At 30.1% G+C, this 72,089-nt stretch overlaps 3 protein-coding genes across 9 annotated transcripts in view; 2 read left to right on the top strand and 1 right to left on the bottom strand.

Moving 5' to 3' along the window:
* The window catches only part of LOC121115641 (uncharacterized), a 3,333-nt gene extending 2,412 nt beyond the window's left edge, over positions 1–921 (top strand). Inside the window, exons 2-3 of one of the 4 annotated variants that reach the window (XR_005863633.2) lie at positions 1–170; positions 229–921. The exon at positions 1–170 is cut by the window's left edge and continues 1,916 nt beyond it. Coding sequence is in view for 1 of the 4 variants with exons in the window: in XM_040709734.2 (XP_040565668.1) it covers positions 1–79 (79 nt within the window). In the remaining 3 variants the exon portion in view is untranslated. The other 3 variants (XR_005863635.2, XR_005863634.2, XM_040709734.2) reach the window with 3 other exon arrangements.
* A 13,286-nt stretch (positions 922–14,207) lies between these two features.
* LOC121115640 (uncharacterized) lies at positions 14,208–16,996 on the top strand. The gene is made up of 3 exons (XM_040709732.2): positions 14,208–14,367; positions 14,507–15,962; positions 16,037–16,996. The coding sequence occupies exons 1-3, from the start codon at positions 14,263–14,265 to the stop codon at positions 16,939–16,941; spliced, it is 2,466 nt and encodes an 821-aa protein (XP_040565666.1). The 5' UTR covers positions 14,208–14,262; the 3' UTR covers positions 16,942–16,996.
* A 16,606-nt stretch (positions 16,997–33,602) lies between these two features.
* Positions 33,603–67,822, bottom strand: nolo (no long nerve cord). Of its 4 annotated transcripts, XM_071887758.1 has the most exons (19): positions 67,002–67,822; positions 66,742–66,943; positions 59,279–59,357; positions 58,708–58,983; positions 58,307–58,474; positions 57,963–58,243; positions 57,214–57,316; positions 39,619–39,714; positions 39,141–39,562; positions 38,971–39,021; positions 36,816–37,853; positions 36,603–36,760; positions 36,187–36,548; positions 35,900–36,019; positions 35,596–35,766; positions 35,311–35,509; positions 35,062–35,231; positions 34,788–35,004; positions 33,603–34,401 (listed from the first exon to the last, which is right to left on the bottom strand). In XM_071887758.1, the coding sequence occupies exons 4-19, from the start codon at positions 58,861–58,863 to the stop codon at positions 34,268–34,270; spliced, it is 3,846 nt and encodes a 1,281-aa protein (XP_071743859.1). In that variant the 5' UTR covers positions 58,864–58,983; positions 59,279–59,357; positions 66,742–66,943; positions 67,002–67,822; the 3' UTR covers positions 33,603–34,267. The 4 variants fall into 4 exon arrangements, with proteins under 4 accessions (XP_071743859.1, XP_071743860.1, XP_071743862.1 ...); XM_071887759.1 differs by lacking the exon at positions 38,971–39,021; XM_071887761.1 differs by lacking the exons at positions 35,900–36,019; positions 38,971–39,021.
* Between the last annotated feature and the right edge of the window lie 4,267 nt (positions 67,823–72,089).

The following is a 72,089-nucleotide window of genomic DNA, read 5'->3' as shown; positions in this document are numbered from 1 at the left end:
AAAACATTTGGTTGCAGTACATGATATCACAGACTATATGCCACCCAAAAAAAATGTGAGTATTCCTTTGAAATCATGATCTATGATTTTGGTGTGAATGTAAACGCATGCATGTCTGTCGATACTCAGTTTAGCTATTACCAAAAAGGAAAGTTGGTCTATCAGCAAAGGTACAGGTATTCATTCTCTCTTTTCTTTGGAAAGCAATTTCAGTTGTCGATATATTAGGTATTATGGTTGATTCGTAATGATGAACTTTACAAGAAATATATCCCGCTTGTTTGAAGAAGTGTATATTGATAGATCATGTTTTATGTCCTGTGAATCTTCTTCTTCTGAAAATGGTTTTTTACTGCCCCCTTACGGAGACGAGCATACTTTGGAAGCTTTTAAATCTCTTGGAAACTTTTTTATGTGCATAGACTCTTGCCAGTGGATTTTTTTTCAGAGAAGAATCCTTCTACTAGGCCCTTTAATATTGAGTTGTAATATTACTTCTACATAAATATTTATTCCTATAAATTATTGTTAAATGAAATACGTTTCTTTTTTTTCAAAAGCTCTTTCAGGAATCATACTTATCTGCTCTTGCTGCTTTTGTAAATGCTGCTGGCTAAACAAATGCTGTAAGCAGTTAGAAAAAAATCGATCCATCAGTCCTGCTCATAATGTTCCTGGTGTATTCATGATTGACTATAATTATGCAAAAAATGATTCCTTGACTAATGTGTCAGTTAATTCTTGGATTATGAATTCAGGAAAAAATCAACGCCAAAGAAATCGGATGATGAGTGGAAGAATGATCTATAATGGTTAAATAATAGCAACTTCAATTCATTATTTTATACTTATATTATGTAAATTTGTTTTGTATCTATTAATATATTATATATTCATATAAATATATATTTTTTAAATATAGATACTATCGAATTAATTAAAAGAATGATCAATTTAATTCTTAGTTTCATATATACTTCATCTTTGTGATACTAACTGGATGTGTAAAAAAAGAACTTTAAATGTTACCAATTTGACATAAATTGAAACTAGGAACTTGTTATGTCACTGAACTTAAGCCAACTTAAATTTAAGTCGATTTGATAAAGTGGGGTCTCTGTGTTAAAAAAATCACGCTTGAGTTAAATTAATAAAAAATATGAAAAATTGTTTGAAAAGGTCAAGAATTAAGAACCTAAACATCATGGTCATAGAAAGGGGATATGTTGGACATCTTTTTGTGTGTGTGTGTCCTTTATGGTGCCCACACCATTGAGCATACAAGGCTGAAATTTTGCATGGGTTTCTCTTATGAACCTGGCCAATCTAAGACGAGTTTGCCGATCTTTAAGGGGGTCATATAAGGAGGGTTTATTCTTTCCCCAAAAACACAAAAAATGTTTTTGGGAGTTCAAGGAAACTAGATTGGGGGTTGAGTTATAAATCAAAGTGGCTGTCGTCTCAAAAAACAACTATACGAATTAAGGAGGTAATCTAAATTTATTATAAAAAAAAAAACGAAAATTGCATTTTCGTTTTTTTTCAGGTGCAAAAAAATTGATTTTCAATGGAATATTGAATTCATAGATACAATAAAGTATATAGAAATTTGTCCGGAGATTCGTTTGCATTTAAATTTGACAAATAAAAATTGATGTTTAACTGAAATATATGTCATTTTCTGAATAGCTTTTCAATTTTTCCTTTTTTTTAAAATACAAACAAATTTACTCCATACTTTTAATGATAATGAACATTACATATTATACCACAATTATTATTATATTGTGAATGATTTAAACTAATCTTAAATAATAATGAAAAACATCTTTCAATACTTAAATAATTAATTACAATAAAATGAGATTAACATATTTAAGTTGCACAACTTATATATATATATTTTTCGGATCTAGGAAAGCTCGCATAGGGAAAGTTTGTACTGGGATTACTCGCATTGGAAAAATACATTTTTTGAACGTAGGATGATGAACAATGGATAAGGTTATATTACATGCAATAAGCCTCTTTGTGAGATCAAAGTTAAAGTCTGACTTGATGTATTCATCGTTAACTTGATTTTATAGATGAATATTCATACTCTTGTTATGAGAGGAGGATAAGGAGTGGCGTGTAATTCTAGACAGGGGACTAAAGGCACATTTATATTGATAAATCCGACAAACCATCTGTTTCTCATCCGGTAAGTATTTTCCAAATTCCTGGGCCTCCATTTTCATAAATCCAGACAGAAGGAGACGTTATTTTAGGCATTTTATTCAGTTCTCTATCGACTATCAGCATCTAATATTATATTAATATTGAATAATAAAGGTGGGAATGATAACGTTCTTGATTGATAGAAGAAGATGTTTATTATTTAATCAATGATGCCATGCGTATTTATTTATTTCTCCTCGCACGCTTTTCTATTCTTAGCAAAATTATCACCCTTATCTATAGGTTGTGCATCCAGTTATTATATAGGTCGGTGAGTGAGTCTCAATCCTTAGTGGTACCATACTATTTCCTCCACCGCTCTTAACATGGTTAAAACCAGAGCCCTATAAGGAGAGTTACGTCACGAGATTGCAACACCCTCTTGTGACAGTTATCAAATGACCCAAAAAGAACTTAATACACTAAATGAATACTAAAAAAAAGTGTACATTTAAGCCTATAAGTAGAGTTACGTTATAAGTTAAACCCACTTGGAAAAAGTAAAAAAAATATGAAATGATGTCTTCGTCTCTTTCTTACAGAATGAACACATTCTATCCTCCGGACTTACTCTCATTTATTAGTAAAAAGTGAAAATGTTGCCAGTCTCTAGGTAAGCCACTTTTGGTGAGAATCACTGAAGGGGTTTTTCAAAATTACTCATCGGTCTACTCTTTTCATGTCTCTTTCTAGGTCCAGTCTCTTCATTCTTCTCTAAACTAAAGTGGAAGTGTGTTTCACAGTAAGGCCGTTGCAAAAGGCTTATCTTATTTATTTACTAGAAACAGTTTCTAGTGCAATATATGCACTATGTATGAAATTCCTCAAAAAAGATGCTACTTGAGTGCAGCTGACCGACAGACGTTATCCCATGGTTTTGGAAATACTCATCACGAATTCTCAGACGATTTTTCCCTTTAATTTATCAAACGTCAATTTGATAAATAAATAAATTTTAAAAAATAAGATAAATAATTATATAAAATTAAAAAATAACTAAATTTACTTTTTAAATATTAAATACTTAAGCGAATTTTACACTCTAAACTTAAATAATATTATTAGGCAATAATACCTTTAAATAATTAATTATAATGAAATGTGGTATAACCAAGACATGGGTTGCACAATTCCATGCATACTTGCAAAATTACTAGTCCACACATTGTTCCTCATTCTTCTGTTCGTCTGTTTCGAGAAAGTTTTGCGTGCATCTTAACACGAACTTGGCAATATTTTTGAATAATTTTTTCTTAATATGATGACAATCAGGTTGTGATTTTAAATATAATAAAAGTATTATATCATAATCTCTACTGTTTCATTTACAGGTACCATCTTTCTCGATATCTTTCTATGTTTTTTTAGATGGCATTATTGAAGCCTTGTTCTTGGCAAGTTTCACCTGAAGATGCTGTATTTTGGCAAATTAAGATTTATTTGCTGCTACTAAATTGATATAATTATAGAATGGTATGTATGTTAAAAGTTTAGTCTCAGGGGGATTAATGGATAAAGATGTCTGATGAGTGATGAGAGTGGTGTTTGAACTTGATGATCAGGATAATCTTCCTTATTTGATGCCCCATGAGTTTTAGTATATGAATGTTCTAACATTACAATTCTTTGTTACGGTTAACGTTTTTTTTAAAATCTTAGAATGTTAAAATAAAGTACGAATTGCACTATGTACCAAATACCACCATATCCTTATAGAGACTTCCGCACAAACATTGATTCTTTAAAGTGAGCATACATCGAATAATTTAAGTATGAATAATTAGAATATGGAGCCCAGTGACATCCTAACAAAATTAATGTAATTTTCACATCCCTCACATAATAAAAAACAGTTGATTATATTTCTTGGTACACTCTTGAAATTTTGGTTGGAGTCCAATTTGCACGTTTGATGGCATTGATCCACAACTTCCTTGAATGGATGTCTTTTGGAAAATTAAATATTTTCGGGGGCGATAAGCCTGGAGATTTGTTACTCGAAGTTGATGTATTTTTTTTACAATACACTGTACTGCACGTTACCATTATGAAAAATACATTGCAATTAATAAGTATCAGCTAATTATTTTACATAAATAAATTAAGCCCACAAAGTATTTCATAAACAGCCTTCAAGACTTTTAAAATAGACCATACGACAGCTGACAATTTTAAGCCAATCAGCAAAGATTTGTAAAAAACGTACTCTTTTCTAATGAGTATCCATCATAGAATATATTATACAAAGAACTAGAAGAGAAATATGGGCAGTTCTGATGAATTGGTAGCCTTCTTTTGTCTTGCGTTAAACAGCTAAAATCCAGGTCAACAACTGATTATCCTACTCAGTATTAAAATATTTTATTTGTATGTGATATACCTGCTGCTTAGAAAAACAATGATAAAAACGTATTTATTTTAGGGAAAAACTGAGACAGATACATATATACTTTAGACATAAAATAAAAGTTGTATATTTTGAGTTACGTACGCTATGCTTAATTCTGATCAGATCAGATTGCTGGGCTCAGGAGGGAAAGTTCGATTTTTTGCTAATAAGTTTTCATAAGACAAGATCGATTCCCCGTGACTACGAATACGAATTAAAAAGGGAATTAAAAGAGGATGAGGGAGTTAATCTTATTGTATATCTTCAATCTTCATTATGGTTGATGAAGAAATATGACAAGTTTGGAATGACATAAATAAATCACAATTTGAAAAAATTGCTTTATATTTACCAAAATCAGTATTTTGAAATGGTCAATTATATGTTGCATTTTCAACAGTGTCAAAAGGGGTGCAAATTTGATTATATTTACAGCAAATGGAAGTTTACTATAATATAATGTTATAGTTGTACTAGGATTAGTGTTGTATCAGTCCTTATTTAGGACCGAGGACCGCGGTCCAGTCCAGTGCGGTCCGATCCAGTCTAACTTTTCGGTTCTTAAAGAAGGTATAATCGATCCCTCGTGACGTCAATGAGGGTGTTTTTGCTCCTTTTTATTATTCTGTTATAAACATACATGTAAATCCGGTATGTTTTTTAGCTGGCCTGTTAATTTGTAATTAGTAGTATAAAGAACGAATCTTATTTTCGTTAACAATTGCCATTATTATTTCATTCCTGTGTAGTTATCATCCTTTTTCTAAATATATTCAAAACCGGATTGAACGTTCGTGTGTGCTCATAAAAGACGGAGCGTAGCTCTGAGGATTTGTTGTGGAGTTATAATTGTAATTGCTTGTTGGACTTAGAGTATAATTGGAGATTAAAATTGGAGTAATTCTAGCAAATATCCTATTTTATATTCTTTTTTCCTTCCTCTCTTGTCACAGCGGATTGTAGCTGATCTAATGAAACGTCATGAGCATTATTCTTTATCTCCTCCAAAACATTCTCCAAATTTTTAGGTTAGATTTACCATGTTGATTTTCGTTTTTTTTAGCATGCCCATTCCACACTGGATTTTCACCTTTGGTTATATAATAGAATAAGTTCTATAGCCAAGTAACAATATAATATGTTCGTATTATATTGTATTATAATGAAAAATATTTTTTACAAGATATGTGCAATAATCTTATTACATATATCAATTATATTATTTGGCTCAATAAACCATCGATATTTTTATGAAAAATTTCAAGGACCGACATTTAAGGACCGGTCCTAAAGACTGAAGGTCCTAAGGTCCGATAGAACCAGTCCTAAGACTTGACTGGACTAGACAAAATATATAAGGACCGTCACAACACTAACTAGGATGTACCCGTATTATATACTTTATTACGAATTATTTTATTATGTACATACTAAGAGAAACTCGCTAATCCTCTTCTTTCTTTTTATTACGAATTATTTTATTATACACATACTAAGAATACTTGGTAATCTACGGACATACATACAGTGTCAGGAAAAAATAGCATGATAAAAAATGGCAAGGAAAAAATGATTGAAAAAAGCAAAGAAATTAGTCTAAGTGGAAAAACAGGAAGATTCTTCTAAAATCTTATAACACCTATCACTATCACCAATATAATATATATTAAGAAAAAATAAACAAACGCGACAGCGGTTCGAACGGAAGAAGAGCTAATCACTTAATTCTCCTGTTACTTAAAGATCGACGAACAAGCATTAGCATAATATTAAGCAAGAGCAAAACACGGCACCTAAAAATTCCGAGGCTGGCATCTACGTCGCAAGGAAGGAATCCACTCTACTCCCTTATGAAGCTTTGTAGTTTTCTTCGGAGGAATTTTCATCCCGTCGTCCCTCGTAGTATTCAGAATCTGAATATCTCTTGAGATGGATGATCACTTTAGAAGTATCTTCCTTTGGTTCCCTCTACCTTCTTTTGGTCCTAACTCTTGGAGAGCATAGAAGTCCACTTCTTCCGGTCTTAATGATTGAAGAATGCTCTTAGGTCTTAGCAATTGTCAAATTAAAAGCATTTATAAATATCAAATGTGTCTGTCTAAGAATGATTCAATTATCTAAATGTTTTGTTTGTTATATATTTTAGTTTTATGGTCATAAATTCAAATGGATGCCTATTAGTATTTTGTAATAAACATATTTTGTTCAATATTTCCCATCCAATGCCTTATATCTGAATCTTAATGTGAATGGATCCCGTCAATGTTTCAATCCTTGAATATATTCATTGTTATAATAGATGAAAAGATTCTTGTGCTAGGAAGGAATCCACACTATTCTTGTAGGAAGTTTAGCTTGGTTGGTTTGAATCGCTTCTTAGTATATTTTCATCCCATCATCATCCCCGTATTTATCAGAAATCGAGCATCTCTTGTTGAGGATAAAGTATATCGAATTTCTTTTTTTTTGTCCTTCTTTTTAGAGAACATGGAATTATTTATGTCTTTAATGAATGAAGATCGATCTAAGCATCGAAAAAACACGTCTAAATTTAAAATTTTTGATATGTATCAACATTAAGATAATAACTTATGTATTATATTCATTATGTTGTGATAATCTTAAGTAAACATATTTTACTTTATTATGTTTACATATACAACATTAAGTCTCTTATTTTATTCGGTTAGAATCGGAGTGTATGGAAGAGGGCGTATGACTACACATTGACTAATGACCAATTCAACATATCTATTTATCACAAGTTGATAGATGTTACTTTTATGACTATGAAAATCCTCTTTATAAACTGTTTTGATATTTTCCACTGATATATATTCCATCTAAATTAGTTGAAAATTAATAATTTTTTAAACATACATAAGCAGGAAATAACGATCGAAATCACTAATTTGATGATATATATTTTCTTCATAAAACGACATTTTAATGGCATTTGATAAGTTATTAGTGTATTTAAGATCACCAGAAATGGACTAATATCATAGATAAATAAATAGACTAATACCATGATCAAAAGAAAAAAAAAGATTGGATTTTTTTTTAAAAGAAAGGCAAGCCTATAGGACACAAGAGTCCTATAGGTAAGCCGAAATTAACTAAATTAGATAATTACATTAGTCTCGTCATTAAATATGCATCTAGATTTATTCAATAAATAAACTAATTGATGGAATTTAACTTTGACAAAGGAATTTACATGAATATTTGTATTATAAGTTAATGAAATTGGAGCTAGATTTTCATTATCATCCACTTAGATTCTTTTCCTTTTAATTTCTCCTGCAATTTTTTCCTTGACATTTCCCCCTAAAATCTACAGATAATATAATATTATATTATATTGGATGCCTGCTGATTAAAATCATAGGGTATTTATTTCAGAAACAGATACATTATTTAGTTTTAAAATAAAAGTTCTTCAGAATTCTGAGTTACGTACCTAGGGGGATGTTTAATTCTGATCAGACCAAATTCCTGGTCTCTGGAAGGCAAGTTTCTTTTTTTAAGTAAGTATGATTCTTTTCATAAAATATGATAAAATAGCCTTTGTCTCAAAGTTTTTTTAAGGGATGGGCTATTCATTCGAAAATACACCAAAAAAATTAAAAAGCCAAAAAAAGAATTATTGTCTTGTCTTAGCAGAAAAAGGGAGAACGTATATTGAATAAGAATTAAAAAATGGAATTAAGAAGAGGATTAGCGAGTTAGTTTTAATATGTGTCTTCATTAAGGTTGAAAGAAGAAGATTAATAATTATTATGTTGTTCATCGACAAGTTTTACTAAATTTTAGAGTTATTTAAAACATTAATAAAATAATTCGAAATAAAATATAGTTATTATATAACATTATAGATGTGATCGACATTGACACTCAGGTCAGGGTATTTATAGTAAAAATTACATAGTAGTACTTATACAATATATACATATTAAGAGCATAATAATAAAATAGAAGAAAAAGGGGGAAAATCCATCGGATTAAGGAACATATATTGTATACTACAACAATCAAGGTGTATATTGCTATTAAGTAAATTTAAAATATTATAATAATATAATTAATAAAACAGATAAACTTACATAACATTTCTAATTTATCATCAGCCAACCATTAATATTTTCTTGACATAATATATTGTTACTTTTTAGAAATACTTTGTTTGAAATTATGACATAACTCATAAGTTAAGTAAATATAACTATTTGAAAGTTGGTGTCCACTGTACACCAAAGTGTTTTTCCAACAACTATTGCATAAATAAAGGACTCTATATCTCGGGAACTAATAATTTGATTGCACTCCAAATAGTTTGGAGTTTGATGGAGTTTACATACATGGTTACTAAATTTTATCCTTTTTTATAGATATATTTTTGAAAGTTAGTGGATTTTTTTTGTATTATTTCCAAATATTAGTTTGTTAAATACTTACTGAAAATTTCTGCGCAAGTCCAGGAGTTTCTCCACAGTCGTATTATGTTGGGCGCCTTACGGTTTGAGAAGTATTGCGGTAGGGAATAAAAATATTAACCATTTGGAAAAATATTAAAATATGAGAAGTTGTGTTCAATATTATTGCCAGAAACTATATATTGCTATGTTTTGAAGTAGTAAAAATTACCAGTGTAACTTAATTAACTATTTGGCGTACCCTGGAAAAATATATGATCTCACGTAATTAGTCTAAAAATTATTTTTGAAGTGTAATGTCCTTTCCAATCTTGATTAAAAGCTTCTATGTGCAGAATCAGAGGTGTATTTGAGTCCACCTTTTTCCGAGTCCAAGTCAAGTCAGAGTTGGGTATTACTACAACTCTGAGTGGATATATTTTTAAGTAGAAAAGACTGAGAAAATTTGGAACATACTTTCCTTTTCGAACATAAAAAAAAGCTACAACAACAAAATTTATATTACAATTATTTCTAGTAGAGATCCGAAATTAAGTATAATTAAGTTGATTATATGACTAAATCAGTAATAAATTACATTATTATAAAGCATATTTAAATTGCCTCTAAAATATAAATTACTTATTATAATTATTCATTACACATATAATCAGCTTAATTATGTTTAATTTTGGAACTCTATTTAACGCAACTTTACACAGCTATGTTTAAAATTTGGTCAGAAAATTGAAAAAAATCAATCGAAATTGATATTATTTTTTAAGGCAAATCTTTTAATGTTAGAATATAAGGCTGATTAATTCTTTAGTTTTAACTTGGATATAAAGCAATTAATTCGACACCATTATGATTGCTATAACTTATATTGTCTATTGATATTGGTTTGATTATGAATGTATTTCTTTTCACCAAGATCAATGCTCAGAAATATCTTCTAAATCACCATTGACTCATGAAGCCTATGTATTTGGAGATTTTGGTGCCCTGGATAGGGACCATCAAAATTCATTGGAAAACTATGTGTCCCGAATTCAGTACCTATAATAAAACGGCAAAGCGGTGTTTGCTATATTTGTTTTGATAATTCTCAAGAATTGACCTCATTATTCAAAGAACCTATAGAAAAAAAATCCTTTGGCTGATTGGATTTAAATATTAACGACAGTATTAAGGAGCACATTCAACATGTCCAAAGCAAACGCAGAGATTACAATAGGAGGGTTGAATATGCAAAAAAATAATCAAGAATCTGTTACATTATTGACCTTTGACTTTTCTTAAGCTAAATAAATCCCTTCTCGTCAATTCAAATAAGAAAGACATATTTCATTTCTCTTTATAAAGTTAACCTTTTTGCTACAGAGAATTAAGAATGAGGAAGATCCTATGTGGATATTTTTGATAAAACTGAGCAGGTACATTTTTATATAATGTTTGAGTAATTGTGATCTTGTTCTAAAATAATTTGAGGAAACTATTAAGAAAGGCTCAAATTCTGTAGCATCTCTCTTATATCATGAATTGCAGCGTATAAGTATTGTTCTGCGTCTTAAAATTCAATGTGATAACTTTTTGGTAAGAAAATTAGAATAAGATGGGAAGTTCTTCTACTTTTAATAGTTAATTTCTTTTACAAAGGCCAGAATAAAAAATATATCATTACGGCTTTTGTAGCATACATGGTTCTTTGTTGTGCATTAGATGAAGTTTCTATACTCTTTCTTGCAGAAAATCAAAGTTTTCTCCTCACCGCAGCATCTGTTTCATTTCCAAATCTTATAATAATTAACAAAAAATTTAATGTGTAGAATATTTAGTAGAAGTTTTTGTCAAATCATCTACTAAATTCAATGTTATATCCTCTAAGAAGAGTGAAATTTTTAGACTAGTATTTCTGTTCTCTATAATGAATAAAGAACTATCACATTCGACTTAAAATCTACTTCTCCTCGAGTTAGTTGTACATGTAAAAGAATGGTCTGAACTTATTAAAACATGAAATTTTGTCCAGTGAATTGCCTCTCTCGATTTCTGAAGAGTATATTATTAAGAAAAAAAAACTTATCGGAGGAAAGAATAGAATATTGTAGGAAGAATCTCGTTCCTTTGCTTTCTTGTAATGAAAATGAAAAACTTTTTTTTAAATCTATAAAAAATGAAACGAACTTATCCAACAAAGAATTAATGAATATTCATTTTCCTAATCATAACGATTTCTTGCCTACCTTCACTTTTTCTAAATCTGCCAATTTATCCAAAGATTCTTCATCATTTTTATCTTCATCATCTATGTAATTTTTTGGGAGAAGATACTCCTCAACATTATTGGCTAATTTATTACAAGGTATCACTCAACATTAAGTTGTTTAATTATATTAATTTGTAATCCACCCCTTTTCTATTATCAGTCTCAGCATGCGATTTTGATTGTACAATTAACTTATCAACCCATTTTTATGCCGCACAAGGACTCTCACATGTGCAACTGATGCGTTTATATCACATAGAAAAAGAAGGAAAATGTGTTCTTCATATGAAGGATAGGATTTTCACAGTAAATATTTCAAGAAGGAGTTAAAAAAATTTGAACTTTTAAACATTGCAGGAAAAAAAATCTTAAAAAATCCTGCAAAAGATTTATATGTTCGAAATACAACTGATAACCTTTGAATGGAATTAATGTCCATATTATGTAAATATGTTTTTTTGTCTTATGGAACGAAATTTTTAATAAATTGCCATTTGAAAACTATTTCTAGGGAATTACTTCTACATTTCGAATTTTCAATAAATGGCACTTATACCTCCATATCAGTGGGTTCGTTATATTTTCGTCATCTACGTATTCGACGTCATTTCTAACTGAGTTAAAAAATAATAACACTTTTTTCTTGAGCACTGACATATTGTGATCGGCGATATTGCTTGATATGAGGTAGTTTAGAATATTGATCAGTTGAGTAATTTTTCTCAAATTTATTTTAATTTTATTATTTTTAATAACCAATATGCAAAGGAAAATAACATTAAATAATGAACATTTAAAAAAATAAATATATATTTGATATTATGAATTATTTATTTACTTAAATCCATTGTAAGGTTAATATTTAAGGAAATGGTAGCAATTTGGGATATGATAATTTAATTCAAGGAATTAAACTGTGTAAGACGAATTCTACCATTAATTTTTCCATCATTCGATAGTATTGTTGTAATGCAACAATACGAAATAGTAGACATTAACTAATTCTACTGTATTAATTTCATATTTTATTAAAAGTGTAGCTATACATTTGTAGTTCCGTTCTTCCCTAACTATTTTAGAAACAGACACCAAAATTTTACAGTAAGAATCTGGTCACCCTGAATCTCACAACCGATAAAAATAATTTAAATCCCCTATTTATCAATTATCTGTGATTATATTTTTGTATCTTATTGATTCCTTATACTTTCTTTTGACATACCAATGCTATTTCATTATTTTGATTGTAGTCATGCAAGTACAAGTATCAAAATTATTACTATTAGTATTCTGTATTACATGCTATTCAATCAATATATATGTAGAGATTCTATAGAAAAATTTATTTCCTGATTATCATTTAAATATATTTCCAAAATATGTATCTCTAAAGAAATAATAGTCGAACTCACTAGGCAAAAAAAAAAGGCTTAATCAAGACATTATATTCAGTTATGTTAGCAACATAATTACATTGAGCTCTTTTTTTATTATATTCAGTATATAGGATAGATTTATTATATGTGTACTTTATGGAATATAATTTGTATTGCAGACAAAATGTTAGAGAAAATAGATATATATTATCTTTAAGAGTCTAGAATCACTTTTCTCTTGTTTTCCAATGAAAAAATAGACTCACAAGTAATTAAGAAATTAGAGATGAAGCAGAAGTGTTCAAGCTATATAATTATCCATATAGACCGTACATCACAAACTCTACCTAATAAATAGAATCGCTATAAGTGATTTCATCATTACAAGACACTGAAGGACTCTTATCAATGAAAGTTTTCTTAGAATGGGAGAGGAATCATAGTTGTCTTTAGGAGGAATTGACTCAATAATTTCAGTTTGATTTATTCTTAAGAATAGAGGTGATCATTCACTAGTCGCTATCAAGCTATCAAAAGCCTTGATGAGAAGGAACATCGGAACAATGAATGATTCCTCCATTAAAGGAGATGAGAACCCCCGAGAGAGTCACAAAAGGTGCAAGATCCCTTGAACCGAACATGAAGTTGAAACAGGGATCAGAAGGCGGAAATTATGGGTAAATGGAGGTCCATATAACCAAATGGTTCGTGGGAAAGAAACCATCCAACTTATATTTGTTTACTTTTCTTTTGAAATTAGGAATAAAACATAAATTTTGATAAATTAAAACGGATTATATTGACATTTTTAAGCTAAAAATTGGAACAAAATATGAAATATTTTGACTAGATTTTGGTAATTCAGTAACGTGAAACAAATTTAACTATTGTTTGGGTCATCAATATTGTATTAATATATTCATTTATGTCTTAAAGTTAACTAAAAAGAAGCATGGTGAAAATAATTTTTTCATACTTAAAAGTTGACTTAAACCCATAAAAGTTTAAAAGTAATCAAAAATTTCAAATAAAAAATTATGGGAAGCAAGATTTGATACGGAAAAACTAAATTGATTATGGAACTTGAAATATCTTTTTTTGGTTGATTTGTCTTATTTTCCCATAAAAAGGGATTATATTTTCCTTATAAATATATCTTATACAATTAAGTAATAAGATTTTTAATGGCCCTATGTTATTTTTAAGATTATGAGACTTACATTATTGGAATTGTAGGTTAGAAAGGTCATGCATGATTCTTGTGTACAATTATTTTTAACTAAAGGAGTTTCCCTAAAAAATGTAGAATCAACAATCGTCTTATTAAAAATGTATGTACAGATGTAATATCTCTCTGCTGTTGTAAAAGCAAATGTATAAAATCAATGTAAATTTATGTCATTCTCATAGATAATAAGGAATGTGAGTAATTAATGAAAGTTGAATATTTATGACTGTATTAGAGGATTATATTTTAGACTAGATATAATTAATTAATAAAATATGGAGGACATGTAATATAAGATTCTGTATATTTTTCATTGATTTACGAATAACTGTTATTTCTTAGTTTTCATAACTTAGTCGTCGCTAATGGACTTCTTCAAATGGATAATTATCTTCCTTACTTTTATGTCAACGTCAACTGCTCAAATTTTGCCTTTTCTATATAACCCAAATTTGAGGAATAGAGGGAATGTAATCGTTTAATAATCTTATCGTAAAAATATAAATATCAATTACACTTTAGTACTCGATAACGATAAATTATTTTTCTTACATATCATTACACAAGTACAATATTTTTGATAAGGTTATTAAATACGATTTTCTACAGATGGTTGATAACTTTGATTTTATTGGGATACCATCGTATCTTTCAGAAACAACTTCTTCAACAAGTAATGTCTTACATAAACAGAGTTCAGAAGGAGTGCCGCCCACAAAAGCAGTTTCTTCAGTGACAACAATTCATCATGGAGGACCTCAAACGACAATGTTTCCTCTCAGGGAGTTAAATGTTCATAAATTTTTAAATGGATACAATAAGAAGGAAATTCGTCTCTTGAACACAAAAGCTGATGCTCAACACTATCATGATAACATTGGGGAAGTCCGTGTTCAGAAGGATCCATCTAATGCTTTAGATTTTCATGTTGACTTCCCCGAAAAGTTTGAACAAGATTGGGAAAATTTACTCATGTGGCAAGAGGATATAGAGCGAGAAGGAAAGATGCATAAAGTTCTTCATATACACCTACCAGCAACATCAAGAGACTTTACTTTATCAACTTCCTTTCATACCATGACCACTACCAATTATCCACCGAAGGAAATATTATTCAATGAGAGTTTGATCATGAAAAATAACCAGTCTCATATCCTACTTAATATACCCCTTTTCGAAGAAATCGCAAAGAATCGTGCTTATAAACAAGAGTCCCTTACAAACAAAACTACATTGATCAATATCGAAATTCCTTCCACTATAGAAAAAATGTTTAATGGTAGCCTTAAGTTACTAGTTAATGGACGACCAATGGCAGAATCCTATTCAGCCAAACAACCATTTTGGATCCCAAAAAATATCACAAAAGTAGGAGATGTAGAGTATAAAACTGTTTTTATTTTGAGAAATAATAATGAAACCTCAACTAGAACAACGCAATTGACGCAAACCCATCCCCTTACTACGACCTCTACAGATAAGATTGAATCATCTTCTATCGATATTAAATCATATATCAAAGACACCAAAAAAAAATCGAAAAAAAAAAGTCCAATATTCAAATCTGCTTCTCCTACTCTTTCACAAATTCAGGAAAGTAGCAAAATAATATCCAATCCTACTACAACCACAACTCATCAAATCATAACGACGACTCCATTAGAGATCACCACAACTGGCATCATTAAAGAGCAAAGGGATGAGAGCCTAAAAATGGTAATAACTAACTCAACCTCTTCTGTTACTACAGTCATTACTACAACAACCATTTTAAAAACTGATAGTACAGAAACAACATCTATTGACTCCACTACAAACCTCAACTCAAAATCACCTAGTACTTTTCATAATATTACTACACACTCTTATAGTACTGTAAAATCATCTTTAACAAATGGTAATAAAAGCTATGGAGCTCAGGTTGAATCCTCGAGTTTAAGGATTTTGAGCAATGTTTTCCCTCTCAACGATTCTAGGATTCTCAAAAAGATCAAGTACGATCCCAATAAACCAAAATTAAATCAATCTGCTTGGCCTAAGTCCAACTACATTGAAGGAAATTGGTGTAAGTAGGTTTTTGAAGGTATACATATGTGCATATGTACATTTATGTTTTAACCTATATTCTCTTTATATCAGTTTTGGTAACGGGAGGCAAGGGTAATGCTAAAAATGAGAGTGAAGGTATCAGAGGAATTGGCTTGTTAGGTTCATGCAATTTAAGGAATAAAGATTTTCCAATGGGTATTTATGGCCATATGATAACACTTTTCAGAAACCATTCCGTTATTTGTGGAGGATTCTCAAAAACTAATTTGATCGTACAAAAATGTTATATATACAAAGATGGAGTATGGAATAGTCATGTAATTCCTCCAATTCCCTCTGTATCACGAGGATCATTGGTAAGCGTTCGTACAAAATTGTACTTGATAGGAGGTAAGAATGAGGAAAGTTCCAAGCCTTCCTCTAAAACATTGGTCTTTGACTACGATAAATGGAATAAATGGAAAAAAGGAACGACTTTGCAAAAAAGTAGAGAAGGGGCATGTACTGTAGTTTGGAAAGGGATCTTAATTGTGATGGGTGGAGGAGATGGATCTAATTATTTTTCAGATTCAGAGATTTACGATACAAATGGAGGTTGGAAGTGGAAACCATTACCTTGGGACATGAATTTGAAAAGAAAATATCATGGATGTGCTGTACTCGAATCCGTTATTTATGTTGTTGGAGGAATAGGATCTAAGGATTCATCAAGAACAATTGAATGCGTGGATTTCAATAGTAACACTGGATGGAAGCTTGTTACTCGGTTACATAGTCCAAGAAACTTTTATCCTCAAGTTCAAATAATTCAGAGGGACATGTTTGTGTTTTATGGTAAAACTCATCCAACAAACACGTTTGAAATAATTGAACTTGATTCAAAATCTTGGTTGAAACGGAGGTCAAGAACAGCATTGATGGATGCTCGAGTATTTACACTATCCAATAAGGTGGAAAATTTAGATACATGTAGTGAATTTATTAGAGCTAATTAGAAAATGAATAGATGTATTTTGTCGGTTGCATCAGAAATATAGATCCAACACACGATGTTATATTTATTGAATCTCTCTAATTTTCCTTTATAAACAAAAGGAAAAAGCAGCAGAAAAATCGACCCCTGAAAGAATTTAATTGATTTTGTTAGTGGGATACATAGACATAAGTGAAAAAGAAATTGAAACTACGTCAGTTGTCAAAAAAAAAAAAAAAAAAAAGGAGTAGAGGCCCAAAATATTCCAATTTGTAGCTGTAATATTTGAATAATTTCGTTGTATCTGATAATTCATTTTTTTAAATTCAAAATAATCTGTATATATATAATAGAGTTTTTGTGTGTATGTCCTTTTACTTTTTCTATAGTAAAATTTAAATGAGAGGCTTTGTCAGGACATTTATTTTACATAATTATCTAAAAATATTACTCAGCACAATCTTTATTTGATATGTGAGCCCTCAGCTCTAATAATTGTCTCAATACAATGCCTAAATCCCTTGCAGATCTTGACTATGTAGTCAAGTTAGAGCTTGGTCAACTCCTTTTTGATGGAAGCCTCTAGAGTTTAGATGACACTGAGCTTCGTCTTGAGTGAAAAAAAAGTTGTTCCCCAAATTTTCTCTGGCCCAAAGTAGCATTTTCTTATCCAGAAGTTCGATGTGAGCATCTGCATTACGCTGCTCCTTTCTCTCCACAGCTTGTGCTGGCCACTGTATTTTTTGTTCACTGAAATTGAGAAATTGTCTGGATTTTCGGTTGGGATGTAGAAGCTATTCTGCTTATTCAAAGTGGCACGAAAGGGGATATTTGTTTAATTAGAAAAGAGCTAAACTTTGCCCGAATTTTTGTTGGACTTGATAAAATTTGGAATCTTCTTTGCTCTTTCCAACCGTCTCAGCTTGCTCTGTTCAGAGATAAGATGTCTTGTTGTCCTCCTCCTTCAATGTAATCCCGGATTGAAAATAATAAAATATGTACCACTAGATAAGATCAACCCTGTATATATATTAAGAATGATTACGGAATGGTAAGTAATAAAAATAAAAGGTCAGGTTAAAAGTAAAGTGGTATTAACCTCATAAGCAAGCCCATTTTATGTAACAGCGCCCCTTTTTTACTCGCGATATTACTCGCGCAGTAATATCTATATCTCAGCTTCTATAATTGATGGATACACATTCAAAAAAAAAAAAAAAAAAAAGAGCAAGAAATGGTGTATTTTTAAACGTAAAATGCTTTAAGACACATTTCAGAATGGTTAAATTCAACTTTTGTAAATAAATTTGGCAAAAAATACAATTTTAGAGCCAAATTTTGAAACAAATTCCAATCAAAAGGTATTTTGGTAAATAGAATAGGAATAAAACAATAATGTTTGAAATTGTAGTAATAATAAAATGATAAAAAACAGATTATATAGTTACGTGTATACATATAGACATTAATACAGAATGATTTGAAAAGTATCAACAATGCCACTATTATGAGAGAAAATATATACAGGCCTGTATAATCCCAATTTCCAACAATCTTAATAACTTGTAATATTTGTTCATCATAAATATTGTGTACATAATTATTATTAGGCCTAACCCCCTTCCCATCCTTAACACTAACCAAATGATTTATGAGTGTATCCCATCCAAGTAAAGTCATAAATACCACCGAAGTTGACCACAAATGTCCCATGATATAGCCACAATGTCATTTTGAAAAAGAATATTGAGTAACCTTTTTTCATTGGCTTCCGATTCTTCTGTAGCTTACTCATTATCTCATCTTCAGTCGGAAATGTGATGGGCTCTATTGCTTCACATACATATGTCCTCCAATATGGTGAGGAGATTTTCTCTCATGGTCCCTTCGTGAATTTGTTAACCTTATACAGTCCAGGTCTAACCATCACATATCTCGGATGAGTCACTCGTTGTTACTGGAGCTCTTACCTAAAGAATTGTCTCAATTCTGTAGCATTATTTGCAATCAAATTCTATAGCTCTTATCCTAAAGTTACTGGACCACCATACTCCTTACACTTAAACAAGAAATCGCTTTTCTTGATGTTCTTCTTCAACTTCTCCCTCTCTATACTTTACTATTCTTTCGTCCATTCAGTTTCTCCATGATCCAATGATATGGCACTCTTTTCAATTACTCTTGAGACACGGGAGGTAAACATGAGGTCATCTTATATCCTCTTTGTTTAAAAAAAAACACGATTATATATTTGATCATGCTGCTAAATACCGAAACTTAGCTAGGTATATCTCAAATTTCGGATTATTGGTTGGCCTATGTTCCTTTTGCTTATCTAACAATTTATGAATATGTGGAGCTCTCACCTCCCAATATTACTTGTTAGACTGTTACCTTACCCTTCTGCACATCTCAGAAGGAATTTGTCAAGTTATGTATATGGAATTTTGTTTGCTATGTCTACATTGCATTCTTTAAGTGTTTTCATCATGCCCTCCCTTAAGTCTTTAAGCATTTTCAGCAGATATGTGCACAGTATTGTCTTATTTTAAATTTCTGCACAGTTAACGAATGACATTGCAATGTTGTATGCAAAAATGGCGAGAGCGTTAAATGCGTCTATAATGAAAGTATGGTAATTTATCTGTTCTACATTGTATTTTCTATTATATTTTTTACTTTGAGTTGGAACTTTTGAGTTCTTGTAAAAGTATAGGATGATTCCATACATACAAGATATGAAGTGATTGATGTATTAATGAAAATAGAGGCTAGATTAGAAAGTAACCCACACATATCTTGATGGAAAGAGTATATTTACAATTAATTATCCTTTGATCAAAGGAGATAATATCTACCGAGTGAGGCCCCTCTACGAAATGAACAGTATGTGGGAATGTCAAATTTAAGCTGGAAGGGGGCGTGCTCCTAGGATATTTACCCACAAAAAAGATGGAATAATTAATATCATATAATTCATGTGTAGATACGTAGAAATGCATGCATTTTTAAGCATGCGAGAATACAATTTGGTTTATAAGTGTACGGTACAAGTTATGAGAATGAGTTAATTTTTGTAGGCTCGATGTACTCACTTCCCCTTGATATCACATGAATCATGTTATATCAACTAAAAAAATCTTAGCAACGATTAGTTTTTTAATCTGTAAAAACTACAAATGATGCCTGTAGGATTTATAAAGTCATCTTACTTTTGGAACACACCTCGTATGTTTATATTAAGCAATAAAATGAAAATAATCAAATATGTTTAATTCGAATGTGCCAACTCAAGACATTGTCTAATGTTCACCAAATGTGGAAGAGTTATTCTAAAGGTAAGTCTCAATACCAGAACAAAGTACAAATATATCCCGTAACTTTTGAAAAAAAATAGGGTAGAGTGATCACCCTATTGTCCAACATGTACAAAGGATTTCCTCATCAAGGTTTGTGCAAGGTTCATGGCCCTGTTGGAGGCTACGGTTGAAGCTGGAGGTGGTTCCTTTGAGTTATTTAATTCACTATGATCACTATATGTAAGAGCAGAAGATTTTTTATTGAATGATGATAAATAAATGTAGTTCCTTAATCTTTATGTTAAGAATTTCCTTTAACATTAAACACCTAAAGTTAACACCACTTGAAGTTAACGTTTCTCTCTTTAACTTTTCACTCAATATCATATTCTAGTCGAATCCTATCGAGAGCTCTTCAACATTCAGGGGGAGAAGGGGTAGACACAACATGTTCTTGACTCTTTCCCATCATTTTTAATATGCACAAATTTATTGTTCTTTTTTTTTTGCCGAACACAAGGTATGAAATGAAGTACAATTGTAGGTTTTTTAAAATAAATTGAGCTATTTGTATGGAAATTATGGATAGCTATTCCATCAAATCATTAGTCAAGGTAAATAAATTAATAATGGTAAATAACCTGTGAGGAATTTACGTATATGTACATAGGTAACAGTTTCAATGAATTAGGATTGACCTGAGAATAGTCAATTTATGGGAAAAGGGCGAGTTTCTTCCTAGAAGGCTTAACGCCCACCTGCTTTCGCTCAAATTATAAGATTCTTTCCAAATGGAGCTTTATCCTTGATATTTAGTGACTGTTTTATTTCAAATTGAAAACAATATAAATTTATTTTTAAATTAAAGTTAAACCAGATATTATTAACCTTTCTTAATTTATTTTTCTTGGAGCTATGAGGCCAAGAAAAAAATGCTTAAGTATTATTATTGAAGATTATTCGAGTTCCAAATATGATAAAAGTATTAAAAATGTTATTTTCGTCTTTCAACATTAGGTTTGGAAATATATTCCTGTTATTTTTCTCTATCTTTAACGCCAAGCCATTAAAAAGCTTCGAATCTTAAAAATAGAAAACAATAACTGAAACCTTATGGACTTTTTATAAAAAAAAGGAATGAAGAAATCGGATAAAGAAAACCTAAGAAAACAAGGATTAAGTTCAGTTAAGTTTATTGATGCTATTAAATATTGTTATTAGTATTTTAGAAACTGAAAGTAGATATCTAAAGATTGAAGAATCTTGATGGTATTATATTTTTATCCTCAGTAAAAACAAAAAAAAAAGTTTGATAAAATTGAAGTATTAGCCATTAGTCCACATGATTTCATCAATGCTTATTTTTTGTAAATTATAAAATCGATCATAGAAAAAAAATAATCAATAATTTGATACTTATGATAAAATTAAGATCCCTTAAACTAAGGCTTCACCGTATCACTTGTTGGTTTTTAGTCTTTAATAAAGAGATTCTAAGGATAGGTAAGAAGCATATCAAAAAAAAAAAAAAAAAAAATAAGAAAAAAATCATGTAATAGACACTTAAATAAACACTGGACGAGATTTGATTTCTTAAAGTATTTTCTTAAAGAGTTAATAATATTCACATTTTTATATTATTTTATTAATAAAAAGGTTTTAAAATCAAATTTAATTTTAGCCTTACTATTTGAATGCAAGATAATATTCTAAGCTCTCAAGAAAAAATAACTGGAAATAGCTAATAGTAATAAATAATTTTCTTTTTGGCTTATACATAGACTCAAATATATATATATATTGCGTTCCTGACGACCACCATGAGCCAACACTTTTGCGAACAAAAACATTTTAATTATTGTATTACCATTATTATGGTCCTGATTTGAACTATAAATCATGGAATCAATTCATATAAATACTTGATTGATATCCTTTAACAATATTTAACTATTTTTTTGCAAAATTTTTTTAATTTATTTTCTTACTTCATATACAGTTTCCCTTATTATGAGTTGTCCAACAATATGTACATTTGATTGAGAAACTTGTCTTAAAATTTAAGACTGTTATTTGATTCGATTTGAAGTTCAGTAAAGTGTTTCTGACTGTTTTAGTATCCAAAGTAATTCATAGGCCTACAATTTGTTTTTCTCCAAATTAAAAATATTGTTTATATTCCTTGAGAAAAGGAAATTTAATGAAACATTTGAAACTGAGCAACATCACTTAAACATTGAAACTTCTAAATCCCTATACAGATAGATAATGTTGTTGAATAAAGTCCTTTTCAAATGGCTAAAGAGGTAAAAAATGCCCTTTGAAGATTGAAACTTTACAAACATAACTTTTTTTATCAAAACACAAAAGAAGGTCGAACTAACAGGTCACTCAATAAGTGAGACACCCTAGTACACATGCTAAAATATAAATTTAGAAGAAGTTGACCTTTTTTGTCACTTTTGACCTCTTTATTTGATCTTAAATCTTTATTTTATTAACTTAAAATATTATATAACTACTGCTTTAAGTATAAAAGGTCTTTAATAATCCCAACATTCCCGAGTTTCTTCTTATTACTTTGAAAATAGATTAAAACGCGAATTTATGGTTGAAAAGTAGTTTTTGAGGGTTTTTTTTTCACAAAAATATTACTAAGATATACAGTCACTAGAAAAGCTGGGCTAAAATTTAATTTGCTCATTTTCATAAATTAAACACCGAAAACACCTTTTTATATTAACTTGTAAATATCCTCACACCAAGTCTGCATTGTTATGGCCAGTAAAGTAAATATATCTTAGCTCTCTATATTTAAGTTATGATTAAATATTTCAGCTATACTTATGGGTCCCAAAACATGGTGCCATATAAAAAAACAACTAGAATCCTGATTCCTAATTTCTAACATTGTAATTGAACCAAATGAATTAAAGCTTATTTATAAGTTCACTTGATAAGATTCTCAGAACTTGGATTTGTTTTTAGAGTTCCAAATTTGTTCCAAACGATGACTATTTCTAAAATGATTACTTCTTTTCAGCTGTATAATTTTATTTCTCTAAACTTTTATAGGATAGTATACCTCAATCTACAAGTTCAGCTTTACATATTGCTTGTAATCTCAATTAATTTTTCCTACTTTATGAATTGAACGCTGAATAAAACGTTGAACATTACAAAAAATAAATTGAACGGAACGCTCAACGGAGTGCCAAAAAGCCTATTCTGATAAAATAAACATATCAAAATTGAATAATACATTATAAATATTTTACACTATATTAAAAATAAGTGTAATATTATTTTGTAAAATATTTTATTTATGTTGTTTTCCCAGTTTTTTCAATCATTTTAATTTTTTTATTTCTTACAAATCAATATCGTCTTTATTACTGATATCATTCCTCAAAATATCCAAACTTTGATAATAAAATTATAAGATTTATTTAGTGTGCGTAGCTATGTTTGTTATGAAGACCAATGTTTTGTATATTTTTGCTCTTCCATCCCTTGTTAGCATATTCCATGAAAGTAATCCATGCTTTTACCAACTAAGAGTAAAAAAGGAAGAGTGGATAAAGTGTTTCGTGTATAGAGTATAGATTATGACACCAAAATTAGTTAATCTTTATTACATATTGTATTTTGTTAGTTCTTTTTATAATTAGAATATATCTACATATTTTAATGCTAATTAATATTTAGAAAGACTATTGTGCACCATTAATACGATAGTGGTCTGAAAATTTTCCAACCTAACAAACATTTAAGACATTTTTTCTGAATTTTTATTTTTCAACATATTCTCCTTGGAACTCTGCACACTTCTCCTAGCGATGCTCCCATCTATGAAACCCGTCCAAACAGTAATCTACGTTTTTCTCTGCAAAATAATTGCTCACCGGACACTTTTTGTTTTCGGGACAATTACTCCGAGTTAAGGTAACTTAAACGCGTAAAATTTTCACAAAACAAAAAAATATATATATATTACAAGAGAGCTTGATACTCGATTTTATCCATTTTCACAAAAATAATCACATCAAATCACTCAACCGACTTTTAGATAAAACAACCACGCGTTGAAAACGGCTGAAACTTTGGTGAGTAACTATCCAGAGATGCTAGATAGATGTTACCAAGGTTAATAGAAATGCAAGGTTAGAGCATCATGTAATCGGGCTTGCTAGAATTTTCAATTTGCAGTAACTTCTGGGCCAGACAGATAGATTTTGACATCATATAGGCATATTAGACTAGAAAATTTATTATCAACAGTATTTATTCTTTGACGTCACTATTAAAAGGTGTGGTGGAATTCAAACATCAGTAGGAAAAGCTTCATTGTATAAATTAATTATAATTGATAATATTGTAGAGAAAAACGCGTGCAAGGAGAAGGGGGGGGGGAAGACAAATGGTATCATTGTTTAAAATACTGATGTGATTATCAGTTGCCTGCTTTATTATGATTTTTGAGGGTATAACGAATGTATTTATTAGCAAAATGTTTAATAAAGATATACTACATATAATTGACTTAGACGTTTTTTATCCGTTACAGTAGATTTGAAAAGGTCACACTCCATGAAATTGTAATTAATTATGAACCTTATTCTCAGAATAATAGCTAATGAAAAGACAAAGTAGAGTATTTCGAAATATATTTGAAGTTCCAAGTTTAAAAAAGAAGGCTTTAATTAAATATAATCTACATACTAAAAAAAATATACTATCATACATTTATGTTAAATATACAAAATTAATCAATTGGAATCATATAACTAATAACAATAAATTATATATACAGAATATTGAAATAATAAATTGAATAATATTTTCTAGTTCTGACATCGGAATCCAGTTGAATATGTATTAACTTTAGGTTGCAAAACACAAGCGAGACGTGAAGTTTAATCAAAAAGATAATCACCCCTCTTCTTCATGTGGAAGTTGCTATATACAATTGGGCACAGGATCGATATATCTCTACCGATGAGATCTAAATAATTATTAATAATAAAGTAAATGTCCAAATCATAAAATTAGACAATAAATATACTAATAAAAAAAATGTTTCAATTAAATCCATCTTAAAGATTTAGAGCAAAAGCTAATTATGTAGTAATGTCCGGCGATATTACTCCTTATTAAGAGCATCAAAAAGATTTTTTCCCCGTTATTTATGCTTGTGTAACAACATACTATTATCATGAAGGATATACACAATTGATATGTTTAGCTAAAATAGAATCATATTTTATGGTTAGATTTACAAAAAATTGAATACTTACTGTTAGATAGTACAAAATTCAGAGTTCCATTTCGAAATTAGTAAATATTTTATACTTTTTACTGATAACTTGATCGTCATTTGGTGTGGATGACTCAAAACATTTTTATAAGTAATTCTATAAATGACATCAGTACCAACATCTTGCATTAATTTAATGATGGTTCCTTGGGAAGGGCTAGGTTTACCCGTGTATTTCTCCATAAATTTTTTGAACGTAGATGATTAGCAATGGATAAGGGTGTATACATGCAATAAGCATCTTTGTGAGATCAGAGTTAAAGTCTGACTTTATGTATTCATCATTAACTTGATTTTTTAGATGAATATCCATGGTCTTGATATGAGATGAGGATAATGAGTGGCGTGTAATTCTAGAAATGGGACTAAAGGCACATTTATATCGACAAATCTAACAGTAAGTATTCATTTTTTTTTTATAAATCTAATCATAAAATATGATTTTATTTTAGCGAAAATTATCAAGAATTATGATATACAACTCATTAAATGGCAAAAACAAGTGCTTAAGTGGTCACAAACAACGGGAGTAGTAGCTGTGGATGGGTTGCAACTAGTTTGTCTGACATTAGTTTCTTCACTTAAAGACTTGGGTATGATCATTAGGTTTTCCAATATTACATAGTCAATAAATATTACTTTTTTATCAATTAAGAATTAGCTATGGTTGATAAGCCCCAAGAAATGGTGTTCAAAAAACTAATAAAAGGCAAAAACAACTGCTTAAATGGCCACAACAACGGGGGTAGTTACATTGGGTGTAGCATTATAATTAGCAATTGTGCATATCCCTTATGACAATAGTATGTTGTTACACAAGCATAAATAACAGGGGAAATCTTTCTTTAATAAGGAGTAATATCGCTGGACATTACTAAATAATTAGATTTTGCACTAAATCTTTACGATGGATTTAATTCCAACATTTTTTTTATTAGTATATTTATTGTCTAACTTTATGATTTTGACATTTACTTTATTATTAATAATTATTTAGATCTCATCCGTTGAGATATATCTATCATGTGCACAATTGTATATAGCAACTTCCACATTAGGAAAAAAAGGGCAATAATCTTTTTTATTAAACTCCACGTCTGACTTTTGTTTAGCAACTTAAAGTTATGACATATTTAACTGAATTCATGTCAGAAGAAGAAAATATTATTAGGATCAATCTATTATTTCAATATTCTGTATTTATAATTTATTGTTATTATTAGTTATATGATTCCAATTGTTTAGTTTTGTATATATTCAAATAAATGTTTTATTATGTAGTATGTAGATTATATTTAATTTAAGCCTTCTTTTTAAACTTGGAACTTCAAATATATTTCGAAATACTCTACTTTGCCGTTTCATTAGTTATTATTCTGAGACTATGGTTCATAATTAATTACAATTTCGTGGAGTGTGACGTTTTCAAATCTACTTTAACGGATAAAAAACGTCTAAGTCAATTATACGTAGTATAACTTCATTTAACATTTTGCTAATAAATACTTTCGTTATACCCTCAAAAATCCTAACAAAGCAGGTATATGATAATCAGATTAGTATTTTAAACAATGATACCATAAGTTTTTCTCTCCCCCCCCCTTCTCCTCGCACGCGTTTTTCTCTACAATATTATCGACTATAGGTTTAACCAATGACAACTCTTTAGCAGTCCTTTGTATAACCTGGTATTATTTTAACTTAGATGTAACTAGCTTTTATTTACATGTACTACCATCTTCACGTTGAGATCAGAAACTTTTCAGACCACCCTCGTATTTTAATGCTAATTAATATTTCTAAAGACCATCAATAATACATAAATTAACTTATAGTGTAAATAATAACTTATATAATAATAATTATAATTTATATAACTGATTTCATCCATTATACCAGAATGAGGTTAGTAATATATACTAAAATGGCAAGTCTCCAAGATAGACTCATTTTCATTTAAAAAAAATATTATTAACAGACATTAACAACCAATATAAATTTATAGTAAAATATATTGGCCAATTTTTAAAAATCGATTCAGAGTTTTTTAATATATAAATAGGACTATGTAAGCCTACTTGAGGAATGAAAAGCAATTACATTGTTTTACATAAAAGTACAAGGAGATAAATGTTGGGGATTTTTTGATCAATTTTGTTATTTTGGTAATTTAAACAAATAGTTTTTGTACTTATAAAGGTGCGAGTAAACTTTGTATAGTTTTGTCTGTTTCCGTATTCAATTAGAAACATCTGCATTTAATTGTCTACAAATTATGACATTGATTTATTTATGCTCCTTTTTGTTCTTTTTCTTATTATTTATAGATATTTCCAAAGCTATAAACATGGATGTTGTTCCTTAAGATATAGGTTAAGGTACGCATCGTCGGACACATTGAAGAGGTGTTTACTTTCATGTTACTCATCGTACGTTATATTTGAGATTTTTTTAAATAAACACATTGACAAATATGTTTCTAATAAGTTTGTATCAGAATATTTTCATTCAAACATCGAATACAGATTTAAAAACTCAACAAAATAAACCCAAAATTAATTGATTCGGATAAGTTTCAAATTCATTTTTTCATTTCGGACGTTATCGGTATCATTTTCTTAATTTCGGACACTATGAAATAGAAAAAGTATAGTTGAAAATTATACATTCGAGTGTAAATGCTGCTTTGAATATTTTCTCTTCGTGAATAAAATTCAAAATACAACGTACCTTTTCTTTTAATTAGGAGAATCCCTGATTATTTGGCAATCCTTGAGAAACAGGATCTTATATTATTTTATGAGAAAAAAGAGAGGGAGGAATAGACACACTTTACATAAGATAGAAAAAGAAATTAGAAAGAGAAATCTTCCTCATCCCTTTGTTGCATTAATATAATTTATAAAAGATCATATTTGTGTTTACAGCTCCGTCTCGGGAAGGAATATAATCTACCCAGTTCTATGATATGATGTCATCTATTCCATATATACCTCCTATATCCGATTCACTCTTAAATATCTACTAAGATTCTTACTTTAGCCAAGTATCATATGGAGTCGTTCCGGGCCCGAGTCGCTTCAGTTTAACTCATGGAACCTCGGGAAATTATCAACTTTATAAAGATTTCGTATAAGTATCTGGTTTTGTTTGCTCCTATCCTCAACTCTAGAAAGTGAAATACTCATTTCCAATACGATCCTTTATTACATTGAGACTCTTCCATGTCAAAATTTTATTATCCTGGTAATATGTTGGATCAATTATGAAGAGGAATTGTCTCTAACTTTGAATCCTTCATTTACAAGAACAATCAAGAGTCATCGTTTAATGATGTTGATGTTTTAGCCTTTTACATTCTTTGGTCTCATTTACCAATAATAATGATTAATTAATACACCACTGCATTACCGTTTTACAAAATCCAAGTTATCCTTTTTGTTGAGAAAGGCTTCATTCCCTAACTTGGAATATTCATGTTCGATTTGGTACAACTTATTAATAAGCAAGGGGTCAATGGACTTCCTTTGAATAAGTGACTCGCGCCTTGATAGCTCATCACATTTTTAATAATAAAAAAATGCTTGGATCCGTTAACACTTAAGAACTAACAACTTACAATTTCCACTACGTTATTTCTAAATTCAATTTCTCATTCATTTGATAATTTAAGATTTAATTTCTAATTGTCTAATTTTTAGTTTTATTAAGCAATTTATTTAACATTATAATATACAAATCATATATGAATTATTTGAGTTCTTAATTTTTCAATTATTTCAAATATATCGCCATGATTGGTCATGAAAGAATTGGGAGAGGTGAACCATAATATTGGCTAAATAATCTTCTGCTGTATTTTCTTATCTTTCCCTTGATAAAATGTATTTATCTACATAAATGACTACTCAAGAGTTCAAGATTCAACTCCACACATTCACATTGCTTCAAGTAGACTCGTCGTGTTAATCCAGTTAGACTTAATGTTATTGATATGAAAATCTGTTTAGGGGATCCAAAACAATTATTTATACTCGAACACGAAATATTGAGAATTTACGAAGGTGATGAGTTGATGTGAAGTAACTTGAACTCTGAGAGACTCCAAACGATACATGGCCAGAGTTGTTAACCGTCAATCAAGTATTGCAGGTTTCCTCAGAATAAATGACATTATCTTGCAGAACTGGATCCATAATATTCCTTAACGAGACGGAGTTGAATGCACGGATATAAATATTTTACCATTGATTAATTATTAATATTATTGAGGGTCAGGCGTGAAGGAGTTTTCTCTTCCTATTTTATGTATTGTGGGTCTGTTCCTCCCACTATTCTTCCTCATCTAAAGCTATTTGAATGATTTTCTCTTTGGTATCTACCTATTATTTGGCTATTTAGTTAGCTTTTTGTTATTTCATTCTACTGTCCGAAAAGATTAACCTTTAAGTTGTCTGATTTAACAATTTCAGACACTTTCCGAGAATACGAATTTGTCAACTATTTGGTTCATATTACCAGACAGTGATTATTTTGTAAAAAAGTATGACACAAATGCAAAAAATAAATTAAATACTTTAGTTAAAAATTCTAGGGAACCAAAACATGACAAGGTTGTCCTAATATAACAAAATGGAGACAAAATAATTATACATTATCACACGCAAGAAAATAAAAGAAAAGTGTTGAATTTTAACTGCATATTATTAAAACCTCGAACTTTAAAATTCTGTTAATCAAATATCGTCAATCGATTTGAAATTTTACATGATTACTTAAAAATGTGTGAAAACTACATTATAATCTCTTTTGATATCTTGGGTTGAAGTAATAATAAATTTTTACTACGTAATCGTTACATATCCAACAATTTAGAACGTCCAACGATGCGTAACTTAGCCCAATATCAGTTATATTTCATAGATCCTTAATTAAAATACATAGGTATTAAAATAAGTATTCTATCACTCATTGAGCAACTCATTTCAATTATGTACATAAATATTAAAAGTTGTCAGGAGTTCCATCAAATAATATCTGTTTGTATTGGACCAGAAGCGACAGCAAATTACACTTAAAAATGAGGGATAATTTTTTTTTTTTTACATGAATCCAGCTATAAACAATATATTTGCTAATGATTCATATATGACATATTATTTTTTTTGATAAATCCCTTAAAAAAAAGAATGAAAAAGGTTAAGATTAGCCAATTTTTCATAATTTTATTCTATACGTTTTTCATTTTGATTTATTTAGTAAGGTCATGATTTTCATATTTTTTAAAATTATCGCTGATGTTTTTTCGTCTTGCTTTGCTTTTCTATATATTGAAAGTGATTAAATTTCTCAATTTGCATCCCCTGAAATATTAGTCAGAGGAACACAAAGTACCTGTTCTACCAGCCATGTTGTCATTGATGCCTCAATGGCTATCCTGAAAGATATTTTCTCTCTTCTGCATTCAAAATATAAATTATTAATGCAATTTGTTGCCATTTATGTGAGATTAGAAAAGTTTTGGGAGAGTTTAATAGGTCCCCAAAGCTGAGATAGAGAGCTTTTGATAATAAAATTTTGATACTATTTAAGAAAAATTGAGTAAAAATTGATGAAAAGTAACTCTATGATATACAAATGATTTGAAGGGCTTTCTTAATACTTTATATTTATCATAAATATATTTTGCTCATTGACAAATCAGATATTTTCAATATATCCTTTTGTTAGATATCCTATTTTTACGCATTTTGTACATAAGTAATTTTTAAGTTTTTAATGCATTTGTGCAAGGCATCATATTAAATGTCAAAATTTTACAAAAAAATATACTAATTAAGTACATTTCATGAAAATTAGGAAGTTTAATTTTGATAAAGGTCAAGGATCATACTTTATTTATTATACGCCTTTCATTTAAAAAATTTATTTTATTTTTAGACTCTTTTTGATTTTGAGAGAATTAATAATTCAATTCGATTAATATGTATATTCTGAGTTTTTAATGAAGTAATTATCTAAAAAAATCATTAGAGGTAGAAAAATACAGAAGGAATTTTTAAAAAGTCAAATTTATTGGTAGGAGAGACAAATAACAATTGCAAAACCTTTTGTTCAACAACTTGGTTTGATTTACGCATGCTAAAATTTAACACAACATATTTATATTATATTTTAAATTAATTTAAAATCAAATCAGTATGTAGTCTTTCCACAAATTACATTTGAATGCGTCCTCCCAAACGTTGCATCTGTCTTTTCATAGTAGGAGTTAACACTAAAAATTGCAATTTTCAGTTAAAAATGAAGAAAATTAGAATAATTTTTTTTTTTCTAGGAGTAAATAAAATACTCTTTTAGGTGTTTAATTTTTAACTTTCACTATATTATAGCAGATATAATAAGATTTATATTATTAGTAATCATAAGAATACACATATCACTCATGATTAAACAAGTAAAAAAAACTTTATTTTTACAAAAATCTTTTAAAATTTATTAGTACTTGACAGATTGATCACGAATCTATAATTAATTTCTTTTAAAAGAATCTGGGTTTTGATAATTTTTGATTTGAAATTTTTATGTATTTTACCCTTTTTAAAGTACATTTGAGTATGAAAAAAGATCCATTATTTACGTAAAAGTTAGCTTACTTTTTGTAAAATAATATGTAAATTTCGAATATTTGCCTAGATATTTTATATGCGATCATCCAATTCTAAGAAAAGTGTAAATAATTAGGGTCTCTTTTACGAAAGAGTATTTGGTTCTAAAGGGTCTAGTACAGATTCAATATTGATTAAACATTTTGTAAGGAATAAATTTGCTTTGTTAGATGACGTAATAACTTCTTTTTAAGCATATTAGTTATGTTTAGTTGAAAATTTAATATACCGATTCAAAGATATAAATCATTTTAATCTATTTTGGATAATTGCATAATAAAAAGACATAATACATCCATCAGTATATAAATACATTACATAACCTTTTATTCTTATGAATGATGCATTAAGTAGAAAAAAGATTGCAAAGTTATGAACCCTCAGAACAAAGCTAGAGAAAGAGCCACAACAAAAATAGTGCCTCTCAAATAAATTTGAAATTATTTTTGGAAAAAAATAAATTCGAAAATTTATGTATTCGTATAAGAAACAATTAAAAACTGTAATTAAAAGATTTTTTCCTAATATAATAGTATTGGGGGTAGCCATCTAAGTTGACACAGCTATAGACGTACACTTATAGAAGTTAGCCTATGGTAGTACTGCTCCACTGTTATAAGAAAGGTCCAGTTTGGCAAGTTCCAATTCATGCATAGGTGAAGAAATTTCTTCTCTTTATAGCAGAAACTCATTTTCTCCCCCGAAATCTTATAACAGACAGCTGATATTAACAAGAGTTTTAATTCAGCTGTACCATTTGTCTCACTCTCGCTTTTTCTTTGCCATTCTTCTTTTGAATTTCAAACTAACCTACTTAAGTAATAAGTGGTCGTGATGTTGACTTCTCCTTGTTAATTCTCACCTATATTTGTGTAAATTGTTTTAAAAATGCATTAAAAAATAAATGTAGATTAGTTTAAATATCCCCCGAATAACATTTTCCTGCATTAATTCCATTTTATAGGATGAAGGTATTCATTCCCCTTTATAGCAGTAATTCATTTTCTCCCTCCAAAAAAATAATAAAACAAACAGATGGTAATAACAAAGGTATTAATTCAGATGTACCATATATCCTGCTCCGGCCTTCTCCTCCGGTTCTTACAAAAATCCCATAGTAGACAGCTTGATCCGTCTTGCTATACAATCATTGCTTCTTTATAACCTTTCTTTTTTATTTATAGCCAATTACTTAATTGTAGCTCTAGGTTATATTGTTTATGTTCTTGAAATAGTTATTCAAATGAATGTAACATATGACTTTTAAGCATATGATTATCCATATACATAATAAGTAGATGGTTATTATGTTATGGAAAAATTCAGAAGACATTTTGAAATATTAATTTTTTATAAAACTGTTTTATTAAGATAAATAATATATAAAAACAATACAATGTTTTTGTCATTTCTTTGGTTTGATTTATTATATTATATTTATGTTGTAATACTTGACCATGAGAATTATAATAGCTATATATATATACTCGTAGGTATATACAAATATATATTATGTATACTTTTGAGTAGTCAGAAAAATGTATTGGCTTGTACAGAATAATTAGGTAATATCAATTTTTAAATAACATAATGGCATTTAGAGGTGACTATATTTATAAATATTTGAGATAGACATTAAAGAAACCTTATGGAAAACAAACAAATATTTGAAATACGATTGGGGAAAAGTACAAATGAAAAAAGTAAATCTTGCGTCACCTGTCATCACCACGGTGATATTAGATCATAATTACAATGTGCATTTGTATAAATATATATTTATAAATAAAAATAATTACCAGCAATTGCTCTGACAGACAAAGTTTATACTTTAATATTTTTTTTTTGATTTATTGATAATTATTATTGAAGTTTTATTTAATAAATGTATGTAGACAATGCGAGGAAAATAAGTTGATAATTGGTGAAGAGGAAACTTTTTACGCCAATCCAATTGATTGAATCAAACAAACAAAATATTCAAATAAAATCCCATCATCTTTTAGATGTTGGGCGATTGAAAGTCATTGAATAATATAAATACAAGGAGCTCTTCCATCGATACTATTTATGAATAACGATTGAACAGGAGTAACAACATTTATCCTTATATTTGGGAAGATTACAAAGTTTGAATGAATATACCAATCCGCAGTACTGAGATTCGTCATGACAATCTTCTGGGATGGTTCTCGTATCTAAAACAATGTATACAGATGTAAGTTAATTATTTTTAATAAATATGAATTTTTTAGATATAAGGAGACTCGAAGGAAAGAGGTAAGAAATATATCAATAGAGAAAAAAATTATTATCTTGAATTCTGATAGGTTTAAAATTTTTTACTATGCTAAGTTCATTTTTTGTTTCGGGTCTTTGTTAGGGATGGTATTTATGTAGAGATAAATTGTATTTTTATTTTCCTCGTGCTCTACAAAAGCTCCATCCCTATTTTTATTTTTTTACTCCAGGTTTTTGATATAGCTACATGTTTTTTCTTTTGTTTCATTATTATTCCAACCCTCTTGGCACCTTTTTACTAAAAGTTTCTTTATGTACTTCTACGTATGTTCTTAGTCCTTACCATTGATATGTGAGGAGAAGGAAGAAACATTTGAAGAAGTTTGGGACACTTTATTACAGGCCATATTGTGATTACAGGGTTCAGATGAAGAAGGTTTTGGCATGCTTGTTTCACAGGAGCTGTCTTCAATGGACTCTGTAGGCACTTCTAGTTCGTTTTTCCAGCGGCATTTGACCGTGCGAATTCTTGTACCATTATTTCCACATGGAGTTGAACACTACAGAATTAGAAACAGCGGATATGAAATATAGGAAATAAAATCTAAAAATTTTACCTCTGACCAGGATCCAACGTGCCATTTACCCTCACATTTAGGATTGTTACATTGTCTGGAAGCTTTTGGCCTTAGAATTGCCTCACAAAATCTATCATCAAGGTTATTGTCTTTCTTATTTTTCTCTTCATTCGAGAGATAACCACAACGGACTTGTCTTAGTTGCAAACCTATTTATTATATCCACGGTAAGGAAAAATGAATCAAATATGTCAAATGACATAATTAAATGTCTAATCATTGTAATACCTCTTCCTCTAGATATGCATTTTGAGCTTTGCAGACATGCAGGCCAAGGATCAGCTAACCATTTGGGACATGGGCTATTATGAATACATTTCCTAAAGGAATCAGGTTTTGAAGAGCTAAGTCCTGAGTCAACACAAATATCTTTGGGAATCTCAGTAGCATTATTGCCTTGAATAACAACACAGCGAATCTTCCTTAACTAGAAAGAAGTATGAAAACACAGGGAGAATGATATAAAGTTTTAATACAAATTTTTGATGGGACACAATATATTTATGTACATACTTGTGATCCACCAATTCCGCAAGTTTGACTACAAGGCGTCCACTCTGTTGTTTGCCATTGAAGTTTCAATGACCCCTCACGATCTTTCCCTTTGATTTCTGTATTATCCTCATACTCAGGATCATCCACGTAGTCTAGACTTGAGAGTTGTTTACGCCGATTAAAATATAACTAAGTTCGGGAGAGTGGGAAAATGTACATAATTAGTCTTTAGTAAAAGATTTGGATCTTAAAATATATTTACAAAAAATCTAAGACCATAATTGAGATTTATGATAACTATACATAATACAAATATAAGTACCTGTGAAAGGAGTATTAATATAATAAGACTTATTAAATGAAGGGAAACTGAGGAAGAAGGTGATGAAGAGCTTGGTGTAAATGCTGATTTTTGATCCAATGCATTAGTATATGAGTTCTGCTGTGATGGGTTAGTAGAAAAATCAAAGAAAGAGAAAGGTATGACATGTTTTTTATGTTAATTGTATTAGTAGTTAAAAAGTTAAACGAACTATTATATTTTATTATTACTAAAGGGGTGACGAATTGGGAAAGGATAATTGATAAAGCAAAAGGGATTTCACAAACCTTTTCCTGCTGAGTGTTGGCATTAGACTCCCAATCATAATAGTCACTTTCCTCTTTATTGGGAGCAACTAAGTTCCAACTCTTTTCGTTTCTATTTTCAACTGTATTGAAACGCATATACAGATTATTATTGCTGTTTTTGTTGTCTGACGCGGGTTGACTTGGAAATTCCGTGGTGGTATCAGACACCCAAAGCTTATGTGGATCCCAAGTTGTTCCATATTTGTTATAGTAACCATCCTTGCTACTAAACTTAGATCCATTTACAGCATTTCCATATTTCTTCCATTTTATGGAATCATTCGAATAGTCATCAGGCAATCGCTGAACTATAAGTTCTATAGTTGCGGTTGAGCCCTTAGCTATTTAAGATTAAGACAATTGTATATTGTATATTTGGGTACATTTAGACTTACCTAAGCAAGTATAGACTCCTGCATCCGAATAGTTAATTTTTTTAATGCGAAGTCCACCTTTTTTTGTGACAAAAACATTGGTTGTTCGCTTCTCTTGTTTGCTTTTATGAATTAATGGCTTTATAAGAGAGTTTTCATGGGACCATTGAATCTTTTTCCTAAAAGAAAATATATAAATAGTTTTATATCATATATAAATATGATATTATTTACCTATCAAATTTCTTAACGGGACAGCGAATTTTCAACTTTGTACCCACATAGACAGAGGCCTTTCCTCCAACTTTCAGTTTGACTGTCTTTTTCGTTGGATCTGTTTGAATGTAATTTTGATTAAAATTTGCTTTAATCGAAGGCATTCGCACTTCCTTTTCCAGCTTGTGATGAGTGTGATGGTTCTTGACATTCGAGTCCAAGTGATCCTTTTCATAGTGAAATTTAGAATATATTCCAGTGACTTCAGGACAGTTTTGAGAATTACAAAGTCGCTGTTCTTCGGGTTTTCGACCAGGACATTGCATGTCTGGCTTATCCGCCATTTCCCCCAGTGCTAAAAGTTGTTGACAACGAACTTTACGGAACTTGTAGCCTCCACCACAAGAGGAAGAACATTTGGTCCAGTCCGATGTGGTCCATTTAATAGGACAATCAAGAACATTACAGAATTGTTGTGTGATGGGTGGGGGCTGTGGACAAAGAGAGTCGTTCACTTTGAGTATGTTATTCCCTCCATGTCGCACTTCTTGAATACAAGAAACAGATCTTATTTGAATGCCTCCTCCACAAGATTTGCTACATTTAGAAAATTCAGAAACATTCCATCGGGGTGGGCAAGGATGATCATTGCAGGTTCTCACAATGATCTCTGGTCTTGAGTCAATAGGGCAATTATTAGGGGCCACGGGAGTTTCGAGTTCATCTTCCACACAAATGATTTTTGATTCTTGAATTCCCCCCAAACAAGACTCACTACAAGATGTAAAACCAGCGTCTTTCCACGAATATGTCGATCGACGAGCAGAAGAGGGATCGCCAATATCCATTTGAATGTTATTGATAGAAGAAGTATCCCTATTACACAGGCCTGAGTAGCATACTTCTGTGATGGGGGGCTTCGGTCCAGGGCATTCATTATCTGGGAGAACAGCTATTGTTTTGGAGAATTCTAGAAATATCTTGCACTCCACCTTCCGTTTTCGAATCCCTTCTCCACAGGGTGAAGAACAAGTTCCCCATTCTTCCACAATGAAACTTTAAATATATAATTTTTTATATATCAACAACTGCATATTCATAAATACGTAGATACAATGTAATCAGTGACATGTGCAGTTGCACATCTATGTAATGCGTAATGATTTATTAAGCTTAACATCTGCCTTATACATGCTTCATATAATAACCTCATCTATTCAAATGTATTATTATACATTTTGGAATTAATTTTAAATCAACTTCATTTTAGTATGTATGTAAGTATCTATTTTTAAAGTAAATATTTCTTTAAAGTAAGTTATTTATTTACAAGCTATTACTATAGGATACAATCAACTTCCTCAAAAATCAAGAGAACGTACATCTATGCTTCGTTTTGTCTTTAATTTACATAAAAGTACCTTGAATAAAAAAATTATTCAATAAATTATAATTTTGTAAAAATTATAGATATTATAAGCAATTACATGCAGGTTTTCGTTCTCTAATGTCCCTACTTATTCTTCTAAGATAGTAAATGACTTATTCTTTACTTTTTTGTATTCAAAGATAATTTTTTTACTTTTAGTCTTTTAAACTAACAATTTTCTAATATTATTTGTGTACAAATCTATGCATTTGAGTAGAAATAGTTTTAAAATAAGCAAAAGTACACTGTAGATAAGATATTGAGACATTTATGTACGTATCTATGCCCATATATTATACATACATGTCCCCGTATTAACATATATACATATAGATAGGCATAAAACTATTCATTCAAGTATTAAGTTTTTCAAAAATAAATTGAAAGCCCATCAAGAATTGAAGGAATAAAAAACCAACCAACAAAATAAAAGTTATAAGATATTTAACATTCAGTAAAAAAAGAAAAAGTTATCAATGGTTTATTTTATATGTATATTTGTTTTGGTATTGAGGGGGTCATGCATGAATTGTACTTAGATGAAGGTGCTTGGATGAGTGAGTGAGTGATTCTGTGCAAGAGAAACCGATATTGTGCAGTGCATGTTTGATATTGTACATATTTGGATCCACTTGTATTAGTAAGTAGGTTCGATATATTTTAAAAACGGAAAACATGAAGAATAAAAATGATAACGAAGAAAAACCAACAATGTTGTTTTGTTTGAATCATTACCGACATTACCTAACGTAGAGCCATCCACAAGCGAAGAATGTTCTTACGGCTGGGGTACCTCTAAAAAGCATGTACGTTATTGTATTTAGGACCCGTTTGTTAAATGATTAATTTTTGGGACAATGGTTTTATAAGTGACACAATACATTAGTAATGAGTAGGAGAAACAAACTACGTACGTTGGATCTGTTGTGGCCACTTGAAGTAACTCCTGGGGAGGCTGTGGAGAAACAGTCTCTGAATTAAGAGGATGAATTGAGGATGCTTCCACCATTTTGGAAGATTCATGTTCTTCCAACACATGAGAATTTTCTTCCTCATCCTGATCTACATCCATATGTGACGTAACTTCACCATCTAGGCGAATCCATCCATTCCCACCGCTTTCTGATGATGATCCCTTTTTTGTCTTCGTTTTCGTTTCGTCTTGATCATGATTGAAAAGAGAGTCATTGTCATGATCTTCCTCTTCGCAATGAGTATAACAAACTTGACTCACTCCTGGACGTATACTATAATCGCAAGCTCCAGATGGAAGACCACGTTCATCACGACAAATGACGTTTCGGTGTCGAGTGCCTTTACCACAGGATGTACTACACTGTGTTGATTGATACATTTAACAGTTAAAAATAAATAGATATTTGTACAACTTACATCCGACCAAAGTCCAGTGAACCATTGAGGACATTGATGAGTATTGCAGCCCTCTTTGGAAGGTGGTTTCAAATCCAGACATTGCTTTTCAGACACCTGGAATACAAGATACAAATAATAAATAAATCATCTTTTCGGGAACATTCCTTCAGGGTTAAAGACAAATACATATACGTGCTACATGTAGACATTATACATATATATATTTATACAATCCTTAAATCAATTCAAAAATAAAGTGCATCCCTGTATACATAAATCACTTGCACTAACTCTTCCTATTTTCGCACATCCTTCCATTCATAGCAAGGCACACATACGTAATAGGAATGAACCTATGTATGTGTAATAATATTTATATCTATTTTTTTTTTTTTAAATAAAACATCATACACATACGAAAATATTGATAACATTATGTATTTATATGGAAAAAATGATTTATATACTTACAAATATATTTTTATATTTTCTTAATATAACCTATAATTATATTAATATCACTAACTTAATAAAATCATCTTCAATAGTTTGAAAATATATATTTAAGAAAAAAAAAAGATGACTTTAGTTATTTTTGAAAATATATTCTAACAAATTGCTATTATAGGTAGTAGGAATAAATATTTAAGAAGTTATATTTTTGTCCATCAAAATTGAGTGCCATACGATTTTTTTTTGAAAAAAAATAAATATATTCCTTATTCTTTTAACAATGCCTTATATTAAAGACATTTTGCAACAAATATATTATGAAAAAACATCATTAAAAAATTAGTGAAGAAAAAAAGGTTGTTGTGTGTGCCCTTTTTTCTTCTTTTTTCCTTATTTAACAGGTCGTCCTGCTTGGAGTATCTCACTGTGAAAGAAGAATTCTCATATTTCTATGGTGTAAATTGGTTTAAAAAATGGATAATATATAATTATTATATATGAATTTAAATATAAATACAATATTTTCCCTGCACTAATGATATTTTAAATGTTTAAGTTTTTCCTCTTTATAGCAGAAATTCATTTCTTCACCAAAATCATATAACAGATAGCTGTTATAAACAAATGTATTAATTCAGGTGTAGTCTCACTCCCGCCTTCTCCTTGCGATCTTTTTTTCCTTAAAAAAATGTCAACTCTAATTATGGGGTACAATCAATCTGGGTTTGGCGTTAGGGGGGTCTGGTGCAAAAAGAAATGTGGTGGTCTTTTTCTTTCTTTCCTTTGTTAAAATTTGATTTTTACAAAAAAACCTTCTTTTTTTTATAATTTTTAGTATAATTTTTCTTGGTGTATATATTTAATTAGAAAAATAATACATGAATCATTTCTTGTTAAAATGGGCTTATATCACTACTATTAAATACATAGGGAATATTCCTACAGATAGGGAGTTTAATACATAATCGGCTAACTACTAATTAGTATTTCGGGTAGTGCTAATTTCCAAATCAAGTCTGTAATTATTTTCGTCTAGAATAAAAAAATATTATTGAAACTGATATACATATATTTTGAAATAATATATATTTTTAAATATGTCTAATATGATGTCACTTCAGCTGGGGCCTACCCTTTGACGTAGATTTGGGGCACACGAGTACTAATTCTATTAGGAAGATAAAAGTTATTTCATAAAAATCCGAGTAAAAAATTAAAAGTATACATCTACCTGACGAAATATTTTGTTTCTTTTCCTAGTCGCCATGATGAGAACCTATGTAAACGAATACATTTTGTTAAGTCCAGTCATCCTATATTAACACTAATTTCAAGCCTAATTTATTTCTCATTTTTAAGAAAAAGTTGAGAGATACTATGAAACTTCCCATGTGCATTGCATATACCCAAAAATGAAAGTAATTTTTGCATTAAAATTTCTTGTGAAAAATTCCTTCTCTAACTCAGAGGGTTTTTTTTCGTTGCCTTTTTAAATTATGTACATTTTTTTAAATAATATATATATTATATGAAAGAAATCTATACCAATATATGTATATATTTCATAAAAAGTGGACCATGAATAATGGATAATTCCCTTCTTACACAATAAATTACTCCACACCCAAAAATATATAGAAAACTTTTCCAGAAATTATATTTTTCAAAAAAATACAATGAATGGAATTTGATGGTATTTAAAGGATTTTTTTTTGTTTACAAAAAAGGAAGGAGAATCAAAGCTCAAGTCATAAAAGAAGGAATAATTAATTAATGAGGTCGATATCTCAGCATTTTCTGTATATTGTGCTACAAATACCTATATGAAGTAACTCTTGAACATTTAGAGGAAAAAAAATAGCTTTCTTGAATTTAATAAATATTTACAAATCTCCTTTCTTCTGTATTTATTTTACCTATTTATCATTACACATACTTTTTTGGTCATCTTTTGATAATGGAAGCCGTGGGAATGAGAGCATATGGGATAAATACCAAAATCAAATATTTTACCAATATATTTATATGTAGGTACTACATTTCTCCTCCATAAATATAAAATATACTCTCTGTAGTTAAATAGACTTAACTTTCTTTATACACTTCACTGAAGACTTACAAGCAGACATAATTGGGATGTTCTGATATTATGAACAAATCCTTGTTTGAAAATGGTGAATTATTTCATTTGGATGTCGAAGAGAATGAAAATAGTTAATAAATAAAAATTTTATGCTCCAAAACTTAAATTAAATGAACAACAATTTCTTATAAAGTAATTTAAATATATACAGTCAAATCCAATTAAAACAAACTGCTAATTTTCTAAGATGCTAAGATGAAAAGTTGACTGTATCCGGGTTTTTCTTATAGTCAAACTATTTAAAAAACTACCAAATTTAGATACTTATGTAAATTAGTAATTTTTTCATTCCCTATTTCAAGGCCAGCAGTGTTTGATTAGATCTTGTCCTGATAGCACATTGAGGAGGATTTTTAGCTTATTTTTCAGCTAGCGTTTTTCAGGGACACTCATGAATTGCTTTCATATGGATTGAAAAACAATATGAAATGAATTTAAAAAGAAACATAAAGTAAAAAAAAAATTGGTGACCACTTTCAATGTGTTCATTAAAAAAAAGGAAAAATATTTATAAGAATTCTTCATTGTCATGAATTCCTATGAAGTTGATATTAAAAGTGGGAAGAAAAGTAATTTTTACTTCAGAGTTCTTCTATGCGAATTATTTTATGTATTAAAAATTGGTATTTTTATTACATCCGGATTTGACTGTATTGAAGTAAATATCTTGGAGTAAGAGCAGGTAATATCCGTGTTATAAATATAAATGTTTCTCCCAATACAAAACTAACTCTATCTACCTTGTAATAACAATTACCAACGTATCAAACCACAAAAAGTTGTAATGCTCTCGCATTAGTGTTTTTTGCAGTGATAGTCACTTTTGACCACCTTGGAGTGACATTTGCAATAGTGAAGCTGACTAATAGTCCAAGTTATCTAAAATTGAATCTCCGAGTCAAAAGTACTCGTAATCCGAAATATTAATGTGTATCGATGTACATCAAGGATGCACAAGTTTGCATTTCTTTTAGCCTGTGGGTCCTGCGTCGTTTGAATTATGTAACCCGATCCAATCTGACCCGCAACATTTTATTGCTATAGAAACTTAGACAAAAGACATAATGCGTTATTTCTTGCTCTACTTATCAACTTATAGAGTACATTTGTTAAGCCTTTCAACGATGTATCTAGTTTTCAATTTATACTTCTTTTCTTTGTGGCAGATGTGATATTTCGTCATAAAAGGAAGCCAATTGGTAATATAAAAGGGGGATTATTTCAGTAAGATTAGACTGGTATAAAAGTACTGAGAAAGATAACCAGTTGGTTTTGAATTGAAAATAATTAGTTCTTAACATGTCAAGTTGATAAAGTAGATTATTTTGTAACTATGAAGGAAAAGAAAGTACACACATTTCATGGACTCCTTGATCGATGTGAATCCATGATCATGATAATTTCAATGGGAATAAACGAAAGGGAATCATGGATTGTTTTAAAGCCTTCCCAGAGAATTGATCCATTTACGGATCAAAGATACACAGGTCTTCAATTTGGCATGATTCTTCTCTAGCAGTAAACTGATGATGATTGGTGACTCCCCTCTCTCTGTCTCTCTCCAAAGATTAAAATATCGACAGCTAATATACTATTTCTCAGGAATCAGGGCTACCATATTTATTTTATTTTGTCACAGACGTGGTTATTTTACAGAAAACTTAAGTGTTATTTTTTTAATTCTTTTCCCAAGAAATTGACATGAATTAAGGGATTCATTCAATAAAAATAATTGGAAGTTTATTATTGAAATTTACAATAAACCTCTTCACTTGTGTTAACAGCCTATGACTATCTAGTTTTATTAGTTTATTACATGTACTTTCTTCTTGATGTTTATTATTTTCTGTTAAATAGTTCGGTTAGCTTTGTGTGCACTTGTTCGCTCCGTGCACCCCTCATTTTGTTCGAAACTTATCTTATAACAAATGCAGCTATTTTGTTGCTTAAGGAGTAAGGCTTTACATCGTAAAATTAGTTTCCTTTAACATGGGGTAACACAACATTCGAATGAATTGATTGTTGGTGTGAATATTCTTCGTCATTAACATTTTCGTATATTATTACAATTACAAGCTTATCTTCATCCTTAGTCATCGTTATTTATTTTGCCATTGCTTATTTACATTAATTTTGAATTTGCATGATGTCATCCCTGGAATTGAAAGATTAACTGAATATTATGAAGATACCATTAAGTATGGTAAAAATCGCTTTGGACAACCTAGAACTAGATAAGTAATGCTCTTTTCGTCGTCATCATAATTCCTCTTTTATTCCCCATTTACTATTCTAGCAAAAATATTGTACAGGCGTTTTGGAGCTTAAAAAAGTTGTGGAATGAAGAGCTCAATGAGTCCAGCGTGTCCAAGTTCCGAATTTGAGAAAAGGAACTGGAATATATTTTGAAATTGAAGATTGATCGTAGTTTTCTACGCAAATTTATATTTAAAAGTGTAGAGCTACATGCCTTTTATAATTCAAGCGAGCTTGCCTACTGGAGCTTTGCGAATGAAATTTTCGCCGAAACAAGATTCCTCATCAGTAAATCTCGTGTAGCACCAAAGACAAGGAAAACTTGTGTATATACTTTCGAATGGTCACTGGCCTAGACAGGATCAATTATGTACCAGTGATATATCTTTTGTTCAAGAAGAATTGTGTAAAAGTCTGTGAAAGTTGTTGCAAATATCAGGAATGATATTTTGGTAAGGTTTGAGAAATATTGGAAACTTATAAGCTTTAAAGCTTGGAGTGGGAGATAGATTTTCAAAATTAATAGTAATTCAAGCTTTCTCAGTACTAAAGAATTGAAGGAAGCAGAATTGAAATTAATATGTTTTGTGCATCAAGGTTTTCCTAAAGAATAAAGGACTTTCTTTTTTTGACCACCTTTGGGATCCTGTGAGGAAGTTGATTATTGTGGGTGGATGTTTGCATAATGCAATTCTACCTCATGAATAGAAACATCAAATCATTTCCAAGGAAAATCCTTATTCGTTAAAAATGTAATAATCCACCATTATTAATCTTCTTCGCACTCATCGATTGAAACTACTTTTACAAACATCAGAAAATAATTTTGAAGTATCGGTGGGAGGAAAGTTGTTTCCTCTGCTATACATTCTTGTCCTTAATGTAAGGATCAGAACATAAGTCTCTGTCTCAGTTTATGTCTACCCTTCTTGAAGAAATATTTCGGTTTGAGTCTTTGTTTACTAATGGACAATGAAAAGTTTTTGAGAGCCTTTCTCCGGATGATTAACCGAAGATAATTTCCGAAAATTATAATTTCGGATCATAAAACAACTTTCGTCTAAGCTTCCAAGATGTTATCATCTATAGAATTTAATAACTTCTCTTCCACTCATTCCATTGAATAGAATTTCATCACACCAAGATGCTCTTTTCAAATTTTCAAAGTGGATTCTATGAGCGACTTATTTCCTCAGTTAAGAAGCCTCTTAAGGTTATTATTGGAAGAGCACTCTTGACATATGACGATATGTATACTGTATTGACGGACATAGAGTCGTCAATAAATCAAGGAACACTTACTTTTTTTGTGTTCCGATTGTCAATATTGGGAGCCTATCACTACATCTCATCTATGTCTAACTCGACCTGGCCTCGAGTGGCCTTTAGCTCGTGTATTAAAAAATATAAAGGGTGAGATGGCAATGTTCGAACTTTGAAGTTGAGGATAAGTAAAGACAAGATTTTTGCTCGGCCTATTGAAAATGTTCATCTTTTTTATAAATTCAATCAATAATTTTGAGAAAATGATTTCTCAAGGTCGGGAGTGTCAACGCTTCTGATTATCTAGTTTTATTAGTTTATTACTGGTACTTTTTTCTTGATATTTATTATTTTCTATTTAATAGTTCGATTAACTTTGTGTTTCTTTTCGTGTATTTGATAGTTCCGTGTACCCCTAAATTTATTCGAAACTTATCTTTTCAATCGAAGGCCTTAATCATATCACCTTTGTAGTTATTTTGTTGCTTAAGGAGTAAGGCTTTAAACATTGTAAGGGTTAGTCTCTGTTAACGTGGGGGTTACGCAACAACTTGTAATGAAATTACTTTCTACCTCGCATTAAATTCAGGATTATTATTTTGATGCTGTACAAAAATGTATGCAACATTCAATGTGTGACATAGAGCCCTTAGAAAGGATAAAAAACGATTTTGTTGGAACTGCGGGATTAAAATATACTTATGTAACCCAACGGTCAGTTACGCTATATGATACCAACCCGTACATTTGGTAATCGACAGAAAAGAGGCTATTGTAAACAAAATAAGGCTAACAGATCCTTAAGGGGTATCAAATAAATAAACTAAAGTTTCCTCCGATGGGATTAGATTTTTTTCTTATGTCACACTTTCTTTAAAGGTTTTGTCAATGAAAAAAAAATCGTCAGTAAAAAGTGTTTTTATTGATCTTTAGATTAAAGGAAGATCTTGAAAAGTAGTTGAATTGAGAATATAAATTACTTTTGGTTATCATATTTTATAATCATATTTATGACACAAAGACCTTGACATCAAAACATTATGTGTATGTACATTTTACAACACTTTAAATATCTATTAGGCTTCCCACAGTAATAACAAATTACCACCAAAGATAAACGTGATGATGGACAGGATAAGTGATTACAATTTCAGGGGTTGTTGTGATTTTTATAAACAAAGGAACTGCTCATTTAACCTAAAATAACTATTATTTAACCAGTTGTATAAAAAAGATCTGATATCTACAAATTTTTAAAGATAATTACTCCGATGTCGATCCTCAATTCTACTCTGAGTCCGACAAGGCCATATAATTATAACTCCCTAACAAACCCTCAAGGTTATCATCCATCTTTTATGAACACACAAAAAGTTCAATCTGGTTTCGTATATACTTGAATATAGTAGAAAAGGAAGTTGACAACTCAGAAGTTTTTTGAAAAATGATTTTTCTTTTCCTCATCTGTTGTCATTATAATTATAATTAAAAAAACGTGCCTGCTATAAAATGCACCAGATTTTCATCCCTTGTTGTTATAAAGTATCGAACGGTGCTTAATTTATCCTAAGAGAACGATTACTCTAAATCCAAGTTATTACTGTTCTTACAAATGTACATACTTACGTGAATTAATTATAAAAGGAAAGGTTCCTTGATTTAAAGAAACATTATCATTGATAGGGTTAAAAATGTAAAATTTGACTCTCACATAGCCTGACAAATTATAAACTATCCTTAATCATTTTTATATAACCTAGAGCTGCAGCCTTCCTATAAAATATGTACATTTAATATGTGCGTTTAAAAAATGAGGAAAATGTACATACCCACGAAAACTGGGATTTTCTTGAAAACACTAAGACCTACAAAGCCAATTCATACCTTACTTAAAAGAGCTTAACTAAATATTTTAAATGAAGCTACATTAATGTTGGGCAGATTTCTGATTACGCCTCAAAATCGAAATGAAATTGATCTACAGATTCAAAATTCAATTCCTTGCTGCATGTCCTTGATTCTGTGGTCATTGGAATCAATCCAACAATGGCCACGAAAAAATATGAAAAACAGATACAATGTACAGGGAGCGGGGATCAAATTATCGCCTACTTTAAACCTTGATAACTTGAAGACGACATTATCAAATAAAAAACCTGTCACCAAATAGGAAAGCTATTCTTGTCAGCTGACGATACGTAGTTCAGTTAGCACCATGCCGTCATCATATGAAGAGATAAAGAGCTATAAGTGGAACGAGGAGCTTTCGAGGTCCGCCGTAGTCATGGCATTGGTTAATAAGGTAGGTGAAATCTCCAATTCAACGATTGCTTCAACCTTAGGAGTGAATTTACGGACTGTTCAGCGTATCTGTAAGAAGCTAGAGGACACCTGGGATGTTGATGCCACCATAAAGAGGGCACCCAAGGAGGAGGGCGCCGACAGGAAGGTCAGGAACACCGACTTTGTCAACAAGGTGAAGAAGATGGTTGAGGATGACCCTACCTGGATCCAAGGGGTGGCCGGAGACAGGCCCTGGGTGTGGCAACAGGACTCATCACCCTGCCATGTGTCAAAAATATCCATGCAGTGGTTAACCGAGAACTCTTATGACGTCGTAACCAAGGATTTGTGGCCTCCTAACTCTCCCGACCTTAATCCTTTGGACTATTTTGTCTGGAGCTATGCCAAGAAACATGCCAATAGGCATCCCCATAGCACCAAGGCCAGCCTGATGGATTCCATCAAGGAGGTATTCGGCAACATGGACAGAAGAGCCTGCGGCCGGTTCAGAGGCCGTATTGAGGCCGTTATTGATGCCAACGGTGATTATATCGAAAGAATGGTTACTCTATAGCTATATGCTCGTCATAGTTTTGATTTTCAATAAAAAAGTTAAAAAATGTATATTTTGTGTTGTTTTTTGTAGAAAAATATTTTGGCGACAATTTGATCCCCGCTCCCTGTATATATTTATATTATAGGTATATGAGACACAGATAATCTCGTATCATGATATCACCGTTGACCTTGTTTTATCACAAAAAAGAATCAATTATGAGTGTCTTAAAACCAGGTGCATATACCTATGAAAATACAAAAATTATAATTATTTTCCACGTTGTACCACTCATGAAAAAACTGTCTTGTGGTATAGGTAATATAATATTAAAAAAAATGTTTGACAAATTCCGAAGTCTCGTATTAGAATATCCACTTATAATCAATTAAGTCCTAAAAACAGATAAGAGAACTATGATTATTTTAATAAATTGTTTCCAAACTTCTTTCTTTGGTTAACACCCCACCTAATCACTAGGATTTCCTTCCTTCATGTATGTAGTAAATTTTATAATCTAAGATAATTTCATAGGAATGTAATAAAAAAAAATAGTCAAAGAAAACGTTGAAATAGTTACATATATATTTTGTGGCTTTTTTAAAAATATATTTTTTCCATATATATATAAAACCTGAAAGTTTTAAAGCAAGAAATAGATCATTGAAATTGACAGAATTTTCTGTAATACATTGATCCGCACTTTAAACTTTATATCTAGAAATATACATCTGGTTCGGAAATCATAGGCCTAGAAGATAAATACAATTCGGTGAAATTATTATTATTTAAATATTTTAAAAAGCTAGAAATAATAATATATAATTGTCTATTATTAAAAGACGTCATCATTTAATAAAAAAAGGAATTCAAAAAATGTTCCAATATGAACGGGGCATGAGCATTACTCACTTATTATGATAATTATGTAATACAAACCAGGCCTTATTATTCTTATAATCACTACCTTTTTTTTAAATAAGACTTCCAATTTCTTCTCTTCACTTATGGCTCCCTCTAGCTCAGGCAGAAGCCTCCCTTATAGACTCAATAGTTTCAGAGGGAATTTTACTTAATTAGAGGGCTATTATCTTATTTGATAAGTTAATATTAATTATTTATTTATGAGAGGGGCTCTTCAATTTATGGTCGTATCTTCGTCAATGAAAATCATCATCAGCTACTTAATTAAGAACCTTATTAGTATCAGGTAACTGTTATATGATTTTGGGATACATAAAATGAATTATTGCCATAGAGAGGAGAACTTTCTTTATTTAAAATAGCATTAATGCTGGACAAATATCATAATTATATCTAAACTATCTATACTTTATTATGTATTTTAAAACAATATAGACTATAGAAAAGTGATAATACTTACTTCAGAGGGAGAAGTTATCAACACAACTATCTATTAAATAATGAACAAGAAGAAGAAAGAGCAACCACAAAAACCGTATTTATTTTTCTAATTTTTAAATGAAGTTTTTTCCTGACAAATATGTCAACTCTAGCTATAACATTCTGTGTCAAGGAAGAATATTTTATTATTTAGTAAGCAAAGCAGCAGAGAGTCTTGCGGCAAAATACTATAACTCCCAGAATAATAATAATATTTTATATCCAATATAGAGGGCGCGGCGAAACTTCTTCTCAGCATTCCGCCTTGTTTTAGAACAACTCGTTTAAACAACTAGCTACAAACTGTCACATCACCATGGCAATAATATAATTTATTTATTTTGCTCATGCCTGAGAGAATTAGTCATTAAAGATCTAGCACAATTGAAGTTGTCTTCCAAGAAGATTATCAAGTGGTTCACCTATGCTGGGAACAAATGTTTTAAAGAAAGTACTTATAACCTTCCAAACCCCTCTTCCCCATTCTCTCAACCCCTTTTAAACGAATATCCTTTAAAGTGTCTATCGATTAATTCAAAGAAATCTTATATATTTCTGAAATTGACACAATCAGCGGCTCAAACCAAAAAGTAACCATACCTAGGCACATTTTTTATTAGCATATATATTGAATAAAAATGTGTGCTGTCTACATATAAAAATTCCCCTCCCTTGATAATCAAGGCCATACTTAAATCCATGAAAGGCTGATGATATAGCTTTGCGCATGAAAAAGTAAAGAGAAGTAAGTTGTGTAGTACTCTACGCATTATATAGTATTTTGATAAAAGATAGGTATCTATGATGTGATGTGAAAGATTATAGCAATTCATAGACTTTTTTCTTCTCCATAAAGAACAAACATAGTATATATGTTCACTAGGGGGGTCCCGTTAATGTATTTTTTTTGAGCTATGCAAACACAAGAGGTTTCAAAATATGCGTAATTTTATACAAATTATAGAAATAGTAAAAAAATGCTTTACCGCTCTTCACAGTCTTGTAAAAATTTGCGTCTCCACATATTTAAAATGTATGTCTAAAATAATACAAAAGTAAATTTTGAGAGTAATTTTATGGTAAAAACAATAATGGGCGCTTGGTGGAGTGCAAATTCTACAGCTATGTTCATTTTTTGGTGTGACCTTGACCTTGGACTTTGACCTCTCAAAATGTAATGGCATCTTACTGTTCCTATATATAATCTTAGTACCAACTTCGATCAAAATCGATCCGTAAATTTTATTATTATATTTTATTTTATTATTAAAATAAATGATATTAAAATTTTGCATCATATGGAAGGCCCTTCGAAATTACTTGTAGCACAACTTAGCGTTGTGTGTTACAAATAAAATGATCCAGATTCTGATAAAACAGAGGTGTGATCTTCTATAACTTCGTTGCGATGGTATCGGTCCCCTATTTTCTTATTTATCTGAGTTTTATCTTTTCGTTCATCTAAATAAATACTTCTAATGACAGCTCCTAAAAAAGCTTTTCAAGTATCTATGTGTACTTTTGATACAGCTTTGGAAATCTTGTTGTTATCAATGACCAAAAGCAACAGCAGCAGCAAATCGTTTCGATAAACCTAATCGATTACTCAGATTTTATGAAAGTACTCATAATCCATCAAAGAACTTGCAAGTGTTTGTCAACTACGTAGTTAAAGTCTACACTCCAATGTGGTTCCTAATCAAGCGAAAAACGTCTTTTAATTATAGACCTAAGCATTTTTTTAAACTGATTGTTTGCTCTAGATTTGTACCAGAAAATCTTAGGTCTGTCGTGGGCCCCATTATTGAAAGAATTTATTTTTTTGCACACCCATAAAACCTACTTGTCAGTTTGTTGTTTGATGAGTTGGGCAACATTCTGGAGTTGGCATTGCAAATAACAATAAAGCTAGGGGAACTGAAATTGCCACTAAAATTATAATATTTAAACCACCAAAAGTAAAATTTTATAAAAGAAACTACAGCGAGATTATTGCGTGGCATGAATGTCAAGTTAGAGCACCACCAATTTTTCAAAATATTTCTATTGAAGACTTTCAAATCATGGCCAAAAATAAGAAATTAAAAATTGTTGATTTTTTTTGTCACACGCAATCAGTAGAAAGATTTGTTAAACTGATAAAAGATACTTCAGAAAGAGTAACTAACGTTAGTTCTAGAAATGGCTTTATAAGTATGAAATAGATTGCAATTTCGAGCATAAATGCTCAATTTTGGACACAAAAATAAGTTTAAATTCTGAGTTTTGTAGTTGATTATAATCTCTAATTTACTTATATTATTATTCTATATTTTGGATCATTGATTTTAATAATAAAATATTTCAATATTCATTTTGGTATTATTTTTATAAATTAGTCTAATTATGGATTAAACGTAAATTTTTACAATGATTGGAAGACCAGCAGAGCCTTCTAAATGATACAAAATTTTAGTATAATTTATTTTAATAATAAAATAAAAAAATAGTAATAAAATTTACGGATCGATTTTGACCAAACATGGTACTAAGATTATATATCGGAATAGTAAGAGGTTAGTACATTATGAGAGGTCAAGTTCAAATTCAAATGTCAAGGTCACACCAAAAAATGAATATAGTTGGAGAATTTGTGCTCTAATAAGCGCTCATTCTTGTTTTTGCCATAGAATAACTCCCAACATTTATATTTGCATTATTTTAGACATACAGTTTCAATCTGTGAAGACGTAAATTTTAAAAAAGCTGTGAAGAGTTGCAAAACCCTCCAAACGATGCACAATTTTATTTTTGTTACTATTTTTATAATTTGTGTAAAATTACACAAATTTTGAGGCCTCTTGTGTTTCCATAGTTCAAAAAAATAAATTAACAAGACACCCTAATGTAAGCCTCTCCTCTGGCAGAAAATAGATGTATATGGTATATTATGAATTTCCTTATTACATATATTCCAACTAACTAATTAATTAGTCACATTTTCCTTATTTGTACATTAATCTATCTTGTATTTAAGTTCTTAGACGGCAACCTAATTTATACGGGCCTAAAAAACACTGTATTATCTTTGCAGTCTATGAGAAGAGTACCCATTTTATATTAATGGGCTTTACTGATTGGTGTATAGATAAGATGCAAACAGGTACACCACTCATAATTTTACCCAATATGATATCCATTGGATTGGTCGTTATGAGAGAGTAGACAATTTGCATTCTTTGAAGCAAACATCCGTTAATATCTTTAAAAAGATTTCAATTGTAGACCTTTGGTTATTTAAAAATATTGTACCTTCTAAATATATATATTGTATAAAAATTGTGAATAAGCTACATGATAATTAAAAAATCCCTTAAAGTATTTGGGAAATAAATAGCTTCACATCAGTCATATCATAATTAAATTAATAGTGCTAATTTATTCATTCATGAATTAATATAAAATGTAAATTCAATGTCCTAACATGTACAATGCTCGTCATTTAGGGGTAAAATAATTTAAAAAAGAAGCTGGAGAGGAACGTCTCCTCATTATTACAGTTAAAGTTATTTCTTTTAAGTACTCATGTCATTCATAATTGACTCATAAAATCACAACCAATATGCACTTTGAGGTCTCAAATTGCATTTTTTTATATCCCTAAAACCATAGACGGAGTTTGATGTTTAAAATGAGAGCAGGCTTTTCTGACCTTTAAGATTTAATATATATACATTATAAATAACTAGTATGTAAATTTTAGTGTTGAGACTCGGCCAGAGACTGATTAAAAAAAAATTATTTATATCATATATATATATAGATATATAGAAACATAAAATAATATAATCTGAAATTGCTAGGAGGAATTGGTTGTATTAGCATGAATAAGCATTTTAACTTAAAATTAGTACTCATAGCCCAGACCTAAACCTAATAACAATTAAACATTACAGCCATCAAATAATCATACACTAAATAATAAAAAACATAAAAAATCAATCCATTGGTCTTCCTGGATGAAAGCGTTCATACCTTCGGACAATTGTTTTTAAAGTAGTTCTATATCTAGTTGGCTCTGAAAATTTATATGTGACAATGTCAATAGTATGGTTCTAGGAAGGGATTTCAATAAAAAAACACATTATCTTGTTGCAGAGGAAAAAACTATTGCTCTTAGGGGTTCTTTAAGAATTGGTTCTCCACATGCCAAATTGTTGCCAATAAAAGCAAAATGTATTGCACATATTATGGACTTTTTCGCCTTTACCTCATAGGCAAGCCGAATAAAATTTTTGCCTTCCAGGTATTAAGGGTTTCCCCATCAATATTCAGAGAGACAAATTCAATTAAAAAGAACACCAAAGGGCACTCAGCCAAACGCATGCCCAGTAATATATAATTCTTTCCACCATCTCTACAGGGATCGTAGTAAAAAAATACAGTCTATCGAAATCTGGAATTGAGACCTCAATTTTTTTGTTTCGACCACTCTATACAAAGAATTACCTATCTCGTCAGCCCAAAATTCTGGTAGTTTCAATTTTCTTTCAAAATTTGGACATATATTATTCGACGTATCAGTACATGAAGGCAAAATCATCATCTTTAAGTGTCAGGGCTCTGAATGTAAATGATTTCTTGCAGATTTTGTAAAAGGAACCCGATATTTTCTATTATTTCTATTAAATTAGAAACTACAATGTAGGAAATATTGCAAGTATTCCCAACAAAATCAACTATCAGGAAGGTGGGATATATTGTCGGGTATGTACCCAAAAATCTTCTCCCCAAATTCCCAACATTAGGAATCCATTCCTCATATCTTAATGTTCTGCCTAGTCATCGCTACAAACTTTATCAAGAGGGGAGTTAATTAAACCATCTACGGAGTTTATAGCCTTTTCAAAGAAAATAGAAGGCGAATTTAATCAATTCCACGACAACTATGTAGATACTTGACCATTTGTTATGGATAGACTGTAAAATAATTTTTCATAGTAAATACCCTAATGAACCTTATGAAGTGATCGAAAGATTTATTAGTACTCCAACATTTATTCTACTAAAATATATTAATAAATTAAATAAGAGCCTTATAAAAATAAATTAGCCAGGAAAATAGGAAAGATGACTCATTTTGTCTGTTAACTTTTTTAATTAAATATCAAATTTTTATCCTACTCTAATTTATTTTTATTCAATCAATGAATTTAATAGTATATTGACTATAATGTCACACTCCATTGACAAAAGAAAAAAGGAAAAACGCGTGGTGGAAAACACACATCAGTGCAAATATGCGTAATTGACATACCTTGTATTTCTAGTTATCTGGGATTTACCCACATGTGATTAAACTATAGAATCTTGAACTATCTATTGTGCTACAGAATGCCACTCATCAATTTGTATTTTTCATTCAAAAAATCATATAGTTAATATATCAACCACTCAAGGAATATTCAATTATTACATTTTCCTCATAATGTTAATTCTTCACTTAAAATCAAATTCCTCATTTCGTCTGTTACAACTTTTATTATCTACATATACAAGTTAAAACTTGTAGAAAATATTTAGTTTTACGCATTACATTTTGTAATTCATACAGACAATGAAAGGAAATTTTGATCTTGAACTTCAAAACATGTAAATAAATTACATAAAGGAGTTACTACGTAACGTTTGCAGTAATGTACAAAGTATGCATTTGGGATTTTTTGCCCCCCCCCTCCCTCCTCTGTGTTTGCATTTGGTACACATAATGTACGTAGCTTAAAGCTTGTGTTTGTGTTTTCAAAACCATTATATAGTATCTGTGTTTGTACTTTTTATATATATAGCCGCTTTTAAAAAGTAGAAATAACCCTTTGGTTAATGTTTTTTGCTCTCATTAAAAAAAAGGTTATCAAAACATACGTAACTTTTTTTTATTTGATTCTGCCATTTTTTAATCTCACGGATATTACCGTCCGTCAAATCAATTAAATTGTATTTAATCAACGGTCAAATAATGTAATGTTTATATTATGTAATTTTTTTTTCCTTTAAGAACAAGATCAAGCCAATAGTATATGTAACATACGTACATTGCCTAATTTTAATAGAAAATAGAATATAAAATATACGTATTATAAAAAAAAAATTGACGTTATAAAAGTTGTTTTTTTATTGATTAAAGGAACCATTTTCATATTTTTTTCCTTACTTCGCGCTCCCATGTTAAGTGGAAGAACTAAGTTTACTTTAGAAATTAAAGGAATAAACAATGAATAAAGGATTACGTTCTATAGTTCCACTAATATTCATATATATATATATATATAACCTCCCCTCCTCTTGACTAAAGTAGCCTCTTGTGACTTTCTACTCAAGTCTTTTCTTATGCTTTTTCATCATACATACTGGTGTTGGGGTTCGATCTAGAAATCCTAGACCCGTCTGAGAGCGTTATAAATTTTTTTTAAAATTAGTTCGGTCCAAAAAAAAAAAAAAAATTGGCCTAGACCGGTCTCAGAGAAAAGACCGAACCAAAAAAAAATCAGTGCTATACCGAGTCTCAACTCTATTCAGTACATATATCACAGCGCTGCCTCACTGAAATAAAAAGGTTAATTTTTGTAGCTTTCGATTTTCTACTTATTTTCCCACAATTAGTATTTTGAACTCTGATTGGCTCAATGGGAAGTGACTTATTTTAAGAAGTAAACAATTTCCAACAGGGATTGAATAATATACCCTTCCATAGATGGCAAACTAATACTATACATGGGCTGATATAAAAATATTTCCCAATCTGATAGCATAGTTTGAAAAATATCGGATTGACATTTTTTTAATGCTATCAGATTGGTTATCTGATATTATCTTGGACTTTTTACCTAATGTAATGTCCAGGAAGGCAAACTTTGTGTTTTACTGTTTTTAAGGAGTCACAGACAAATTCATTCATATAAGTGCGCATACTCTGTGTAAAAAGCATTCACTGACTACAAAAATTGAAAACCAATCCTTTTTCCATTCCCTCATTTTTTGTGATAGCATCTTATAAAATATTGGAGCACATATCTAAATTTCTAAGAATTTTTTCTAATACTGATACAATTACAGATATTTGATATTTTTCCAGATATTTCGGTTTTCCGATTTCGATCCAATATCTCAGCCTAGGTCTAACTAACACCAACCAATTTTTTTTAATGAAGGAAAGGTTGAGAGATACAATCAATGTAACATGTTTAATTTATAAATTAAATAATTATTTCTTCTTTACCTTAACCTTTTCGCCGTTTTCATCTATGATGCATGAGACATTTCGTTCTTTAACTCCTCGACCACAAGGTTTGGAACAGGACTTCCAATCGTCGACTTCCCATCTGAAATCATAAAAAAATACAAACATGATGTTTATCACAATGAAAAAACATACAAACATTGTTAAACATTGTTTTGAGGGATCAAAAGCGACCCACATAGTTCTATATAATAATCAAAAACAAAGTCCTTTCAATTTCCATTACCTCTTTGATCATTAACTCTATTCTTAATTCCTCCTCTTCTCATTATTCAGCTTTTAAGATAATAGACTGCAAAAATTAATGAGTACCAGCATTTTAGAACGCATGACTTCATTGTACATATTATCTCTCTCTGTATGTTTGTACGAGTACTTTTTTCTTTAACAATGAATTTATTGTGCAAATTATATAAATAGGCATTTTTATAAAGACATAATCCAATCAGGAGCTCTTCCATTTGGGAAAAACAACCACTCAATTCTTAAAAAAGATTAGGAGCAGTAAGAGTTGTATGTAAAGTATATGTTTTATATGTGTATAATTGAAAATCCCCTTTTTTTTCTTTTCAAAAGATGAGTTGAATTTTATTTGCATAAATCAATTTCTCCCAATTTACTACTTTCGTAAACTTATTTTTGTCAATAATTCCTTCTTCTCTATATTAAAAGGGCATTAAAGTACACCGAAAGGAAACTATGAAGGATATAATATGTAGACTTTATACCTTGCAGGACAAGCTTTTTGATTACAAGGTGCCATTCGCTCATTGGGTCGATTAGTAGAATCACATAGATCATCTATTACGTGTTCCCTAGTCTTAGCATTAATACAAATAGGACGAGCCATCATAAACCCTCCTCCGCAAGGAACAGAGCAATGACTTAAAGGTGTCTCTTCCCAAATAAAAACTGCATGGTGGTCAGAACATGCTGTTCCATTTCCGTCGCAAACACCGCAGGCATCTACCTTCTTATTGGAGTCTAACTTCAAGTCGCATCCCACTTTCTAAAATAGAATAAAAAAATAAATTTAATGAACCTTTTCCAATGCCGTCTCGCTCATACTCACAGTGCAAATTCCTGATATGCAAACATCCAGTGAATCGTCTCGACAGCGAGTCCCATCGACAACCATATCAGCCATCCGAGTTGATATATCTGATCTTTCTTTTGTTTTGCAATCAAGGGCACAAAGAGGTCTATCATTTTCAGCAGACTCCCAAGAATAATATTTGCCCTAAAGGAAATACATAAACTAAGCCACTAACATTAAAACGTATTTCACATACAGATAATATGCGAAACCTGGAGAATGAACAAAGTAGGATGCATAATTAAATACAAAGTAACCTAGGTTCAAATTCGTATTTTAAATTGATAGATAAATACAACTAAATTGATAACCATATAGGTACTCTTATAAATAAAATGTAAAAGATACAAGGTGTAACATATTTTAATCAAACTCACTTGGTAGGGAATATGATTGAATTTGGCACATTGTTGACTACGGAATGAAATAGAGGAAAATGGACATCGATGTAAGTTACAGAGTATTTGATCCTTCCCCTGTCCTCGACATCGTTCCTCGTCCACAGGTTCCAGACCTCGTCCCCGAAAGGACATTGTTGATGGAGGAAAACAACTTCTGGATCTGCTAGAGATCCCTCCACCACAAGACCTTGAACAAGATGTCCACTTTGACCATTCTGACCAGACTCCGTCTCGAATGGGTTGAAAGACATTCTGAAAAGTCAAAACAATGTTAATTAAGATTTCATAGGTTACATCATTCTAGAAAAACACCATATCTAACTGTAATTTTGATTATAATTTAAATTACGACGTCAACAGACAGCATGCTCACTTAGGGATAAATAAAAAATTACTATAAAATTTGTATGTTGGATTTCAATAAAAAAAATCTTTAATTATATGATGTTTTAAAGCTCCCACCAAAATGCTATGGTATTGATAATTAATAGTTAATAAGTTGATAGAAACGAAAATTAAATGTGTTGAATAATTCAATTTAACTTACTTTCTTGTATCTTTGTCCTTGTATGGATGCTGAATTGGAAAGTTGGGGCAAAAATAAGCAGAAAACTAAAAAAATACATCTGAAAAATTAAAAGCCACATTAGTATCAATATATTTTTAAAGAGATAAGTTAAAACTAGTTTTATTAATTACATATATAGATATATGTATGAACATGGAGTAGTAGTTTTATCTTCTAAGGATATTACAAAAACAGGTATTATTGTAAAAATAGGTTTAAACATAAACTTTGATATTTTGCAATGAATGTACCTACAAAAATGTAGGTACCAGGAGTGTTCAAAAAGTAAGGGGACTTTGTTCTTTTTTAAGACAAAATATTTATTTATTCATAAATGCTTATATTGTTCTCTACAAAGTAATCCCTTTTCGGAACAACCCTCAGCACTTAAAGTAACCCAGTCTTTATTTCCTTGATCTTTACAAATCTCCGTCTTTTCATAGGTCTCTTCAATTTTGGGAACAAGAAAAGTCCCATGGGGTCAAATCCGGTGGAGGAGCCATGATTTTGGTGCTGTTTTTGGACAAAAAGGCGACGATTCTTTTGGTCAAAATTAAGCAGTTTCGGAGAAAACTTCGCTGACACTCGTTTTATGCCCAAAATGTCAAAAAATAAAAATGGCACGAGCCAACCGATATGTCAATATCCTCAGAAACTTCGCTCATAGAAATTTTCTTCACTGCTTCAACGTTTTCGTCTATTGTTGACGTGCTTGTGCGTCCAGAGCGATGCTCATTGTCTTCTCAGATATCTTGATCGAGTTTTACCACTTGTAAAAATTTATTTGCGCGGGACAGTTTTACCGTATATCACTGTCAACATTTTAAGTATTTTTGAGCATTTATTTTCCTTTTTTACACAAAATTTGATGCAAATTCTTTGATCCATATTTTTCAGCATCAAAATACTTCTAACTGTTATGGCTCCCACAAACTAACATCTTACTTTTTGAACATACCTCGTATACTTGGGTCTCAATTATTTTATTCTTGTGAAAAAAGTTAATATATGGAGATTTTTAAAGTGTTCCATTTGGTAAAAAAAAAAAAAATGAATGGCAAATTTTAAATCATTTTTATGAATATTTAGGGGTAGGTCCATAGCTTTTAACTTTTAAAATTTTATACTTTTTTCAGAAAAAAATGTTATGTTGTATTATTTATAGCTTCTTAGTTAAATTAAGAAATTTTCCTTAAGAATAATTTCAATCAAAAATGTTTTATAAATTTAAATGAACACTTAGTATTGACTTGTCTAAAGGTACAGAGTGCTTATACAAGAAATATAATAGTATTTAACCAAAATGTAACCTTTTGTCTATCTGTCAGTTCGATAACTCATCACGGCTAAACGATTTGACAGATATATGTTAACATTTTCAAGTTTGTATATTTTCAACTTACATCTACGAAAAAGGTATAATTTTGATGACCTTAACCTTATTGACCTTTTTGAGAATAAATACCTTTATGAGCAAATCTTACAAAACAAATCAAAAATTTATATAGGTAAAAAAATTTGAATGAGAATTAAGTAAGATATTATTTATCAAAAAAAAAAGAAGATTTTCTGGGTCATTTGTGGCCGATTTAAATACAAATATATATTTTTACTATTAATAAATACAAACACATTCGTTTAAGTACTATTATTGTCCTTTTAGACAAATACATACTGAGTGCTCATAAAAAATATAAAAACCCTTTCATAGCAATTCTATTTAAATAAATTTGTTAATTTTACTAAAAAGTTTATGTTATAGTAAATCTTAATTAAATATAAAATTTAAAAAATTTAAGACAATAGATATTAAATATTAAAAAAAAAAGTTTTGTTAATCATATTTTTTATCAAAAGGAAGACGTTTAAACCTCCATATCTTTACTTTTACAAAAAATGAAATTTTTGACACCCTAATATGTACTTTAATATATCTTTAGATCCAAAATAAATGAACTCCCACAAATAATATGAGTAATACATTTGTTACTTCTGGAGCAATTGAAAATATATTTAACGATGTGTTAAATTAAATGTTTTCCTTTATGAAAAACTAGTTCTTGCATTCATAGACGGTTCCAATTCCTATGACTTAACAAAAAAAAAAAAACTAATTACTTATTTTCCAATAAATGGAATATCAATATACATAGATAGATAGAAAAAATACAGCAGCCTTAACTACATAAGTGTTTGAAGCTATGATTCAGCATTTTCAGTTAATAAAATGATGCTTTAGATCATGATATCATATTATTCCCTATTATTTACTCTTACATCCAACATAAGTGTATTAAATATGCATTATTAGCGAATCAGATCCAGTTTGCTAAAGTAGGTAAGTACAGAATATTTTTTTTACCTCTCAGGTATCTATCGCGTGAGCAGGAAATGTCTTCAAATACTTGATTTTACGTAAGTAAAAATATCCCCCAAAACAAGATAAAGAATAATATTACAAGGGCGTCCGCAGGGGGTGAGCTGGAGGGGCTGTAGCCCACCCCCCTTACAAAATTAAGGAAATTTTGCTTTTTAGGAGAAAATGTAATATTTGAAATTTAATTTTTGAGAATAGCTATTGGTTTTTGGATTTTTTTTTTCCAAAAATAGAATTTTTTGAGAATACTTATGGATTTCTTAAACTTTTTTCTATGACATCAATATTGAAAGTGTGGTGGAAGTCAAACATCAGTCGTACATGCGTCATGGTATAACCTTGTATTTCTATTAACCTTGCCCTGTACTATATAGGTTGTATATTTAGGACTCTGGAGGCGCTATAGCTCAAACCCAAGTGGCGAAACGAAGACCACATAATCAATACTTTTCTAAATATAGTTGGCTAAAAGAACATTGCTAGCTTTTATCATTGAGTGAGGGGTTGGTGGGGCTTAGCTCAAAAAATTATGAACGCCGTAATATATATAAATAGGTTTTCTCAAAATGAAGTTGAGCGACGTCATCAAGTATCAAACTGTATCCGTTTTCGGACTGACATACAGGATTCAACTAGACTGGACCGAGACTGAACCGTACAGGACTGTAGTTTTCCGTCCTAAATAAGGATTGAAGGAACAAGAGGAATTCTGCGAAGTGAAAAACAATTTGCATGAAGTTATGGGCGCTCTGGTATCTCAAAAGCGGCATTTTGCCAGAAAAAGAGCTTTCATGTAGCAAAGTAAATCTTCTCAAGCTAACAAATGTGTTTCACCACTTTGTTTTGTATCTTTTTGGAGGCATTGGCACAGAAAAAACAAAGTTAAAGTATTGTGATGTACATGTTATATATGTGCATATGAACTCATGATTTAATTATAGCTTATATGTAAATATAAATTATAATCTATGTCGCACTCATTTCTAAATGTTTCAATTAAGGTAAGTGGTTATTTAAATCCTTTATTTCCACACATTAAAAGATCTGCATCGTAAAAGTAGGTTTTATTTCCAAGACAAATGAAAAATGAGATTCCCTTTCCCCTATTCATACGAAAACGACGCAATTTGAATAATTGTTTTATAGTAATAGGTCTGTTCAACATATAGGTGCTATTAATGATTCGAAGTAGAACAAAATATACCATAGAAATAAATTAAGTTAAATTCTACGTCATTTTGGATTACATAATACCAAGCTATTGGTCATATATGTACTAATTCATTTTTCCCCATAATATTACAATTATTTCATTTGACAAAATTTCACTCACCATCACATAATTTTGTTTTATTTTATTTTTTTGCACACAAAATGCATGAAAATACACTCATTAGGTAGATGAAATTTAAATCCTAAATAAATAAATAAAAACTCAAGTCATTGACTGAGTGAAAATGATTAACAAATATATACTTAAAAGGAAACGACCCATTTTTCATAAAATTTGATGTGCTCAATGCAAAGCTCCTGCTAGTTTCACCCTTTGATGTTTATTTATAAATATCAACCTGTAATTAGGTAAAAAATATATAGATTTTTTTTTTCCAATTATATGGTTAAAGTATAATAATTTTTTATATCAAGGAATTGATGTTATGTGTGGGCTGATTTGTCGTTAAATGAGTGAAAAGCAGCATTTTGCAGAACTAGTCAAGATTAAAAATAAAACAATATGTGTGGCGCGTCAATAATAAAAGCAAACTATAATTATTTTTCTCTATAGCGGTTGTGGATTACATCTATACTCTTCGACGAATAACCTTCAAATTCCACGAAAAAAAATAATTCTTATCAACCATTGGAGGACCCACAAATTGCACTTAAAGTACCCAAAACGGATCGTCACAATGAAAGAATAAAAAAATGATATATTCTATTTGAAAGGGGCCATATCAAGGCCAATATAAATTTCTTATTCCGAAAAAGACTTTAAACTATACCTAAAATCCTTGGGTATCTTAATGCATTCAACAAATTGGATTACAAAGCCTACGATATGTATTCAAATATGTTTATGCAATATTATGTTGTAAAAAATATATGGGGATGCTCCTCAATAAAAACTTACTTGTACAATTCATGATTCCACAAAAAAAAGTTGTACTCAAGTTTTCTTCTCTTCAAATACATCTTGAAAGACACAAATTCGTCAATAATTATTTGAATACCTTGATTTAATCAAAATAATGATACATAATCTAACAATGAGCTCAAAAGGTGGCAACTTATACATTACATATTTTGAACATAGTAAGCTCTCATATATATTTATTTTTTTTCAACTAGGAAGTTGAATTAATTCCAAGTCATTAAACGAAATCTTTTTAGACAACTAATATGATACAAAACAAAGAAATAGAAATAAACTGACAATTTTGTCGTAAATATATCCAAACATTTAGGATAAACAACAAAAGAGGGTTTCTGAGCCCTATTTTTGATGCACATATGTACATGAGGGAGAGGATACAACGACCCTTTATTTGGGGGGGATGACATACATAGTAGAAAGAAGATTCGTGTAAATTTTATATTATGTAGGTACTAATAAAGACAGATTTGATGTATGAAATCTTTGTCATTTAGTAATTATAATTATAGGGTAAAAAAATAAAAAACTGTGAAATGATTTGATTAATTATTAATAATTAAATACTTCAATAAGGGAGTTTATGTTTTTTTTAAATTTCTATGAAAATCCATTTTGAATGAAATTATAATCCAATTAGCTTGATATAGATTTTAAGATTAGTGTTTCTTCATTCATGGTCCACGAAGTAAAATTGGTTTGCAGACCTTTTATAGATGAGTCACATACAACTGATCAAAAATATTAATAGCCTTAAATTTTCATCTTCAACACTAACAAAGGAAAATCCCAACTGCAATTTTTGAGAAAAAGATAACAAATTGAAGGTATTCGCTATTTCTAACTATAAAAATTATGCAAATTTCTCTTTTAGGAATATCATAGATATAAAAAAAATATAGAGTACAAAGCTGTACAATAACAAGCGACTATTTTTAAAGGCATGATAGCTGACAAATTTGAGACTTAAAGTAATATAAATCATAGTTATTTACCAATAAATTGTTTTAATTATATTTTCAGAGACTGTAGTTCTTTTTAACAGCTATTAAAGCTTTAAATAGTTCCTCCAAATCTGTATTATAAGTAATATAAATAGAACTAAAAATCCAAATAATGTTGCCGACTCAAAGTCCTTTGCTTGAATCAAAAAAAATAATAACGGATCCAAGGCTTAATTCCCCTGATAAAATGTGAGTCACACTGCGTTACCAGTTGAGATCTCCTGTTTGAAGGCTTAAATAGTTGTATTTAAATAAATATATATATAATAATTTTAAGTTAAAAGCAGAATTTAAATTTTAGTTAATGAAGTAATTTTATATAACGTGTCCTAATTTGAAAAAAAAAAACCAAAACATTGACAATAAAGGAAGGAAAAAATCATTTATGGAAAATTATGTATAATTACTTTGTATTTTTTTCTTTTGTATTAAACAGAATGATTTAAAGTTTCGCACATTCTATTAATGAATCACATGATTTATATATACATTGTGTGCCTGATTTAATTTTTTTCTCTTGCTACTTGTATTCTTTATCGTTTTGTGTGTAAAGTCATATCATGATGATAGCAATTTCATTTCAATCAAAAGAAGTAAATTATATACATAATATGTACAAATTAAGGTCAGGAATCGTGTATCCATTAAGGAATTGCATATACTATCCTACATTTAGATAAATATATATTCAACTTAAAATGCAAAAACACTATTTAATCATTTTTTTTGTATCCATAGAACATTCCATTTTTTGAGAGCGTGTTAAACAGAGCTGTGAACTCGGGATTGAGGCAAGTCGCACATAAGTTGAATGAAAATAAAACTCGAGACTTAACTCATGGAGTACTTACAACGACAAACTTACGACTCGAATCTCACTCAAAGTTCAAAGAATCTAATTGGAATAAGAGTTAAAAGAAGAAGCTTGTAACCCGTGGGGTTGCTCTGAAACATCAATAATAAGCTACAATACTAAACGACGTAAGGAACAATGTGTTCGGAATAAATTATTTTTTTAACTGAATGTGCGTAAATTCGATAATTGGTCGTTTCTAGAGAAGGAAATATACTTAATGTATATGGACTTCAAAGATTATTCCTAGGCCAGTTGGGAGTAATTCTATAATGTTTACTTGCACTTAATATGTGTAACTTCATCTGATCAATTAAAGGAATATTAAAAAAAGAAGAAAAAAAGAACCACAATTTCAGAATCAAAGAGTCTGATTTGAATCAGAGTCAAAGCAAGAAGATTGTAATTCAAATAGTCCGACTGAAACCTCAATAGTAAACTACATCTTCAGATTCGGATCAGACTATAATATTGGAAAAAAATGCAACTCAACTTGGATACAAAATGAAAACACTGAAACTTCAAACATTTTATTTGATATTTTTGAATTTTTACATAATTTCTGAATTAGTGTTAGAAAAAAGTTTTCATTACTCACTTCGGATCTACGTGTTTAAACTCCAAAGCAAACGGGAAAAATCGCAATTCCATTTATTCACCCAATAAAAAAAACTCGAGACTAGATACAGACTTGAAAAAAATGACTTCTGAACAACTATAAATTGTTACTAGATAAGTAAAACAAATCTAAACATAACAAATATAATAAATGAAATGGTTCAAAACCATAGAACCATTTATATAGACATACATATGAATAATATCTATGTATATTTCCCCTTTCTTTTTCTGTGTAAATATTTGCTTTGCTGGTAAAAATGTAGCAATAAACATTGGTAAAGTTTACCCAGTGGTTTTATATACATATGTATGCTCTATGTACCTATTCATAATGGTTCTAAAGCATCCAATTAACATCTTTCTACATATAAAAGACATAAACACATTGACAATAAATATTTAATATTAATTTGTGAATAAAAAAGCATCTCTTACCATAATAAATTTGTTACTTATAACTTTATTAAGTATTTATCAATATGAAAAGTGCCCATTTTTTGTATTCTTCGTAGGTTATGGAGATATCGCCGTATCAAACATGGAATAACGATGAGAGTAGTAAATGAGAAGGGTTGAAGTCCGAGGATTAGTAACAAATTTAAATCCTCATTGTTGTCACAGCACACTTCATTCAAAACTAATAATGTGTAATTTTTATACGTATTTCAATCACAGCGATAAACTATTTTTCTTACTGAAGGATGTATATTGAAGACAAAAATGGAATATAATATACTCAATAGGATGGAAGTAGGCCAGATATATTTGGTGTTATTATGAATCAACTATGCACTTTCTATACATATGTATGTATGTATTTGTATATCAAAAAAGAAATTGGTTCTCTGCGAGATGTTGGATCCCCAACGCGTCAAAACATCATGAACGAAATATATAAAAATGTTTCGTAGGGTATCTGTGCGTTGGAAAAGAAAGGGAGAAGCACGCCCCAAACTACGGAATCGTGAATTTTTCTTAGATACGCGTCTGTCGACGTATTTTAAATGAACATATATATAAAAGTAGGAGCACACTGAGCGCTCTGCACTTTGTTTTTTTTAGAGAGCTTCTGTACACAATGAATATATTTATATATACATACATTGAGGCAGCTATTTATTTTGAAATGAGCCCCGTACATTTATGAGCGAATAATTAATAAATATATATATATATATCCAACAATAATAAAAAAAGGCTTTCCTCTACACTAACTCACACAAAATTCTATGTGTACATGCTATTATTATTTCGTTGCTAATTTTTGACTATTTAATCGCGAAACCTCATGAATAGCATTAAGAAAAAAAAAAAAAAAAGAAAGGAGAGGAGAGTCAAAAGAAAAAAAAGGACATGAAGGGACCCCAAAGTGATTCTTCATCCTTACAGATGAGGAAGGGGGAGAAGGACGATGGTGGCACAACCATAGCTGCTTTGACTTTCTTATTTCTTCCGTACATACATCTTTTAATGATGAAAAAGATAATGTACTAACTACTGCTAACACTAACAAACTAAAATATAAAGTTACTCTTTATCCTTCTCTTATGAAGATGCTGCGTCTCTTGTACTTCTACAACTTATTTACTGCATTATTATTTATATAAAAAAAGTGCAGTAGCTCTTTTTGATAAAAAGGCGTTGGTCCTTCCCTCCTCTCTATTTTTAACTATTACTACTACGACCATAATCAATGCATTCGGTCATTGCATTCAATTTACAGCTCCTTCCATCCTCTCTTGCTTGTGGCCCCTCATCTTTGCACATGTTTTGCTATTCCTTTCTTGTGCTTGTTATTACCTTCCCCTTTAATTATATTAATACCAGGTATAATTATGCTACATAGTAGATAAAAATACATACAGTTAATAGATATTTTAATCAAATAAAAAAATATTTGAATACTTGCCGAATATTGCAGACTAACAACGTGACTTGGACTCAAAAGTTGCTGGAGTTTGAAGTTAAGAACAGCCTTCAAGTCAAAAGGAGACATTGTTCCACTACATTTATAATTCACCAGTAAATCTTTGAAAGAGATTAAAATTGCTCCTTCTATGGCTTGGACGTAGAAAACTTCTTTTCATTTATTTTTCGAATATCTGAAAGTAAGCCAAGTGTTATGCATGACTGTGGGAATTTTGGAGGCTTTATTTCAAACATTCATCCCCATGACTGATTGGTTGGTTATACCATTCCCTTCCTATAAAAACATGGAAAAAATATTTCAAAATCCATTTGCTTCTCCACTAAAATAAGATCATTATTACTGCAGGTTTTGATAAGTTGGCTGGAAAAGAACATCTTTTGGAAAAGTTTGGGGGAAAAGGAACCCTTGTTTTGTCCATATATAGACACAATCATCAACCTGCCGCTTAGTTCTCGCTCCTACTTAGCGTCAGAGATTCCAGTTATTTTTTAGGTATGACCTGCAAACAATCCAGTTCTCATATTACAGTATTGTTTTTTTAAAGAACCGAGGGTACTGTCGTATGTTTTTAAGCTATTTTATTCTGTTATGTTCGAGAGAATGGCATATTAGATGTGTTGAAAGAAATTATTGTTGATTGAAAATAAGAACAGGCTTCAGACTATGAACCCTTTACTATAATTATGGACTTGAAATAAGCTCAAAAATAATATGAAGACTCTAAAAAAATATTCAATTACTCCAACTTGTGATCAAAGACTTGAGACTCGATTTGGAGCTGCAGTACTATCAAGACTTTTCCCCACTTCTAAACATTGTTCTTTCCGAATGTCTTCTATTCGGTTCGTGAATATGGAATTGGATATTTAAATTAATTTCGAATTAAAGTATACATAAAAGGATTAAACGTATTAAGATATTGTTATTTTGTACCAAAACTACCATATCTGCTTCAAAGCAGATTAATCTTACATAGGGCGTAAAGTCTATGAAATTTCCCATTATATAGTTTTAAATATTAGTAATGCAACGAAAAACAAGGTTACAATGTATACAAAGTAACGTAAACATGTATCCTGGAGACATTTTGCGTTACTTCGGCGCAAACATAAGAGGAAGGCAAAATATCTTAAAAGTGATCAAACTTAAAAATGGTAGATAACATTTTGTTTAAATTTTGTTTACCTGCTGTGAAGAGTTATTTGCGTCGACTAATATTTTCAAAACTATTCATTTATTGATCGATATAGATTGAATTTTTTTTCTTTATTTTCTATGTATAATATCTAGCGATGGGTTAGTACAAAAAAATATTGAACAAAAATCACGAACAGGAAAAAGTCTTTAATATATATTATTTTATATGATAAATTGCACATAAAACTCAAAATTTCATAAACATATTTTGGTTAATTATAGGCTTTGTATTCAAAATTGGGGAACTAAATGAGATACTCAAAGTTAATGACTATAGTTTAAAGCCTTCAATTTATTTATTAGACTTTATATGACCCCGATATGGAATCATTTTCAATCACAAAACTATCTATTTCTGTTTTTGTTTTTTCATTTTGTCAAACATTAATTTCTACTTGAAGTGCCATTTGTAACGTTCCCAAAGGATTGACTTGTAATTACTTGTTTATTTTTATGACGATTATAATTATTCGTCAAAGAAGAAAACAAATCTAATTCAGACTCATTTGGATAAAAAAAAATCTAACTTGATTTTATGTTGACGAATTGAAAGATTTGCATCTTTTTACTTTGTAAGAAAAACAAATGTATATATATTAAAAATATGTACTACATATATTTCTCAAATTGACTCAAACATTAAAATCTTAATTGAAATTCATCATAAATAGTTTATATTTTTAAGACTGATACGTATAAACATGTATACATGGACAGTGAACACATTCAACATGTTTTATGTGTCGCTTAAACTCCTTGAAAGGAGACTATTCAGTAATAGTATTCTTGAAATAAGTACATATATATGTAGATAACTTAAATAATAAAAATAAACAACATAACATGCCTTAATAATTCTTTGGTTTGGAAAATATGGTCTACTCGGATTCCATTTGAAATTACATGCATATCTTCATTCTTCATGAATGGGATAAGGGAGAGAAATATAACGTATGGTGTTGTTTGTACCTATTTGTTACTCTTCCGAATATTTTACATAGCAGGCACATTTTTCTGTTGAATTAACCCCTGAATCCCCATTAATACTTACAGATATAAAGGAAAATTTTTTTCTAAATACTGCTAACTTGATGTTTTTATTTGACATAATTTATTCCCTGTTATTTGGAAAAGTAGAACATTTTGTCAACGAAATATTTAAAAAAAAAAGGTCATTATTTATACATTTTTTCCCCTCACAAATACTTAAACATAATGAGATAGAACCTGCGATGAAATAGGTTAAATATGAAGGATGTAAACTCAAGTTTGGGAATAGATGGTGAGGTTTAAAAAAGTTTATAGTTGAGTTTAAAATGAAAGATCGAGAATAAAAGAGATATTTGGTTGATTCATAAATAACTTAGATGAACAATTAGGGGGGGGGTGAATTGTACAAATGAATTCAAGCCAAAATCGAATATATCTTTTTCTTTGTGGGCAAAACCTAAAACAGATCTCAGTTTTTCTCTCAATCGTCTGAATTCTAAAATATCTGGGATTATAGTAATTCGGGACAATTATCGTTCCGAGTCATTTTTTACCTTTAAAACAATCCCCAAATTAAGAGTAGGATTAATAAAACTTATATAAAAGTGATTGATCATGTTTCTTGTTCTGAACTCAACATATTTCCTTTTTTAGGGTGAAAATGATGAAACGCGACACTCTTCTTTAGAACCTTATAACTTTTTCATAATCTTTAGTTATGAGGAATATTATTTGTATATAAATTAAAGAGTTTGTGTGTGTGAGGCTGAAATTTTGCATTGGTGCCTCTATTGAACCTGGTAAGGCTAAGAGGGGGATCCCAATGTTCACGGAAGGGTGCCTTATTTTATACCCAAAACAAAAAAAGTTTTTTTGCTCAAAGAGACTAGAATTATAGATAAAAAAAATGAATAACATCTCAAAATACTATACGAATAATAACGTTTTTAGATTGATTCAAAATCCAAAAATTAATGACAAAAAAAGAAATTGGTGAAAAATATACTTCCGTTTTTTTTAGGTAGATGAAATAAAGTTTGGAAAATTCGGACTATCTGGACATGTTAAAGTCCTTAGTAATTCCTTGGATCCAGGAAGGCCACTGACAAGTGTCTTACTGATCCAGCTGGACGGAGCACTTTCACATACAACCAAGTCTGTGCAACAATGGTGCCAAAACACATTGGATCACTTTTAGAGGAAATACATGTGGCCCCTTCTTGCCCAGATCTCTTCGTAATGGACTTTTCATATAGTCTATTCTGGAGAGGAAGGTTAGTGTAATTTCCTACCACAGTGTCGACGATTGGAAGGCCTTCATAGTGTCTGTGTGGGACAATTTGTCGGAGGAAACCATCCGTACAGTGTATAAAGCAGTTTTGGAGCGTCTGAGAGCTCTAGTTGCCCCCAATGGTGGCCATGTTGAATAAATTAGCACTCATTTTGAAGAAAATTTCCCACTGATTGCTATGGCATAAAAGGATGTTTCGAAAAATGATTATTTTTGTACCTTCTTGGCTGTAATAACTGTCATAAGGCTTATTGGTCACCCTTAATTTATAATAAAACCATAGAATATATTTCATAATAACTTGTACAAACTAATTGTTATAATATTGATATGGGTATATTTCCCAAATAACAGATACTTTCCATACATAAGATG

This window comes from Lepeophtheirus salmonis, chromosome 4, assembly GCF_016086655.4.
Source record: "Lepeophtheirus salmonis chromosome 4, UVic_Lsal_1.4, whole genome shotgun sequence".
NCBI classification, from domain to species: domain Eukaryota; kingdom Metazoa; phylum Arthropoda; class Copepoda; order Siphonostomatoida; family Caligidae; genus Lepeophtheirus; species Lepeophtheirus salmonis.
The sequence above is the reverse complement of the archived record's forward strand: the minus strand, read 5'-3'. Positions and strand labels throughout refer to the sequence as shown.

What these genes read in the sequence shown, in the direction of transcription:
- LOC121115640 (XM_040709732.2), top strand. Translation starts at nt 14,263, where the DNA reads ATGGACTTCTTCAAATGGATAATTATCTTCCTTACTTTTATGTCAACG. An exon ending in ATTTGAGGAATAGAGGGAAT is followed by an intron (nt 14,368 to 14,506) that starts GTAATCGTTTAA and finishes GATTTTCTACAG; the next exon opens with ATGGTTGATAACTTTGATTT. An exon ending in CTACATTGAAGGAAATTGGT is followed by an intron (nt 15,963 to 16,036) that starts GTAAGTAGGTTT and finishes TCTTTATATCAG; the next exon opens with TTTTGGTAACGGGAGGCAAG.
- nolo (XM_071887758.1), bottom strand. Translation starts at nt 58,863, where the DNA reads ATGTCCTTTCGGGGACGAGGTCTGGAACCTGTGGACGAGGAACGATGT. An exon ending in GTGGCCACAACAGATCCAAC is followed by an intron (nt 39,022 to 39,140) that starts GTACGTAGTTTG and finishes CATGCTTTTTAG; the next exon opens with AGGTACCCCAGCCGTAAGAA. An exon ending in CCAACACTCAGCAGGAAAAG is followed by an intron (nt 36,020 to 36,186) that starts GTTTGTGAAATC and finishes AACCCATCACAG; the next exon opens with CAGAACTCATATACTAATGC.